This window comes from Eumetopias jubatus, unplaced genomic scaffold, assembly GCF_037043125.1.
Source record: "Eumetopias jubatus isolate StellerSeaLion01/CBP00866 unplaced genomic scaffold, mEumJub1_p1.0 scaffold_1, whole genome shotgun sequence".
NCBI lineage: Eukaryota > Metazoa > Chordata > Mammalia > Carnivora > Otariidae > Eumetopias > Eumetopias jubatus.
Genome location: NW_028274807.1, coordinates 14,936,934 through 15,009,022, shown reverse-complemented (window position 1 = coordinate 15,009,022; position 72,089 = coordinate 14,936,934). Strand labels below are relative to the sequence as shown.

Sequence of the window (72,089 nt, the reverse complement as noted above, 5' to 3'; positions counted from 1 at the left end):
ATCCAAATTTCTTTATCATTTTCATGCTTAAAAAATGTCTTTTAGTATTTCTTTACAGAGCAGGTTACTGGTGATGGATTCCCTTAGTTTTTGTTTATCTTAGAAAGTATTTATTCTCCTACTTTGAAGGGTGATTTCTGGTATAGAAATCTAGGTTTGTGGGGGTTTCTTCCAATACCTTAGTATTCCATTTTACCCTCTCCTTGCATGCATAATTTTATATGAGAAATACACAGTAATACCTAACATTTTTCCTCCAGAATTTACATTCTTTTTTTTCCTAAGAAATTTGTTTGTCTTAGATTTTTTTCTAGTTTGAATGTAATATGTCTAGGTGTCAGGGTTTTGCAGATTGCTTTATTTTGTTTTGTTTTATTTTGGTTGATATTCTTAGAACAAGCTAGATCTATGATTTGGCATGTTTATAATGTTGCAAGTTTCAACCATTATTGCTTCAAATATATAATTTTTTCTATTTTGTTCTCTCTTCTCATTTGACACATTTTAATACACATTTTAATATTGCCCCACAGTTCTTGGGTGTTTTATTGTTTTGTTTTGTTTTTTTCCCTGTTCACACTTCGTTTTGGTCAGTTTATTTTGATCTATCTTCAAGCTCATTGATTCCTCCCTGGGTTGTGTTGAGTCTACTAATGAACCCCTCAAAAGCATTCTTCATTTCTCAGACTACCTTTTCTATTTCTAGCATTTCTTTTAGATCCTGTCTTAAAGTATCCATCTCTCTGCTTCCATCATGCATCCATTTTTCTAAGGCATTTACTTTCACCATTAGAGCTCTTCACATATTAACCACACTGTTTTAAATTTCATGTCTTATTAACTCCATTTATGCCATTTTTGAGTCCAGTTCAGATCATTGCTTTATTCAGAATCTGCTTTTTCTTTCCTTGGGCATGACTTGCAATTTTTTGCTGAAAGCTGGACATGATGTATTGGTTAATAAAAACTGAATTGAAGGAAAGAAGCTTTCAGTGTAAGCATTTGTGTTAATCTGGTTAGGGGTTTGGCTTTTTTAATGTTTACTGTAACAATAGGTGCCAAAGTCTTCAAATTCCTCTAGTATCCTTTTTGTTGTTTTGTTGTTTTCTCTGGACTTTGGTTTCTTTATGTATCACCCCCTCAGAGTCAGTTTGTGTCTTGTAACACTTCTGGTTTGAATCCACTGGAATTTATTATATCAAAGCCTTATTGGTTTGGTGATAAGATCTGTGTAAAGGGACCATTCTATAATCTTCTGATTAAATATCCATTTTTTTTTTGAATGGGGACTGATCTTAGTGCTGTAAACTTGGTAAGTTTTTCTCCAGTTATACAGTTTATTAACCTTAAAATAAAACTGCCAATTATTTTACCAGCAAAAATGGGTTTATTTGGGCATAGCAGAGAATTCAACCTGGGACAAATAAGCTATGACTAAACCATAGGCAAGTCCAACACACAAAGGAGAGGAACATTATTTTATGGAGAAGGGGGGAGTTGGGAGGAGTTGTTTTGAACAAAAGTCCATTGGAGAAAAGCAAGAGTTCCCCTAAGTTGATGAGGGTTTTTCATTGGCTGACTTGCAGGGGTGGTCGATGTCTTGTAGAGGATGCAATGTGTATCTTTCCCTGTTGGGGCTTATAATTGATGATTCTTTCCCGTTGAGATTCTTTGGTTAGGGGTCTCTAACTGACAAATCTTGCTATATTTGACATGGAGTAGTAAGGCTCTCCTATCAACCTCTCCCTCTAGCTTCCCAAGTCCACTTTAGTGAAGGAGATTCCTTTTATTAATTTTTCACAAGCTTTTCCCACCTTTTCCCTCTCCCTTGGCTGCAGCATTCTTCATGGATTTCCTTGGAGCCCTGTCTTCTGTGGTCAATGCACCTCTCCCACATTAGGTGAGACAGGACGACTGGAAGGGCTGGATGGTGAGAATTTCTCCTCCCTCAGCTCAGGTACGGTTTCAGAATTACACTCTGGCAATGTTTTTTTGATTTTTGGTTTTTGTGTTTTCTCCTGGAGATTAGGTCTCTTTTATCCAAAAGACTCTGGGTGTATATCACAGTAGTTACCCTTCCCATCCTACTTCCGGAATCAAGAGGACATCTTTCTTAGTTGTTCACAGGGGAAAATCTGCCCAGTAAAGTATGGGGATGACCTCACATTGTTTCCCTGGTAGTTTCTCGTTCATACACTTGTCTATGTTTAGCCTCTAAAAACTCAGAAAAAAATAACATTGAATGTTCCTACCAATTCAAGCAGCTTCTGCTTCATATAAGAAGATTTTTGAAGCTCTATATTTTTTAATGTATGGGTCTTTCTAGTTTGAGAGTGGGAGTTTGCCTAGTGACCTTAGTTCTCTGATGCATCCAAAAATAAAAACATTGATTTTTGTTTTGGCCAGACTTGTCTTGCCGTAAGGACTGTAGTGAACACTTCCAAGCTTTTTACATGCCAGAGCTGAAATGCGAAGTCTTATATATCACCTTTAATATATGCTAAAGACATTTCTAATAAACTCACTTAAGGGTCATCTGACTCCCTAGAAGAATAAAACTTTATTTGCATAATGGATTTTGGCCCAGCCTTTTCCAGTTATAAAACTAAGGGAGTGTGATGATGTTCTTTTCACAAAAGAGAAAACTGCAAAGATTATTGTTTATTGTCCATTGCAAGTGAATCAATTTTTTGTAGATATCTCTGCAGTTCTCTTATTCACTGATAATGAATATCCTGAGTTTTCATATTTTCCTCTGAACCAGGTTTGTCATCCTGCTGGCTCCCTGGTTAATACATTAAATACAATTTTGCACATGCTTACTATCTCTTTTTATAAGAATTATGATTTTGACCTTTGCAGAACCTATGCTTTGATGGTGGCTTGATGTCAAATTGTGGAAGGCTTTATAATATCTTCCAAAAGATTTCTAATTTTATGGTATAGTATTGATTAGGGAAGTTATGCTATATCATAATTATACAGATTATACTGCAATTTGCATTGTTCATGCATGGACATCATTTCTCATGCCCCTAAGCCCATCTTGTTTCTTTCAACCTTCTTATTTGCCAAGGATAAAATACATCATTCAATACTTAACTGAGGCCTCACATCATCTGTGAAAAGTTTCTACCCAAAGTTGAGTTTAAAAATTACTGTGCTGAAACTGATAGTTCTGCTATGTATTTTCTTTCCTCAAAAATGGTATAACATTTAATTCTCCTGAAGAAATGGATTTTATGTTTTTCGTCTTCATAGTTCCAGTGGTTATAATTGTCTCTAGAATGTTGTAGAAAAAAGTAATATGTTTACTAAACTAAATAAAGTACAAAAATGACTGACATATGATCTGGTCTCAACACATTTCATTCTGAATGGGCAAGTAAGTGGAGAATAAAATTGGTTTAATAGATGGCAGCATGTGTATGTTTAATGATAGAAGTATAAATAAAAATATACCCACCTCACATTGTTTCCCTGGTAGTTTCTCATTCATATGCTTGTCTATATTTAGCCTCTAAAAACTCAGAAAAAAATAACATTGAATATTCCTACCAATTGAAGATATGATTTGATAATGAAATGAATGTCCCAGGAAAGATGTTTGCAAAGAAACTAGTACGTTTTTACATTCACAGTGAAAGATGAGTCAAACCAAAACCCACGAGCCTCACTCTCTTTGAAAAAAAATCCCTGGTGAAAAAGAGTACCATTAGGCCATACCTTTACTCTCTAAAGGTTCCAAACATGCCTGAAACCAAGTTTTCCTCTGATTTTATTTGTCATGTCTAAGAATTAGAGAATCAGTCTTTACATGGAAAAATAAGCTTCATGTTTAAAGCTAATGACTACGTATATTTCTATATTCTATATTTAAATGTTATAATCATAATCCCTTGCATCAGGCAGCTCCTTCCTGGCTTTGGCTGAAAATTTGGGTTTGTCAAATGATGGTTTCTTCACTTTAGGTACAATAGGGTTCAATTTGTGCCAGATATCATGGTTTTTTTTTCCCTTTTAAAATTCAGTGAACTAGCATACAAATTATAAAATTGTCATGCATAATTATATAATTCTGAAGCACAAGGCAGAATTTATTTAGAGAAAACAACAAATATTTGACCATCCATTCGTTTGCCTATTCTGTGAAACAACATTTTAACTTCCTGAAAATTGTATTGGTCAAATTCTGTTAGATTGTAGTCAAGCCCTGTTCCAACACAACCCTACTTATTTCCCATTACTACCTTCCATGAAGCATCCATTCTAATCAGAAAGATCATCCAGGTGTCTTTAAAACTTAAATTTTTATCTACATTCTAAGCTTATCCTCACACCTTTTTACTGAGTATTCCTACGTTTCCTACACCTGTGAAATATATTCTCCTTATAGCTTCTTTCAAAGATTTCAGACCACAGTCATCTACTAAACCACTCTCTTTCCACACTGCTAGTTGAATCCTTATTATATAAAAGGTAATTTGCCAAACTTTCAGACAAGATGATGAGAAAGAAAGAAAGAAATGATCATTTCATGGTCCTATAAAGTGATGCTTTCATTACTGTCATAAGAAGTGTGTGTGTGTGTGTGTGTGTGTGTGTGTATTTCTAACGTGTATGTGTTGCATGTGCAGGTGCAAAGCTAAATATATGGAAGTACAAAATTAGAGGAAGTTAAAATTACTTGAGAAGTTTTTTGGGTTTTTTGTTTGTTTGTTTGTTTTGAGAAAGCAAAGCTGGATGGAGTGGGCTGAGTTGTCCTGCAAAATAAGTTTTGGGGAAGGTTTAGATTAGGCTGCATCGCAATTTATAAATATTTAACAGAAAAGAGAGGAGGAGACCCTATCAAATGCAATGGTTTTAATGAATACTTAAGGGGCAATACTAAGCAAGTTGTGCATGTAGACCAGACAGAAAACTTCTGCAAAAAATACTGAAGATTGAGAAGTATGGTATTTCCAGATCAAAGAAGACCTTTACACATTTCCTGTCATTTATGAAAAGTTGATCATTCTATGGCTTTATCCAGGGTACTGCCACAAAAGATATGACTTTTTATAATAATTTTCTGATTCCAGGGTGATTTGCATGTGAAGATCTGAAATAATTTGGCTATTTGTGGTCTTTTGTGCTTCCCTATGAATTGTGGGTTTTTTATTTTTTTATTTCTGTAAAAAACACCATTGGCAAGGATTGCATTTAATCTGTAGATCATTTTGGGTCGTACGGATATTTTAACAATATTACCTTTTCCAGGATTTGAACATAATGTCTCTTCCCATTTGTGTCTTCTTTTATGTCTTGCATCAGTGTCTCGCAGTTTTCAGTATACAAGTCTTTCACCTCTTTGACTAAGTTTATTCTTAAATATTTTATGTATCTTTAAAACCCATTTATTTTCATTTCCATCACTAAATCAAGTCACAGAGAAGGAGTTGGAATCTTGTTGCTAAGAAAGCTGCAACAGTATTTTTTTCCAGATTCAAACCTTTTAAAGGACTTTTTCCCCCTTCCCACTCCTCCAAAAATCTTCAAAATACACCTAGTGAGGAAAACTTACTTGTCTTTTGAAGTGCTCCAAATGCTATATTCAGCCTAAATTTCCAATATCAAATGTAGACCTTTAGGTCTTAATTTTTTCCATAAATATAATGCATCTTTTTACATAATCAGAAACAATGTTTATGCTATTTGCATCATTTGCTATGCTTTTGTTCAACTAGTTTATGTCTCAACTTTTTTGTAAGGTTCAGGTAAAATATTATCTCCTTTCTGATTAGTTTTGTATGATAGATCTTTCCATGTTCTTTAAGCTCTATAGTGCATGTTTTTTCATGATCGAACTTTTAATTGTGGTACAGTTTTTCTATACTTGTGGCATGGAGAAGTGTAGACACGGATAATATAATGAGCCTGTAGATGTCATCCATCCTCAGCTAGAATCAATTTATTGCCAATGATCTTTTATTTATGCCTATACCAACTCCTTCTTTTTATAATTAAAAAAATAAATCCAGACCTCATACCATTTTATCTGAAGATAGTGTGACGTGTGTAAAACATAAAAACATAATATGAAAAATATAAGGGCACATTAAAAATAATCAGACCAGTTATATTTTATCTTTCTCATTTTTTGGTAAACTAGGTTTGCTTAGGTAGAATCACTTTTTGGATTCACTGCAGTACTCTGTAGATACTTGCTACTGAATTGGCTGAAAGGCTCCAATTCTCTATGGGATTGGTGAGTGCCACTCTTTTAATCAACCCTAATTTCTCCAAGTTATCAAAAGGAATCACCACTGGCCCTACATGTTTTTCTCTTGAATGCATTGCTGAATTATTTGTGAGAATCAATTGTGAAACAAGAAAACATAAGAAGCTCATGCAAATGAGTAAGCCAGGAATAATATTATGTGAGATTCAGGCATAAGACAGAGATAAGGAACCCAAACATGAGGCAGAACTTAATGGCAAGTCTCATGAGTAAAAGCAAAAGGCCAAGTACAGTATCTGGAAAATCATTCCTGTCAAGGTTTATGTAAAGAGAGATAGCAGTAACCAAACAGCTGGAAAACTGCAAAAGAATCATTCTGACTTAGAACAGAGGCAGTGAGGGTTATGAGCAATATATCATAATGCCTTTGGGTGCTTAGAAGACACATGACATCAAAGTATCCTGAACACAGAGTGCTTGTCCATGTGTATGTGTTTTCTGCACAGCTTAGGAATTCCACAAAATCTGACATCACTAAGAAGAACATCCCCCCACCCCCGCCTGACAGCACTGAAGATTTCTAGTAATATATAGAATGATATTGAAAAGAGAGCAGGTGTTAACATGGAACATTGAATTTTGTAGTGGGAAATTATCTTCATTAGAATGTAAAGTGTCTAAAGTGATGTGATTATGTTGGATTTTAAGTCAAATGGAAGCACGGACTAAGCAAAACCCATATCACTTGAAGGAGTTATAATCTTTTTAAGATTTTATTTTTTCTTTATTTATTTTTTATCTATTTATTATTTATTTATTTTTTGCGAGAAAGAGCATGTGAGCAAGCAAGCATGGTGGGGTGGGGGGCATAGAGGGAGAAGCAGGCTCCCTGCTGAGCAGGGAGCCCATGGGGACTCAATCCCAGGCAGAGGCAGAACGGACTGAGCCATCCAGACGTCTGAAGCAGTTATAATCTTTTTTAATTTTTATTTATTTTTATTTTATTTTATTATGTTATGTTAGTCACCATACAGTACATCATTAGTTTTTGATGTAGTGTTCCATGATTCATTGTTTGCATATAACACCCAGTGCTCCATTCAATACGTGCCCTTTTTAATACCCATCACCAGGCTAACCCATCCCCCCACCCCCATCCCCTCTAGAACCCTCAGTTTGTTTCTCAGAGTCCATAGTCTCTCATGGTTCAAAGCAGTTATAATCTTAAAGCATCAATAAGTCTTAGGTGTAATGGAACATGGTATGAAGTAAATAATTCCATGGGGAAATTGTTCTTTTTTTTTAAAAGATTTATTTATTTTATTTGAGAGAGAGGGAAAGAGTTGCTCGGGGGAGGGGCAGAGAGAGAGAGAGAATCTCAAGCAGGATCCACGCTGAGCATGGAACCTGACACAGAGTTCATTCTCACAACCCTGAGATCATGACCTGAGCCAAAATTAAGTCAGTCACTTAACCAACTGAGCCACCCCAGTGCCCCAGAAAATTTATTTGTTGTAAAAACATTAAGATATTGAAAAACTTGGAAATAAATTGTGTTGAAATGAATGAAAAGAAATGAACCCATTTTTATATTTGTGGAAAATGTTTATTAGAGACTATTATCAAATTATCACAGAATAGATACAGAAAGAGGTTACATGTCAGTAATGTTATAAGATTGAGAATGTTCGGCTTGACTAGTGAAGGTCCCGTTCAGGAACATATGTCTCCACCCACTCAAGATATCAGTCTACATTGCAGTATCTTCTTCATTGTTCTCTCAAAAATTTCACTGCTGATTTTGAAGGAAACGAAAGAACTATTCATTAAAAATTATTAAAAAGTGATAAGTGGGTAATAAAAAATATTAGAAAAATCCAGAAGACCAATACGTCCTATAGAAAGTGGGATGAAAGTAACCACAACCATAACCACCATAGGCACCAAGGCCATAGATGGAACCATAACCATAGCCCAGGCCACCATAGCCACCAAGGCCACAGCCAAGACCACCATTGTGGTTGCCGTAGTAGTAGCTCATTGAGTCAGGGCTTGAGGATTTGGTTTGATATTGAGGTGAGTTTCTTGAGACTGAATATCACCACCTGTGCCTGGACTTTTATACTCCCTCAGTGTGGGTGTGGTAAACCACAACACATGAGCTTCATTCTTTTTGAAAATCCATTTTTGGTGAAAACAGTACGATCAAGCCATACTTTTCCTATAAAGTAGTCCCAAAGATGCATGCATATATTTTTCCTTTGAATTTAGTTTAATTTTCATTCCTCAGAACCAGGCTTTGTATTGAATAATTATTTTCATGTCTTCAAAGCTTATGTTTTCACATATTTCTATATCTACATCATAATAATCAGGCTTCCTTACTTTAGAGAACTTGAGATTTTGATATTTGTCAACGACATCTCCATTTTGCCTCAGATAGGATTCTCTTCAATGATGATTCCTCCTTCACATTTATGATTAAATAAACTAGGGTAAATTTACTGAACAGTCATAAATGATTGCAAAGCCTTGTTTTTCAGAAAGGAAATAGGAACAAGTATGTGCTTTTACTTTCTTGTTTGCATGTTTGTTCCACTCAGCACTTTCATACTTGTAAAGATAATATTCATTATTCAGTACTCTTGTCATAAAAAAATTCAAGCCTGCTTTCTCAAGTTTCTTCCTGCTGCAACTTGTATTAAACCTCCACTCTTCCTACAAGAGCCTCTTGAATCGTTTTTTAAAACTTTAAATGCCTTTCTCACTCAGGGCTTTTACTCAGACGTTCTCTCTCATTCCAAAGTAGCCCCCCTTCTCCTTCTAGCTCCCTTCAACATTTCTAGTTTACAAACGCCTACTACATGCCTCTAATCTTCCATATTGACACTGCCTCCTGAAGAATTTGTTTTTCATTTTTTAACTGGCTACTGGGACTGGTTTAAAAATACTTTGAGGCCACAGACCTGTTGCCTAATGTGATGATTTGTAAATACGTATTTGTTGATTTTTTAAATTTCTTTTTTCTTGAAATGCCAATTTAAATTTTTATATGCATCTCTTTTAAGAGAGTTATTTATACACAGGGATGCTTCATATTTCAAACTGCACAACAGAATCACAATTAAATGTTCCTATTTATATTTTATTATGAGAAAAAAACTATGCTAAGCCTTTGGGCAGGGAAATGATAGATGATAAATATATAAATGATCACTCCATGTACTTTAAATCCTATAATTTCATTATACTCACAAAGGAGTTAATGTACACGTCTCTTCATGCTGCATGTACGTGTGTGTATTTGGTGTGTGTGAATGAATACATACACATGATTTTTTTCTTATGAACAACATAAAAGAGCGTATGGAGGAGTTAAAGGGATGGATAGTTACACTGATTTCAAGACTGAATCAGAGGAATTAACTGTTATAGTGCTGGCATGTCTTGTAAATAATTCTGAGACGTATACAATGAGTTTCATCAAGAATATATAAGAATTCTTCAAAGTAGAAGAGAGGAGGAGGTTTCAGCAAAGAAAAAGTTTCAGCTTATGATCCGAGACAAAGGTAAGCGAGGTGTGTCCTCAATGAACAAAACACTGTGGCTCATGCACAGAGTTTAAAGAATAATTGGTGGTTGGGAAGCATATTAACTTAAGACCAGGGTGGGCCATACATTATATGCTATAGTTTTGTTTAGGGCAATGGCATCAAAGAAGTGATGTTTTAGGAAGATGTATTTTCTCTGCAATGTGGATTGTATCATGAATCCTTGAAAGCAAGAGGACCACTTGAAAAGCTCTTATTATATCCTCTTATAGAATGAAATAAAAAAATGGACTGGAAAGGATAAACCTAAGATATATTATTAAAAATCAATAACATGTGCTGATATTTAGAGACAAGTATAAAACTTATAAGCCATAGTTATTATTTTTCTTTATGTTTAAATTAAACTAAAACCTGTTCTTCAGGTTAGCTTTATTTAAAAAATATATATATATCAGGCTCTAAGATTGCTCAATATGTTTATTTAAAATGCATAAATTTATAATTGTGGTGAAATTCATTTCTTTGGATTTCTAGTCAGTCATCCAAACAGTTGGAAGGGAAATATGTTTGTAAACATCCAGGAATAAGAACTCATCCAGACAACTTAACAGCAGATTTTATTTGTCTATTTATTTGAGAGAGTGTGTGCATGTACATGCGCACACATGCACATGAGAGGGAACATGCACACATGCACATGAGAGGGAAGGGGGTAGGGGAGTGGGACAGCAACAGAGTCCCAAGCAGACTTCCTACTGAGCGCAGAGCCCAACGCGGGGCTCGATCCCAGGATCCTGAGATCATGCCCTGAGCGGAAACCAAGAGTCAGAGGCTTAACCGACTGAGCCACCCAGGCACCCGCGGGCAACTTAATTATAATAATAAAAAGAAAACCTTATAAAAATAAATATTTTGGTGCTAAAACCCACTCTGGAAAGCCATTTTGGTTCTTTTACTCAGAATTTAAGATGTAATTATCTGCTGTCCAAGAAGTAAATTTTGAGGTGTTTCTTGGTAATTATAATTAATATATGAGTAGAAATTATATAAAAGTATAACTAGATAAGATCAACCATATGGTGTTCTTGTAACAAGGGATATTCACTTGGAAATCAAAGTGGCAGTGTAGATGCAATAGGTGGGATCAAACTTTTTTGTAGTCACGTATTTATTTCTCTGTTCCTATAATCGAAGGTGACAATTTTATTGAGGCCTCTGACCCTGAAAATATGGACTCCACTCACATTTCTGTTCCTTATCATCACTCATATAATCAGTCTGCATCGCATTTTTGAAATTTATCTCCTTAAACACCTGTGGCTTTCTATTCTAAACCCCACTTGTGAGGGCACCTGGGTGGCTCGGTCGTTAAGTGTCTGCCTTTAGCTCAGGTCATGATCCCAGGATCCTGGGATCGAACCCTGCATCAGGCTCCCCACTCGGCAGGAAGCCTGCTTCTCCCTCTTTCTTTGCCCCTGCTTGTGTTCCCTCTCTCACTGTTTCTCTCGGTCAAATAAATTTTAAAAATCTTCAAAAAAAAAAGATAAAAATAAAATGAAAACAAAAATAAACCCCACTTGTGGACACCATATTTGAGTTGGGACTTTTTTGCCAAGTGCCAAGATTCCAGCATTTTATCTGGCTTTCAGTGATTTTTCTCTTAAACTCATTTTTTTTCTATGCCACTACTGTTTTTAAATTTATGACAATATGAAATAAAAATCATTTTACTTACTATTTAAGGATGTTCATTTGCTATGTTCACTCTAAATAACCCAATATTGACCCTAAATCTTTAGTTCCTTCTTTATCCTCTGGGCAATATTTTCTTCTTCCCCATGACAGTGCACATGCCATTCTCTTCTTTGGCTATGACCTTTCTCTAACGTATTTAAAATAACATTTTAGCAAGGTGCACATGGAGTTCGATTCTATTCAGTATATCTCCCTACATTCTTTAAGTCCTATAGACCATCTTACAAAATAAAGCAATTGACTTTGCAATTATGGTATGAAAAAAATTTTAAATACAGAAAAGTGGATAGTATAATAGAAACAAATTCCATAAATCATTTGTTCATGTGAAAAAAAAACAATTCAGGGGCGCCTGCGTGGCTCATTTGGTTAAGCATTTGCCTTCGGCTCAGGTCATGATCTCGAGGTCCTGGGGTTGAGCCCTGCATCGGGCTCCCCGCTCAGTGGGAAACCTGCTTCCCCCTCCCCTCCCTGCTCACACTCTCTCTCACTATCTCTGTCTCTCTCTCTCAAATAAATAAATAAAATCTAAAAAAAAATCAATTCAAGATTGTTTCAAATGTAGCCTCACATGCTTGGCTTGCTGCTGCATCATTTTGAGATGTTCTGCTTTTTGGATCCACAAATATTCCAATGTATATCTGCTCGGTGTAAATATTCTTTCTTTTAAAAAGTAATAGGTGTATGATTTTTAATTATTGTGTATTCCCTGGAATTTAAGACTCAATATTTAAAGTTTTCTGTCAGGCTGGATTTAGCACTGTATAAACAACTGCTAATGATCAAATTGAAGAGTCGTGTTTCTTTCTTCCTTTCTTTCTTTCTTTCTTTCTTTCTTTCTTTCTTTCTTTCTTTCTTTCTTTCTTTCCTTCTTTCTTTCTTTCTCTTTTTGTCAAATTTTTATTTGAATTCTAGTTAACATGGAGTGTAATATTAGTTTATTTAGTGATTCCACACTTACATACAACACCCAGTTCTCATCACAAGTGCCCTCCCAATACCATCACCCATCTAACCCATCACCCACCCACCTCCCTCCAGCAACCCTCAGTTTATTCTCTGTCATTAAGAGTCTGTTTTGTGGTTTGCCTTGAAGAGTCCTGTTTCAAGCTTGAACCAGTGAAACACATTATCTAAATCATTCCTCAATTTCACTAAGTCATCAAAAATATCAACACAAACTATTAGCGTGTGAACACATTACAGGAGTACTAGTGAGAATCACTGGAGATCCATGAAGACTTGTGTAACTTACCTAATTAAATGAGAGTTATGTTGGTAATCACATCATGTTTAATTAAAAGATGAAGGGGTGCCTGGATGGCTCAGTTGTTTAACCGTCCGACTCTTGATTTCGGCTCAGGTCATGATCTCAGGATTGTGAGATGGAGATGGGCTCCGTGATGGGTGTGGAACCTGCTTAGGATTCTCTCTCTCTCTCTCTCTCTCTCCCCCCCCCTCTCTCGGCAGTTCCTGCTCATGCTCTCTCTCTGCCTCTCTATTAAAAAAAAAAAAAGATGAGATTATGGAACTCAAGTCACTAAAATATGATATAAAAATGAATAGCCAGTCTCAGATTTGAGGAAAGACTATAAAGAAAATACCTGCAATAAAATCCCTCTCAAGACTTAAATGAGGAAGAAATGCCAGTTTTCAACCTGAATTGGAAACAATGATAGAAACATTGATTCAAGCTTCATTTTTTTTTTTTACAATTTATGAATAGCAGTAGGGTAAAACCCAAAAAGTTAAATAGTTACATATCATGATGTTAAAATAATAAAGTAAGTCTGAACACACACACACAAAAGTTTCTCAGGCTCTCTGTTTCTTTTATAAAAACAAAAGGTGATAGTGTGGGCAGTGTGAATGTTTAGGGATACCGGGTATGGATGGGGAAGACTCAAACAATGTGTACCCCTGTCATTGCTTTCTGAGGAGGCATCTGATAGAGGGATGCCCTGAATGAGTTTGAGCAAAAAGGCATGCACAGCTCTTCCTTACAAAGCTGTTAAAAGTAAGTTTATTTTTTAAATTTAATTTTATTTATTTATTCGAGAGAAAAAGAGAGGGATGAGTGGGTGAGGGGCAGAGGGAGAAGCAGACTCCCCACCAAGCCGGAAGCCCGATGTGGGACTCGATCCTGGGACCCTGGGATCATGACCTGAGCCAAAGGCAGACACTCAACGGGCTGAACCACCCAGGTGCCCTAAAAATAAGTTTTTAAAGAGCAAATGTGCTCAAAAATATTTTTCCTGATATGCTGAGGTCAAAGTACTTATTACATTAAGTTAATAACTTTGCAAAAGAAGTACTCTTGTATTTTCAAGAATAAGATTATATCCAAATACATGATTCTACAGGATGTTGAATCAAAAAGGGAGCAATATCCGAGCAAGTTATCACATGAGATATATATAGGAGTTACTGGCTAACAGTTAATAAGATCAGCTCTAAGGAAGTAAATAATTGTGTGGGGAAGCCATGTTTCAAAGAAATATATTGCTCAAATATGCTGAAATTATGAATAGCAGGTGACTTCAGGTGGGCAAATATGAATGAAACAAGATTTAGAAAATTTACGAAGTTTATTGGAGAATATGCACAGCAGTATCACAGAGGAGATGAAGAAAGAAGCTACATGTCAATAACACAACAGGAGTGAAGATAGCCTGGGTGATGAATTCTGGATCAGGGAAATAGATCATTGCAGATGAATAATGTTTTCAGTAAAGTCCAGAGGACCAGTATCTTCCATAGAAGGAAGGACAAAAGTAGCCACAGCTGGAACCACCATAGCCACCAAGGCCACAGATGGAACCATAACCATAGCCCAGGCCACCATAGCCACCAAGGCCACAGCCAAGACCGCCATAGTAGTTGCCATAGTAGTAGCTCATTGTGTCAGGGCTTGAGGATTTGGTTTAAGGTTAAAGATGACTTTCCAGAGAATGAATATCACCACCTGTGCCTGGACTTTTATACTCCCTCAGTGTCGGTGTGGTAAACCACAACATGTGAGCTTCATTCTCTTTAATAATCAATCTTTGGTGAAAAACAGTACAATTAAGCCAAACTTTTCTTATTAGGGGCAGCTTCAAAAATGCATGGAATGTTTTATTTTTCCCTTGAAAATATTTCAATTCTCATTTTCCTTTCATCAGACTTTAAAATTACACATATTTCTAGTTAAAATATAATTGTTAGGCTCCCTTGCAATACATAGACCATTTCTGGCATTTTTCTGAGATTTTAGTCATTGCCACATGTCTTCTTCATGTTTCCTTACACTCAGTTTTTGTCTATTTTAAGTATTATGTTTTCTGTCTCTTTTTCTCTTTGACTTTTAATAAACCAGGGTACTGAGTATTAAATAATCATGAATGATGGAAATTAATCCAAATTAATCCAAAAATTAAAGACAGCTTATTCAGAAAAAAGTAGAAAATATTTTCCAGTCTTTTTTGTTTGTATTTTCTCTGTGATCACATTTCAATCTCTTTAATTTGTGAAGACGATCTCTATAGGAGGATATTGAAGTCACAATATAAATAGTACTTCTTGTGTAAGTTTCTTAGGACTGATGTAAAAATTACCACAAATTGGGGATCTTAAAACAAGAGAAATTTACGTTCTCACAGTTCTAGAGGTTGGAGGTCCAAAGCCAAGATACCGGCAGTGCCATGCTTCCTATGAAGCCTCTAAGGGAGGATCGTTCCTTGCCTCTGCCCAGCTTCTCATGGTGTTGGCAATTCTTAGCATTTCTCATCTTGCTGTTACATCACTTTATCTCTGCCTAGATCATCACACGGCTTTCATCCTGTGTGTGTGTGTGTGTGTGTGTGTGTGTGTGTGTGTGTGTCTAAATCTCTGAACACCAGACATTGAATTCTAATCTTAATTCCTGATTCTAATCCTAATCCGGTATGACCTCATGTTAATTTGACTATGTCTATAAAGACCCTATTTCCAAATAAATTCACATATATAAGTACCCCAGGTTAAGATTCCAAGATTCTTTTTAGGGGATATAATTCAATCCCTCAACACTGCCTTTCCTGTGAAACACACCTCTTCTGTCAAACTGTATTGCAACAATTTAGATGAGTGCCCTTCCTGTGTAGTTCTAGGTTAGTGCCAGGGTTGAAAGAAACATTTTGCATGAGATTTGGAAGACAGAAATTTAACAAAAGCTGGGGTGCCTGAGTGGCTCAGTTGTTAAGCGTCTGCCTTTGACTCAGGTCATGATCCCAGGGTCCTGGGATGGAGCCCCACGTCAAGCTCCCTGCTCAGCGGGAAGCCTGCTTCTCCCTCTCCCACTCCCCCTGCTTGTGTTCCTGCTCTCACTAACTCTCTCTGTCAAATAAATAAATAAAATCTTAAAAAAAAAAAAGAAATTTAACAAAAGCTTAATTTCTCAGCCCTACCTTTTCTGAGGCAGGAAAGCTAGAGGGGGTTGGGTAGGAGGAATGCCCTTCCCCCAGGGCTCTAGGGCAAGGCTCTGGTAGTCCATTGCCCTTGGTCTAGACCTCTACCCTTACAGGGAAAGCTCTGGGTGTGTTTCACAAGGATTACTCTTCCTCTCCCCCAATCAGAGAAAAGAGCGTATCTTTCTCAAATGTTCACAGTGAGACCCCATTGGAGTTCCTTTAGGTAAAGTCCATAAAATTGTGGGCCCCTCTGAGATTGAAGCCCTTAGGAATTTCTCACTTTTACACTAACCCACACTTTGCGACCAGCCTTTTGTCAAAATTAGTTTCAGTTTATGACTTCTACTGTTGGTAAGCAGATCTCAGCTGTAACTCTGGATTCTCTCATCTCTCTGGATTTTAGGGGTGGTTTGTCCTGCAAACTCAGTTCTCTGTTAGATTCTAGAAAAGCTATTGCTTTTTGGTTCGTCCAGGTCTCTCTTGTTGCAAGGACCAGAGTGACAAGTTCCATGCACCTGCTATGTCAGAGCTATGACGGGAAGTTCTAAACATTTATTCAATAGAAAACAGAGCAGTTATTTATAGGATGAAAGAATTTACATTATGGGTTACACAAGGAAAGGATTACAGATGAAATGAAGAGTCATTCACTCAAACGTTAAGCTGTATTGAATATCTGGAATATGAAAGTTATTTCACTTTGCTTTGGAAAAAGTAGATGATAAAAGGGAAAGATATAAATGGCCACTCACGGTCTTCGAAAGCCCTCCCTTGAGCTGTATCTCAGAATATGTGTGTCTGGGGTGCCCACGGTTTTCTGAGTATTTTAGGCTATATGCAGGGAGGAGGTTGGGCAGGGAAGAGATTGAACCACAGGAGTGAATATGGAGAAATGCAGATAGACACCCTTATTTCAAAAGCAGTTTAAAAGAGCTTAAGATTTCCATGGGCTAGATTCACTCATCAAAGAATTCTATAGAAGGTGGGACACACTGGTTAAGAAAGATAAGAAGTAAAAGACTCAATAAAACATCAAAGGGAGGGGGAGAAACCAGAAGGAGGCAATGACTTAAGCTAATGTTCTGAGGCAAGACTAGGCTCTGTGTAGCCTCCATGAGCAAGGAGCAAAGCGGATATAAACACTATTAAATCTGGGAGGTAAAGAGGTTCCTGTACAAGAAGGGAGTGGCAGAGAAAGGCAAATAATGATCTCATCTGGAGGTGGAATCATAGAACAGAGAGTAGAATGGTGGTCCCCAGGGGTTTCAGGCTTGGGAAAATGGGGAGATGTTGGTTAAAGGCCATAAACTTCTAGTTAAAAGATGAATAAATTCTGGGGATCTAATGTACAGCATGGCTGTAGTTAACAGTACTGTATTTGTACTTGGGAAAGTTGCTAAGAGAGTACATCTTAAATGTTCTCACCCCACACCCCCCAATACACACACACACACACACTCAAGGTAATTATACGTGGTGATGCAAGTGTTAATGAACAGTAGTAATCAGGAAATAAATAGTTATACTGGTCAAAAATAAAATACACAGTGAAAAATGTTGTTTTATTAAAATACATATGTGTAGATTATATAAAATCATTGTCCACTAACAAGTAAATTTAAACAAAAATACCTCCAAAATATTTGTTTTTACCAAACAAAAATATTAGTGTGTAGTTTTGCCGTGTTTCACTGTTTTGATTTTGAAAAACACACATACACACACACTCCAACTAGGCCATGTTACTGTTGACTTTCCTTCCTTCCTTCTTCCTTCCTTCCTTCCTTCTTCCTTCCTTCCTACCTTCTCTTTCTCTTTTTTATTTACTAAAGAAAAGATATGTCTGAATATCAATGTGACTTCCTAAATTTAGCTTTTCTTCAGTATCGTCCCCTCAAAGTGTACAAAATATGAAGGAAACAAACCCTGTTACCAAAGTTCTTTGTAAACTGTATTCTTTTTGAGAATTCAATACCTCTCCTCAAATGGCCGTTTTTCCATTATTTCACAGATACTATATTCTGTTCTTTATGCCCATGGCAGTGTCATTTTGTTCTCTTCTTCCAATATTCCTTTTCCCCACTAGTTCAAATTCATTTTTTAAAGTGCAGAAGCTGTGACTTTCCTATGCCACACAATGGAACATTAACTTATAGTCATATTTTCTAACTGATTTTATTACAAAAAGAGGTAATATTAGAATATACAGTATGGTAAAAGGAACCATTATATACAGAACTCATCTTCAGACATGAGGTAAATGGTGACAAACAATACTAGTAAGTCATACCTTTCTTATTAAGGGTAATTTCAAAGATACAAGAAGAAATTTTTCCTTTGAAATGTTAATCTCTCAGAACCAGTTTTAGTAAAAAATAATTATTTTCCTAACTTCAAAGCTAACATTTACACATATTTTCACATGAAAATCTTAGTATTTAGGCTCCTATTTCACATAGGTTGGGGTTTTTTTTTTCTGTCATGAAACTTTATTTTTTTGTTGTTTTATTTTAATTCCAGTTAGTTAACATACAGTGTAATATTAGTTTCAGGTGTACAATATAGTGATTCAACACTTCCATACAACACCTGGTGCTCATCACGACAGGTGGACTCCTTAATCTCCATCCTCCCCTCCCCCCTCAACCACCAGTTCCTTCTATTTCTTAGTTTCTCTCTCTCTCTCTCTCTCTCTCTCTCTCTCTCTCTCTTTCCTTTTCTCAAAGACTGAGGTTTTTCATCATTGTCAAATTATGTCTCCTTCACATTGTCTTAGACTGGAATTTCATTAAACACAGTATTTTCTCAATATTTTCTTCTCTGTGATTCATTAAGTTAATGTAATGATTATGGGGGGAATCTCAATGAATATTCTTACTTTGACAACACAAGAATGTTTTTATATAAAAACATGCTTATGTAAAAAGATGAATAAGTACTTATCTTTTCCTCTTTGCTTGTGTATTTTTGGGGATAATTTTCTAAGTACCTTTATATTTAGAGACAATATTCAAATCTTGTCAAAACACCACCAAAGGCTAATTTTTCAATACCTTTTCTCCTAAAACCTTATGTGTAACATCAATTCTACCTAGATGAGTCCTCTCAAATTGTTTCTTAAAACCGCAACTGGTTTTCTTTCTCTATACTTTTCCTCAGAACATTTTACTCATCATGAAGTTTTTCCTGATAGCGTCCCTCAATAATTTTCGCCCATAAGTACCTACTGACCCTCTTCAACTCTTCTATGTGTTATTCATTTGACTTTGCCACCTTGGAAAACAAGTTTTCCATTTTGTAACCATTATAAACTCTTTGAGTTCAAGGATTCGATATTTACATCCTTGAGACCTAATATATCTTGTAAAAGTACACATAATAAATATCTGTGAACTTTTGAAATTTATGTTTTCCTGAAACACCAATTTAAATATATAGTATTATTTTATAGAAGACATGGTAGGTATTTACATGAAGGAACACCAAATTTCAAGTTTCAAAGGGAACGGATTATGAAAAAAATTATATTCAATCAACAAAACAAAGTTTAATTGAATTTTTATTATTGAAAAGGTATTTGAAGGGCTTTAGGGCTGGGATATGGTTGATAGTAAATATACAAAGGACTACACCATGAACAAGAAAAGCTCACCATTTAATTGTAGCAAAAAAAATATGGATGTAGATGTATTCTATGTGTTGCATTTGAGTGTGTAAATATGCATATGTGTGGTTTTGTATCAATACAGGATGGCAATTTAGAGAAGAGCAAAATGAGGAGTAGCTGATTTTAAATGTAGTTTAAAGGAGTTAGCTATTATTGTGATAGCTGAATTGTCCCACAGAATAAATCAGAGAAGATGTAAATCTAGCAGTATGGGTAAAAATACAATAGACTAAGAAGACAAGTGCAGATTCCTTCAAGGCACAATGGCTTCAGTGAGTAATTGGAGACAAAAGCAAGCAAGGTTTGTCTGCAATGAGCAAAACACTATAATCTTAGCACTGAGTTTAAGAATAGCTGATGATTGGCAAATAAATTAGGTTAGAATCAGGGTGAACTATGAATTACATTCTATGTTTTTATCAGGGCACTGAGAAGAGTGAAGTGATAATTTAGGCAACTTATATTCTGTGAAGTCTGAATTATATATAAAAATCTTGAAAACAGAAGCCTACTTTAGGATGGTAAAGGCTGAAATTAAGTTGCAATAAAAGTAGTAGACACACACACACACACACACACACACACACACACACACAAGTAGTAGACACAAGGGTGGCACCGTTGGTTAATCCTCCGACTTTTGGTTTTGGCTCAGGTTGTGATTTCAGGGTCCTGATTTCAGAGTCATGAGATTGAGCCCCATGGCAGGCTCTGTGCTCAGCAGGGAGTCAGGGAGTCTGCTTAGGTTTCTTTCTCCCTCTCCCTCTGCCCCTCCCCCTGCTCTCTCTTGCTCTCTCTGTCTTTAAAATAAATAAATAAATCTTTTTTTAAAAAAGTAGTAGACACAAGATACATGATGAAAAAGTCAATAGTACTTGAGTGATTTTTATGGATAAATGGGAAACTTAAAAAACTCTAGATATTATTTCATTTGTTTTTGTTTCTATTCAAAGGCAAAATACAAATCAAAACCACAATGAGATACCACCTCATACCAGCCAGAATGGCTAAAATCAACAAATCGGGAAACAACTGATGTTGGCGAGGATGCAGAGAAAGGGGAACCCTCCTACATTCTTGATGGGAATGAAAGCTGGTGCAGCCACTCTGGAAAACAGTATGGAGATTCCTCAAAAAGTTGAAAATAAAGCTACCCTATGACCCAGCAACTGCACTACTGGGTATTTATCCCAAAGATACAAATGTAGTAATCCAAAGGGGCACCTGTACTCCAATGTTTATAGCAGCAGTGTCCACAATAGCCAAACTATGGAAAGAGCCCAGATGTCCATTGACAGATGAATCAATAAAGAAGATGTGGTATACATATACAATGGAATATTACACAGCCATCAAAAAATGAAATCTTACCATTTGCAACAATGTGGATAGAACTAGAGGGTATTATGCTAAGCGATGTAAGTCAGTCAGAGGAAGACAAGTATATGATCTCACTGATATGTGGAATTTAGAAACAAGGCAGAGGATCATAGGGGAAGAGTGGAAAAAATGAAACAAGATGAAACCAGAGAGGGAGACAAACCATAAGAGACTCTTAATCTCAGGAAACAAACTGAGGGTTGCTGGAGTGGTGGGGGATGGGAGGGATGGGGTGGCTAGGTGATGGACATCGGGTAGGGTATGTGTTGTGGTGAGCACTGTGTATTATGTAAGACTGATGAATCACAGACCTGTACCCCTGAAACAAATAATACATAAAATGCTCATAAAAAATAAAATAAAATAAAACAAAAAACAAAGGCAATATTTGAAACCAATGTCGATTAGCTTTACAACAAAAATAAACAGCATCAGGCCCTAAGATTTCTCTTTGATTTATTTAAGATGCATGTGTTTTAACATTTATGTTGAAGTTCATTGTTTGGACATCTATGCAGTTGACAATCACTTGGGTGAGATGAATGTTAGGAAACACGTAAAAATAGGAACCTTAACCGTAGAGAACAAACTGAGGGTTACCCGAGGGGAGGTGGGCAGGGGGATGGATTAAGCAGGTGATGGGTATTAAGGAGGGCTTTTGCTGTGATGAGCACCGGGTGTTGTATGTAAGTGATGAATCACTAAATTCTACACCTGAAACTAATATTGTACTGTATGTTAACTAGCTGGAATTTAAATTAAAACATGGAGGGAGAAAAAGAGGAAAAACATAAAAAGAGGATTTAGTAAAATTAGTTTTTCATAGTGTCAGGGATCAATGTAAAAATAAAGGAAAAAAAACGTAAATTACGATTTTGTTGTCGAAACCAGCATTGGAAAGTCACTTTGACTCCAAAATTAAAATGCTTCTATAGTAGAGCAAAGGTCAACCTTTGATATGTTTCTTGGAAATGATACTGAATCCTATATATAGCCCCAAATTACTTAAGAATACCAATCATACACATACTGTAGAATGAGTTTGTTTGACAGTCAAACCAAAATAAACATGAATACTCTAAGATCAAATTTCCATTAATTTCAATTCAAATGTGTGCCTATTTTTATCTTTTGGCTCCAGTAGTAGCAACACTGTGCAGTCCTTGAGAACATGCACATACTTTGTGTTCCTTTTCCTCCTCACTTGCGTTATCAGTCTACTTGACATCTTTGAAATGTATCTCCTTATTTTTTATTAACATATAATGTGTTGTTTGTTTGAGGGGTACAGGTCTGTGATTCATCAGTCCTACACAACAAACAGCACTCACAACACATACCCTCCTCAATGAAAAGAAAAGTATCTTTTTAAACTCTTGTTTTCATTCAGACCTGCAAACCTAGCCACAGAATCTGAGTTGGGCATTCTGTGGCATGTACCACAGTTACTACATCAGTATTTATCCGACTTCTGATCTTTTTTACTTAAGCTCAATCTATTTAAAATGTAACATGGTATGAAGTAAAAACAATTTCTCCTTTCATCTGAGGGGGTCCATAAGCTATATTGATTTTAGTAATCCAAAACCAACTCTTTTTTTTTAAGATTTATTTATTCATCTGACAGAGAGAGAGAAACAGAGAGAGCATGATTAGGGGGAGGGGCAGAGGAAAAGAATCCCAAGCAGACCCTGTGCTAAGTGCAGAGCCCAACACGGGGCTCGAGGGAGGGGCTGGATCACACAACCCTGAAATCATGACCTGAGCCAATGTCAAGAGTTGGATGCTTAACCGACTGAGCTACCCAGGTGCCCCCAAAACCAACTCTTAAACTTTGGTGTCTTTTTTTAAGATTTTATTTATTTATTTGACAGGGAGATAGAGAGCAGCAGAGGGAGAGGGAGAAGAGACTCCCCAATGAGGGGGGAGCCCGATGTGGGACTCAATCCCAGAACCGTGGGATCATGACATGATCCAAAGGCAGACGCTTAATGGACTGAGCCACCCAGGTGCCCCAAACTGTGGTGTCTTTATTGTTCTATGGGTAACATTGTATTTTCCTTTTCCATGGCAATTAATACAAAGTTATCATTTTCATTACATAATTAACTAACTTGTTTAATTTTTTTGCAAGTTTTATCCACTTCTGCGTGTTCTTTATTTTCTATAGTGTGGATATTTTCCTTTCCACAAAATAAAATATTTAGTTTATTCTAAACTTTCAATTATGAAATTTTGAACACATATAAAGTGAAGAGGCAGTATAATAAATCTCCATTACTTATTTTAAACAATATCAACAGATGGTAAATTGTGCTTAATGCATACCTCCACCTGCTTGTTCCCTATTATATTTTTGCGAGGCAAGTATTGGATAGCATATCATTTCATCTACAAATGTTTCACTATATATCTCTAAAATATGAGGACTCTAAAAAAGTAATCAGTTCCAGTTGAACTGTTGAATCACATATTTCCTTACTGGGTGGATAAGACCCCTGGATTCATTTTAGGGCACTAAATACCTGCTACATGAGGGGTTGAAAACTGCTGATTCTGGATGTAATCCATGAGAATCATCTTATATATTATCTCTAATGTCATCATTATCAAGAATAAACATTACAAACTATATGACATATTGATTCACATAATATGTATATTATATTAATATATACTGATATATATCTCTATAGGTAGATATATTGCTATGTATCAGTTTTTATTGATATCCGTTGTAGTTCTTGAACAAATTGTTACCAATGCCTGTGAAAATCACTTGAGAACCATCAAGACCAATGTAGTTCACTTAATTAAGAATTGTATCAGGGGATTATATCATATAAGATCAAAGAATGAAGATCTGAAATCTGAAGAAGCCAATACATGAATCGGAAGTCAGTAATGAGTCTCATGTTTAAGTTAAGGAGGCAAAGAGAAAACCTGCATAAAATCTTTTTCAAAATTGGGATGCCTGGGTGGCTTAGTTGGTTAAGTGGTCAACTCTTGATTTCAGCTCAGGTCATGATCTCAGGGTCCTGGGACCGAGCCCCTCACCGGGTTCCCTGCTCAGTGAGGAGTCTGCTTCAGGTTTCCCTCTCTCCCTCTACCTCTCCCTGCCAGGATCATGACCCAAGCCAAAGGCAGATGCTTAATCAACTGAGCCACCCAGGTGCCCCTTTATGAGTATTATTTTTAAGGATGAAATAATACTACTATAGGACCTGTTTTCAATGAGATATGATAGATGCTAATGTTATAAATAAAATTTCATTTAGACTAAAATAAATACAATAAGGTTTTATATTTTATGAGCAAAGTTTATTTTGAAATATACAAAGAAAAATCACAGAAGAAATAAAGAAGGAAGCTGAATGTCAATGATGGAGCAGGAACGAGTATATCCAGCTTGAGAGATGAAATTCTTGATCAAGAAAATAGTTCCCCACTGATCCAGAGATTAGTTTTGGTGTCTTCTTCAATGGCTATGGCAGTCTCTCAAATATGTCAAATATCATAGTGAAAAAAATCAAAAGAACCACTTATGAAAATAATAGAAAGATCTGTGAATTTTTATGCAGTAGACAATATTTTTAGTAAAATCCAGATGACCAGTATCTCCTATAGAAAGTGGGACAAAAGTAGTCACAGCCATAACCACCATAGCCACCAAGGCCATAGATGGAACCATAACCATAGCCCAGGCCACCATAGCCACCAAGGCCATAGATGGAACCATAACCATAGCCCAGGCCACCATAGCCACCAAGGCCACAGCCAAGACCACCATAGTAGTTGCCATAGTAGTAGCTCATTGTGTCAGGGCTCGAGGATTTGGCTTGATATCAAGGTAACTTTCCAGAAAATGAACATCACCACCTGAACCCGGACTTTTATATGCCTTCACAATGGGTGTGGCTCACTCCATAGATATTTCTCATTCTTATTTCTTTTCACAAATGTGCAAACAGCTTAATTATACCTTTGCCTTGTGATTTTAGAAGTTTTAATGCTCTGATGCATAATTTCATTTACTTATCTGCTTCATCTACACTTCTTACAGCCAGAGTCTTTCAATAAAAGGTAATTACTATCACATCGTCAAAGCCTGTGATGGATTAACACAACCTAACTGGATTGCTGCACGCAATGTGCCCTCTTCTTCCATCATATTAATTGTTTTAGTCTTTGGCTGTCATTATCCTCCTTTAGAAAGAGTCAGAGCTCTCCTCCGAAGCCAGAAATTGTTTTCCTATTTACTTGGAATGAGTTTGAAGGTGTTAAAACACAATGGTTGAGAGCCCAATATGTGGAGCCATGCAGGCCTTTAGTTCAAAACCTCATTCTATCCATCACACATTATATGAACTCCAGGTTCTCAATCTCTTAAATATCAATTTTTATATATGTGCAAAGACAATAATAATTTCCACCTTTGTTTTTGACCTTTACATCAAAGCTTCCTAAGCATAGAGCATCAAGCCCTGCATACTTTATTTCTCTCTCAGCACACAAAAGTAATTATATCAAAGGAATAAAATATAGCATCATAGAAGATTCCTTTCTTATATAGCTTTGAAGCTATTTAAAGGTGCCCAGTGAAACTGAAACAGCCAGGGAAAAAAAAGTATATTAGAATTTATATCTGTTAAATGAAAGGGCAATATCTTTATCATTTTGGGGAAAATTATACTTAATTAGTTCTTATATATTTGAATTACAGTAAGATTGTATAATTCTAAGAAGTTATGACATCATATAAGGAAACTTTATTTAGATCTCTTATAAGCAATCAGTAATAAATATAATTCAAAAGGAAATATATTGTTTGCAAAACTATTGGCAAAACCCGTGAAAAAAGTCCACTTCAATGAATAAATAAAATTTAAATCACATTTGTTTTGTCAATAAAGTAATTTTATTGGAAACATAAACAGATATCTTCTCAATGGAATAAGGAAGTTAGCACAATGTTGATAAAAGAAATTCCCTCTAGATGGGTGAAATTCTAAATCAGAGAAATAGGCCCTCTTATTTCAGCTTGCTCCTGAGTATGCAGTCTGCAGGATGCTTCATTAGTAGTCCATGCTAGGCTAGCAGTCACAATAAAGAGTTCAAGACTATACATGATTTTAATGACATTGAAGGAACAGAAGAAATAGACTACAATAATGAAGGTCCAAAAGAAGTTCAACAAAATTTTCAATGGAATATAAAGAAACAATTTCTTCTGCAGAAAGATCCTGGTCTAAATCATCAAATCCACCAAATTTTAAACCCAGGCCATCAACACATCAGGACCAGTCGTACCTAGCCTTCCATTCTTGCTACGTAGTAGCTCATAGGAGCTAGAATTAAGTTTTGATGGTGAAGATGCCTTTTGAGTTCAAAGGACACCATCAACATGACTGTCCTAGTCCATCCTTGAGAAGAGTAGCTAACATTACCAAGTTTTTTTTTAATCAATTTCCTAAGAAAAATGCACAAAAAAAATATGTAGCTGCTTTATGATATTAGCTGGGGTATTTTTTAAGATTTTATTTATTTGAGAGAGAGAGCATGTGTAGGGGGTAGAGGCAGAGGGAGAGGGGAAGCAGACTCCCTGGGAGCCCAATGTGGGGCTCGATCCCTGGACCCTGAGATCATGACCTGAGCCAAAGGCAGACACTTAACCAACTGAGCCACCCAGGAGGCCTGACTTTAGCTAAGTTTAAATTTTATTACAGTTTATTTCATTTAATACTTTTCATGGTTGATTCAATACCAGATTCTTTCAAACTCTTGCTATGGCTGCAAACTTACTATTTGACCTTGATAGAGTACTTAACCTATTTCTGTTTTCTTATCTCTCTGATGATAATAATATTTTTTTCTGAAAGGCTGAGTAAAGATTTAATTAAATAAAATGGGTTCTCAAAAATTAGAACCTAAGGGGAAAAGCAACATATATATGCATTTTCTCTAGTTATATACAGCTGCAATGTATTTGGCCTTACTTGATAGCAATTATTTCCAAGGAATTTCCCAAAAGATGGCAAGACAGTTGAGGGCAGGGCTCTTCATAAAGCTATAGGAGCATTGAAAAACCTTGTTAGTCAAAGTAGCCAAAATAACAATTCTATAATAGCATTTGCCATGAGTTAGTGCCAGAGTTTGCAGTTCTGTGTAATTTATAGAAAGGGAGAAGAAATTATGGAGACTTAAGCTACAGGGATGAAAATCAGTTATCAATACCTAAATTCAAGGTTTTGAGGCAGTTAGCCAAGCCCCATGCCTGGAATTAGAATACCTGTCGAGGGTTTGAGAAATGCTGAATAGTCCTAAAAGCTCTCTTTCAAGAAAGTGTCTTAGCTCAATTATTACAAGAATAATTTCTAAAGAATTGTTCCTAAAAAAATAATCCCAGAGGAAAAATAATTGTTCAGTATGAAAATATATTGCTTAGACATTGCAAAACTTACATAAACCATGTTCATCTTAATGCACGGACAAAAAACCAAATTTGCAATGGCAATATGTTTATTGGAAATATGACCGGGATATTACAATAAATAAGGAAGTTAGTGCATGTTAATAAGCCATAATAATGAGAGGAATCAGTCCTTGATATTAAAGCTAGTCTCAATATAAGTGGCTTTGGTTGGCTCTTCCTTTTTGTGGCCAAAGGTGGGCTCCAAATAAAGTAGCTGAAATTAAAGAAATCCGAAGTGAAAATGACACTGATAAGATTGAAGAACTCAGTAGAATGGGTTGTACTAGTAATATAAAAGATATGGGCTTCCTTTTTTTTATGTTGACATTATTTGTATTTGCATTTGTATTTTTTAAATTTATTGAAGTATAGTTGATACAGAATATTACATTAGTTCCAGGCTGTACACCATAGTGATTTGGTAACTCTATGCATTATGCTATGCTCACCACAAGTGTAGCTACCATCTGTCATCACTAAGCTTCTTAATAAAAAAATAGAAAAAACAAACATCTTCTATAGAAAGAAGGACAGTGAAAGCCACAGCCATATCCACCATGTCCATCAGTCTGTAGTTAGGGGCAGAGTCAGAGCCAGGATCCAAGCTACCACAGTAGATTTATAGAAGCTTACCATGCCACAAATATACATGGATCTTTTTATACTCTTTCAGTGAGGGAGTGGCCAGCTCCACATCCAGAAATAAAGAAGATGTGGAGATAGATAGATAGATAGATAGATAGATAGATAGATAGATATGTTTAGATTAGATAGATATGTTTAAATTATACATATATATATATACACAAAATGCGGAGATATATATATATATATAATGGAATACTACTCAGCCATTAAAAAGAATAAATCTTGCCATTTGCAACAAGTGTGGATGTAACTAGAGATTATTACGCTAAGCAAAATAAGAGTCAGAGAAAGACAAATTCTATATGATTTCACTCATATGTAGAATTGAGAAACAAAACAGATGAACATAGGGGAAAGGAAGGAAAAATGAAATAAGATGAAAACAGAGAGGGAGGCAAACCATAAGAGACTCCTAACTATAGGAAAGAAACTGAGGGCTGCTGGAGGAAAGATGGATAGGGGGAATGGGATAAGTGGGTGATGGGCATTAAGGAGGGCACTCGAGGTTATGAGCAGTGGGTGTTATATGCAAGTGATGAATCACTAAATTCCACCTCTGAAACTAATAATACAGTATATGTTAATTAAACTGAATTTAAATAAAAAATAAAATAATTGGAATAAGTTTCAAGCATCAATATTTTTAAAGGGAGGATTCTATAGTATAGCAAGGATTGAGCACTAATAACATAAGGACATGACAGGGATCCCAACTTGTGATTCAGTTTTTCAGCAAATATTTACTTAGAGCTCACTTTATGCCAATTTTCTCTGTATGGGGTAAAGCTTAAAACAAAATACCTGTCTTTATTAAGATTACATTCCAGGGAGAAGATAGTAAATAAATCAACTGGCATATCTATTAGATATAATGTGTATGAAGGAAATAAAAGAAAGTAATTATATACAGAGTGACAGCACGGGGGAAATGCCATAATATGAGATAATCAAGAAAAGTCTCTATAAGGAGATGATATTTGAACATAAGAATGAAGTAAAGAAGACACATGTGTAAATGTCTAAGTCAAAGAACAAACTGGACAGAAGGAAATACATATGTAAATGTTTTAAAGTGGGAATTACTTTAGTATGATGACATAGGGAGAAAGTTACTATGGCTAGATTATAGTTAATGGAAGGAAATAATGGTGGGAGAGAAAGAAAGTTAAGTTAGGTTTAGATTATACAGGACTTTCTGGGCCTTGATGATGATTTTTAAAGGAATTTCAGGTGCAATGGAAATCTACGGAAGATGTTTAGGAGAAAGCAGGGATCTAACTGACAACTTGCTCCTGTATGGTTTATGAATTGTAAGAGCTCAAGTATGGAAGCTTGGAGCCCAAAATTATTGCAGTAATTCACACAAGAGGTGGTGGTTGACTGTATAAGGACATGTTGGTGGATAGGACATTGATGGTAGATATTGGAAAAAGAGGAATAAAGGATACCATCTTGGTTTGGGGCTTAAATTCGTCAAATGCCTTTGGCGTTATATTTGAGGGGAAGACAGAATGTAAAAAGATCAAGACATCTGATGTAGACACAGAAATATTTATTTCAAATATTGAACAGATAGTAGGATATGCAATGTGAATCTTGAGGGAGGAGGTTAGGACAGGAGACATAAATTGGAGATACATAATTATTCGAATGGTGTTTACAACACAAGACTGCATAGAATAGCTGGAGAAAAAGTAAGTAGATAAGACTTCAGCCCTGGAGAACCCTGGATGTAAAGGTAGGAAAGAGACCAGGAATCCAGCAAAGGAGCCTGAGATAGAGCGGTAAGTGTCATCGGAAGGAAGGGGGATCATGGTGATCAGAAGATCAATGAAGAAAATTTATCAATAAAGAGTAATTAGTAAATTTATTGTAAATGCTGCTGAAGGGTAATTGAAAAATAGGAGACATGACTGGGAGAGAGGGGGTAGCTTCCCGTGCACAGTGGAAGAATTAGACAGAACAAGGACCGTTCATGCACTATAATATGCAGAAGGTAGATTGTATATTTGCTGAGGAATGATTGTGCTCAGCAGAATTCCAAATACAGCCCGTCACGTTTTCTGTCTTCTGGTTATTTAATCACAGATGAATCTAGGTACCACTCCAAGGGGACTTTGCAGATGTAGTTATTTATCACCTGACCTTAAAATGGGGAGATTATTCCTGAATCATCCAGGTGAGCCCAGTGTCATCACATGAGCTTTTCAAAGCAGGAGAGAAAGGCAGAGAAGTTAGGTATGTTAGCAGAGAGAAAGGCAGAGAGATGAGGCAGAAATGGTGGTCAAATGTTAAACCTGTAAGGAAGACTTGACCTGCCATTGCTGTTTTTGAAGATGAAACAGGGTCTATGAGCCATGGAATACCAGGGGCTTCCAGAAGCTGAAAAAGGAAATGGAACCTCAGGCTTGCAACCACACAACGGAATTCTGCCACAACTGGTTGGAGCTTGGAAGCAAATTCATCCCCAAAACCTCTGAAAATGAATGCAGCCTGCCAACAAATGTGTTCTGGCATTGTAAGACTAAAGAGTCATGTGTGCCATTTTGTGCCTGGATTTCTGACTGCAGAAACTACAAGATCATAATTTGAGTTGGTTGGAACACTAAGTTTATGATTATCTGTTACAGCAGCAATAGGAAATAAATAAAGTGATAAATGGTTGATGTTTAACTCTCTATTCTTAATTTTTCAGTGGAATTGGAAAGAAGTCATAAATTGGATGAAGAGTAAAATAGATTGTGTCAGAAGTTTAAAAATGATGAGGAATGCAATAGTTATTTTAGACAGTGGCAAAGTGAATTTAGTAGGAAAATGGAGAATTTCTGGGCATGGCTGAATGCTACTTGAGACTTAAAATTATAAGTTTAATATAAGACAATTCAACAAGGCCGTACTTCTCTAGACCAATAATCCTGTATATTAGCAAGCATGGAAAAAGCAGAGTTAAACAAAAGTTGGAATTTCAAAAGACATACCATTGGTAAAGTGAGCTGAGGGATATAAGGATGTAGCAAAGCCATGATTAGAATACTGTACAGTTGAAAATACTATCTTGGTAAAAGTGAAGGGAGAACAAGGGTGATGTACAGTAGAAATTCGATGAGATCCATAGTTTATAGTTGAAAGCGTGGACAAGAATAATTTTTTAAAAATGAGGTTGGGGCACCTGTGTAGCTCAGTTGGTTAAGCAGCCTGCTGTTGATTTTGGCTCAGGTCATGATCTCAGGGTCATGAGATTGAGCCCCACTTGGGCTCCACACTGAGTATGGAGCCTGCTTAAGATTTTTTCTCTCCCTCTCCTTCTGCCCCTTCCCCACCCCCAATCATGCATTCATGTGCACTCTATGTAATATAAAAATGAAAATAAATTAAAAATGAGGATAGTAATATAAACCCCTAAAAATGGGAAGTAGAAAACAAAAACAGTTAAAGATTGAAGGCAGAGACCAGGGCACATAGGAAACCTAAGTGTATAACGAGAGGCTAACACCGGGGGTAAAACAAGAGAAAGAAGATTAATTCAGTGTCTAAATCCAAATGTATAAAAAGGTTTCAACAAGAGTAAGAATAAATTCTGAGAAATCTGTATCTATTGAAGTGGCAGAGACAGGATCCTAGGCAGAGTTCAGTCAATAAGTGAACATCCAAGAAGACAAATACCACTCAAGCCCACAGAACACAGACAAATGCCGTCCCCTTAGACATGTAGTTAAGGCAAGGAGATAATGAATATACACAAAGGAAGAGCCCTCTCCCGTTTAGCAACAATTATTAGTGGTCAGTAATTATATTATAGATGGGGAAATGATAGGTTTATATTTGTGGGATGAGAGGGCAAAGTTTTGGAGGACATTAGGCATATCAGATTCCATTGGTTCTCTTGCATGTCAAGTCAGCATCATTCTGAGCAAAATCAGATAGAACAAATATTAATTTTAAACACTTCTGTGGGCATAATTTTAAAAGAAATATTAATTAAAAAATCATATCTATGGACAAATATTGGCATTTATTTGTTTCAGAAAATTATTATTTAGGTTTTGCAAAAAAAAATACACTGGAGTGTATATGAAACTCTTTAACATAAACAAATCAAAATGAAACCAAGTTTGTTATGTCAATGAAGACACTTTATAGGGAAACAGAAACAGAGCTGTCTGTGAACCAATGAAGTAGCAGCAGTCCCAAAATGCAGCCTTTCTGGAAGGAACTCCAGTTTCTGTGATGACATTCTCCTGAGAGGAATGAGTCTTGCCCTGTTTTCTTCCAAGTGCCTTCTGTAATGGTGTGTGACGTTAGCCATCTTTGCCAGTAATGAGGTTAACAATAGGCTTGACTTAAAAGACAGGAAGTTGAAAACAAAACAAAAAAAAAGGCCATCATTTACAGTAAGAAAAAGTTTGTATTATTTTAGTGATTGGCAGATTTTTCAGTAGAACCCAGAGAACCAATATCTTCTACAGAAAGTGGGACCATAGCGGCCCTAGTTGAATTTACCATAGCCAATATAGCCAGAGCCATTGCCACAGTCACATCTCCTGCTTCCAAAATCGTCAAGGTGATAGCCAAGACCACCAGAGTAATTGACATGGAAACTCATTACTAATAGGATCTTGGAATTAAATTTCTTTGTTGTTTTTTTTCCTCAAGGGCCAGGAGCTTTTGGACCAACTCCTGTGCTCCTCTGAAGTCCTTAGGGCATCTGAGACTATTCTCTACTATCACATTTAGTTATAATATCCCGCTTTTTTTGGCACTTTGCTGGTGTTGTACCATGCTGGCACAGGACTCTTCTCTATTGGGAATAGTGACAAGTGAAGTAGCAATGCCCCTTATTCTTTGATTGTCCTCACCTCACCTTCAAAGCTTAACCAGTTAGAAGATGAGACCCTTTTTCCTAAACCCATTATAATATAAGCTCAAGACACATCCCAAAGAGGGACGCCTGGGTGGTTCAATCCATTAAGAATCAAACTCTTGATTTCAGCTCAAGTCATGATCTGAGGGTCATGAGATCAAGCCCAGTGTTGGGATCTGCGCTCAGCATGGAGTCTGCTTGAGATTCTCTCCCTCTCCCTCTGCCCCTCCCCCTGCTCACACTGTCTCTCTCTCTAAACGAATAAATAAATAAAATCTAAAAAAAAAAAAAAGACACATCCCAAAGATTCTTCCTTATTCCTAGGTTAGGCCACATTTAGTCATTTGTAAGACAAACTAGTTTTCTTTCTAACTATTCTACTTCTGTGAGTTTTAGTACCTCTAATTGGTACTGCACAACTGATGAAAAAGACCTGGGGAAATATGATATTTCTAATTTATTTATAATATAATTTTATGCTTTGATTCCCTCAGAGACCAGCTTTTGTTTAGACATTGTAATCTGTGATCTTGCTAAACTCACTTGTTTATTGTGGAGATTTTTACAGCTATTTGAGGATTTTCTACATATATAATCATGTAATCTGTGAACAGGGAGCGTTTATTACCCTTTTTCTAACATATATGCCCCTTATTTCTCTTATTTGCTTTATTTTACTAACAGGCCTTCTTGTTTGATATTAAATATGAGTACTCAGAGTGGACATCTTTCCTTATTTTTAATCTTAGTAAGAAAACCTTCAGTCTTTCACCATCAAGTATGATTTTAATCAGGTTCGTTATAGATACCTTTGTCAGAATAAAGATGTGTTCTTCTATTCTTAATTTGCTAAGAGTCTTTTTTAATGTACATTGAATTTTGTCAAATTTGTTTTCTGTATCAATTGAAATGATCATGATACAGAACAATTTCACCCTTCCCAAAATTCCCTTATTCTATCACTTTATAGTGGTACCAACCTCCTGTCCATAATCTCATCAACTGCTCATCTGTTTACTGTTACTATAGATTAGACTTGAAGAATATCAAATAAGTGAAATCATACACTTTGTAATCCTGAAGACTGGCTTATTCAAAATTATGTCTTTGAGATTTCTGCAATGTATTGGATATTATCAATAGTTCCTTCCTTTTTATTGTGAGTAGAACTCCATCATATGTATGTGGCACAGCTGTTTAAATAGATAAGTATTTGAAGGCTATTTGGTTGTTCCAGCATTGGGCTACCACCAATAATGTTGCTATGAACATTTGTGTATCTAAGTCACTTTTAAATATTTTTATTTAAAAATGCACACCAAATTTACCCTCACTGAGGAAACATAGCTTTAACTCTGAAAACAATTCCAAAGATGTACCAAAATTATGATTACAGAAGAAACCAAAATCACTAGCTACATATCTATTTAGCACCTCAAAGGGAAAATTTTTTCAGAAGTATATAAATCAGTATGTATTTATAAAGACTATTAATATGACTTCAGAGTCTAATTTTGTATGCCAAGTGGTACTCTTGGCTGCAGCAAAAATGGCTTCATGCCAGTTCTATCAATGAGCTCTTGCTTAAATTTTGTAAATTACACGTGTATTCTTTTTCTGATGATTTCCAATATTACTCCTTGATGCCAAAGTAACGTCTTCTCCTTCAGTCTCATTATTAAAGCAGCCAGCTGGACACTTTTTCTCACCCATTAGATTCCACAGATGGGAGTAGATCCTAGTCTATTGTGCACATAACTGAAGAAAAGTAATATCAAGCATTATAAGAGGTCTTACTAGAACCCTGCTCATTCAAGTAAGGAAGAGAGAATATTCTACTTCTCTTCAGGATGAGGACTCACAGGACACCAACATGTTTCTTTAAATATAAATAGTCTTTGCAAAGTCCACATCTACACTTTCAAATCATCTGTATCTCATATCTGGTTTGTTGATTCTTAGACACTAACCTTGACATTTCTGATACTTATTTGAAATATCACATTTATTATATGGCAGTCCTTCAATAGAAACCTTTAATTTAACAATTGTATCACGGAAGGCTGGTGGCAACTGTTATATCCACACTCACCCAGGGCCGTGTCTGTAGCCCGCAAAGGAAGGACCTAAGTCTCTAAACTGGCATATCTACAGCCATAGTCCAAGAGACCAAAATAATTGCTCTTTAGTAGCTCATTTTGTCGGAAATAAAAAAAGAAAATAATTTGTTGAAATAAGTTAATTGAAGCAAAATCCATGTTTGCTTTTGCTTTCATTTTTTTTAAATCAAAGGTCATTAAAGAAATGAAACTTACAATGATCATTCATTCCTACATTGTATAAACATCACAATTTTATTTAAAATTAATTAATTAATTAATTAAAATAAATAACATTTAAACATCCCAACTCTATGATGAGGAATCAACTCCAGTGAACTACCAAAACTGCATGAAAAGGGCACTACACACAATTTGCGAAGGGGAAATGAAAGCATCTAGAGATTAACTTGTTCAAGCTTACAGAGTTAGGGAGTAGTGGAGCCAAAACTCAAATCCAAGCCTCTTTAACACCAAACCTTGATGACTAAGTGTGAATCAATTTTTTCTCAGCCTTGAAGAACAAGTAAAGGATGTCTGAAGACACAAGTACAACTATAGAATAAGTTGTCTTAGAGATGTAGCTGTTGAGTATTTGGACCTATTAAGCTAATGGTGACTTTGCAGTTTGCAGTCTATTCTGTCAAGTCTGCTTCTTGTACCCAGTCATCAGTTAATCAAGACGGTAATTCAGTACAAGCCAGAGAACCAACAACTAAATGGACGATACCTGCCTACCCATGCCCAGAGCCACATCTGTAGACCAGTCCATGGAAACTGCCCCATCCACATCCAGACTCACAGCCCAGGTTTCTCTTTAGTGATTCCTGTTGTAGCTCATGATGTCAGGAGCTAAGGATTTCAGTGGGTAGACAGGGCAGTCTGCATTGCAACTATCGATGTGGGAACTTCCATATCCCTTTAAGAGTGAGATTAAGGGGTGCCTGGGTGGCTCAGTCAGTTAAGCATCTACCTTCTGCTCAGGTCATGATCCCAGGGTCCTGGAATGCACTCCCACATCGGGCTCTCTGCTCAGTGGGGAGCCTGCTTCTCCTGCCCCCCTGCCTGACCCTCTGCCTGCCCCTCTGTCTGCCTCTCTGCCTACTTGTGCTCTCTCTCTCTCTCTCTCAAATAAAAGTGGGATTAAGAATCCTTCTTTAAGGATATGTCAAATTCTTCTTCCAGTAAAAATTGCACAGATGAGTTCATAAAACCATTCCTTTCATATTTGAGAGAAGATATGAACTTGCTTATAAAGTACTCTATTCATTTTCTTTTTGTTTAACTTGCATTTTTCAAAACAAATCTGTGGCTATGATGAAATGATATTTATATCTTCAAAGTACTCCTTTCTACATTTCAGTTTTAAAAACAGGTTTCATAACATCAAGTAGTTCTCTTATAAAATAACAATACGTTCCAACCATTAGTTATATTATCCTGCTAAAGTATTTCTTAAATATCATATGTTATCCACATCACTTTTCTTTTATCATTAAATAAATAGCATAGAATTTACTCAGGAAAATGATGAAAAACCATGATCCTTTTTTATAAAAGCGGTGAAAATGTATCAGTTTCCTAATTTCCTTTTATGGTCAGTCAGCAATTTCTAAAGCATAATTTTTATATCGTCTTAAATTTTTCCAAATGTAAAAAATAAATGAATAAATAAACAGCATGCAAACCAACAGGTCTTGAGTAAGAAAAAAGATTAAATGACTTAAAAATAAGTTTGCAAAATAGAGGATCCATGAATGAATAAGTAACATTTATTAGACAAAAATCAAATGTCTTTAATAACTGGAACATTTGCAAAAGTGTTTATCCATTTGCCTCTAGCTTTCTCAGGCAAACAATAAAAGAATTAGAAAGTTTTGTTCTTCCCTAAAGTTCTTAAGATCTAGTTTCATTAACATTAAGAAAATCTAAGAGCTTCATGCAAAAAAAAAAAAAGAAAAGGTAAATCAGTGGAGGGAGTGCCTGTAATTGTTGGACTGACAAAATTGTTGGAAATATTAACAATTAAGGGCAGCAAGGGCCTTGCACATGGGAAGTGATGTAGGAGATTGGTTTAATCCAGTGTTAGGGCAGACTGGTTCAGATTCTTCAAATCAAACCGGAATTTGTTGAAACAATAGAGTTGCTCAGAATATGGAAACAGAGCTATTGTGCTAGAAAGCTTACCATCTCCCCTGCTTCACCCCAAACCCTGAAAAGACTAACTTATATTTTTAATTACCTGGATTCGTCTAAAGGATCATAGAATGTTACAACTAAAAGGAAGCATTGTAAATTAATTATTTCTTCCAAGTTTTCAATTTTACAAATCTTGTAAGTGGTATTTGTGTGTAAGAGAGCAGTAAAAGATGTTGCTCAGAGGCCCAAGACATGGCTTTACCCAATTATTTCCTGTTGAAAAATCAAAGAATAAGTTGAGAAATTCTAGAAATGGGGAAGTATAATTTTGATGGGACATAATATTTATTTGTTATTTCCAAGAATAGACAATTGAAAAGAGCCTAAAGTAGGCTTTAGGGGTGACTAGGTTTGTCTGAGAGGTGAGTTGAAAGATGTGGAGGGAAGTATACATCATCTTATAAAGGTGACACCTCTATGGCAATGAAAATTTAGGGAAAGATCTTGATTTGCATAGTTAATTTGAGCAGATAGTAAAAAATCACAAACCAGTTCTCTGAAATCAATTATGAGCTGCCTTGGGCTAATGTCTCTGCTTTTGTTTATGAGGCTGTTTGGCTGTACATATTTATGAGAGGATATAAATTAAAACCACAAGCTCTCTAATGGGCAGTTATAAATGACCTAATTGTCCGTTGAAACACAATCCATTCTAAATCAGTCATCACTTTCTCTTCTCAAATCTCTCAGTTATAGAAAGAGATACTTAGAATTGTGAAAAGAATTTTAAGACTAAAGTCAAACCTCTAATGGTTGAATCATCTGTTCCTATTCTATCATCTGTTAACTTATACAATCTGAATAAAGTAATATTAAGCATAAAATATGGGTCACTGTTATGGATTAAACTATGCCCCCGCAAAAGATATTTTGAAGACCTCACCTGCCCACCCCATACCGGTGGATGTGAAATCGGGTCTTTGCAGTTGAAGTTGAGATGAGGTCAAGATAAGGTCATTAGTGTGGGCCCTAAGCCAATATGATTATTCAGTATGACTGGTGTCCATATAAGAAGGGGAAATTTGGACACAGAGAAAGAGAGTCATAAAGGGAGGAAGGCGTAGCCACACTGAGGGAGCATACAGTGTGACAATGACTGCAGAGACTGGAGTTCTGTTACCTCTGGAGCAGCAAGCCAAGGAACGCCAGATTGCCAGCATACCACCAGAAGCTAGGAAGAGGCAAGGGAAGATTGCAGCCTTGTCAGGAGGGAGTACAGCCTTGCAGACACCTTGAGTTTGGACTTCTAGCCTCCAGAACTGTGAGATAATAAATTTCTCTTGTTTTAAGACACACGGTTGGTGACACCTTGTTAAGCAACCCTAGGAAATTAGTACAATTACCTACTGTTCTATCTACCATGGTATATACTTATTTTTTTCATGCATATGCATGTAGTGAAGGGTAGGCTTATTTTACAACAGTTCTTGAAAGTAAAAATTATGGTCAGATTTAATTGATTAAAAATGTATCAATGAAGTTAAGAAACTTGCCTTATGCCATAGAGTTAGTAGTGAAAAGGGAGTACAATGCCAGCCTCTTTGTCTCTAAATTCTCTATTTTTCCACTCTTCTAACTACTTCTTAGAGTTGTTTGAAAACTTAAAAAGCTTTTTTATACTTTAATTCCTATGTTTTGGAGTATTAAGAAAATTAAATGTTTATATATATATATAAACATATATATATATTTATATAAAACACCTTGCAAAATATCTGACACACAGTAGTTTTCTTACTAATTAGTTTTGTTTATGCAACAAATATTTATTGAGCTCATGTCATGTGCTAGACACAATTCTAGAAGTCTGTTCATTACAGGTTAACAGCAGCTTAACTTCAAAGCACTTCCAAAGGGTTTTCCTTTAGCCTTTGGTTTTTCTTTAGTTCAATCACCCCTCAACTAACTACATATAAATCTCTAGGGAAATAAAGACCAACAGTCTCATTGTTCTTCTACTACAGCTTATGAGAAAGAAAGAAAAGCAACAACAGTCATGTATGATAAACCATCTAGGACAATCTCTTTCAAATCTGTGGTCTCCTTTCTTGCTGAACCCCAAATTACTTCAACTTCCCTTGCTGTCCTTCCCTTGTCTGGTAATTAGAAGCTTTCTGGTTGGCCCTGCAAAGAAATATCCAGCTTCCAAGCATCACTAAGAAGAAAAAAGTACATTTGCTTCCCCATTAGATGATTTTTGTGGTAAAATAGAAATGTTTAAAGAAGCCAGAGAAAAACTTAACTTTTAAAGCTAAGGTCAAAAGAAGAAACTAGACTTTTTTAACAAAAATATAACACAAAGTCCTCTGAAAAGGTGATCCCTGAAAGAATAATCCTAAAGCACAATAATCGGTCCATAGGGTAACTTTAAAATTAGCAAACATTAATACAAGATCAAGTAGAAGAATACAGCTTTATTGAAAATTGACCACAGAGATGCCACAGGCAACAATTTGTAAAATTTCCAATCAATTCATGGAATGAAGTGCCGTTGTTGATCAATTTCAGGGCTTCAGTGTGAGTTCTGATCCTTTTCACTGTACATATGGCCAGATGTACATAGAGCAGCATCCAGACTTCATTGGAAATAGAAAGATGAAAGAATTAGTGGCAGGGTGATAGAATTCTAAAGTTCCAAAGCACCAGTCTTTTTCATTTTCAGTAAAAACTAGAAAATCCATATCTTCCATAGCATGATGGGCGGCAGCAGCCATATCTGTAGCCTCCCCAGCCCCACCCTAGTCCTCTGAAGCCACCACAACCACAGCCATAGCCCAGGCCTCCATAGTAGTTGCCATAGTAGTAGCTCATAGTGTCAGGAGCTGGGGGTTTTTGTTTGATATGAAGGTGTGTTTCCCAAGTGCGAATGTTGCCATCTGCCCAGGGACTCTTATATATCTCCAAAAAGGGTGTGGCAATAAAAACAAACTTGCATAATCTTCATTCCATGGCCTCAATGACATGAAAAACAGACTCATTAATTTCTTTGTTTTCTAATTTAGGACAGTTTGCACAGATTCCAATAAAATAGGCCCTGGCTGTGTTGACAATGACCAGGGTATCTTCAAAGATCCCACATGAGATGACTGCCACCCATAAAATCATAGCATCTCATCTCTGTTCAAAATTATGGATACATTCTTTACTGAATGAAGTCAATATCATGGGAAACTATAGTTAATTTTGCAGTGAGACTGAAAAAGTGTTGGTGATCCTTGTTCAAAATCCCCAAATATGCCACTTTTCTAGTTCACTCTATTCCATTAAGATCTTGAACAATTTATTTTTTTCTTATAAAAATTGAGTTGCTTAAAAGTTTGGCTGTCATCAGTTTTTATATTCTTTTTGTAAAATAAATTGTGGGATTTTTTTCTTTCCCAATACACTCATCAAATAATTCCCAAAGAATTTAAGTGAATTTGGCATTGAATGTCGATTCACTTCACCTGACTGGTCGGAATCATATGAAAATTCAGCATATCCTTTTCTTTTGGCACTTGATCTTGAGTTTCCAAAATCAACAGCAAAGAAAAATCATAAAACACTCTCGCCAACACAGGACTTTTGTTTTGATTCTTCAGGAAAATGTAACAGGAATGGTATGTCCATTACCATTACCATGTGCTACTTGTCTAGAACCTATTGGATTTACTTGAGTCAAAAAAAAAAAAAAATAGAAAAATCAATGAAAAAGATCCAATAACAGTAAGAATGGTTAGATTTCCTCTGTTAGTTGTCTCCAGATAGGACCACAGCTCCAAGACTCATTTTATAATAAAAGCATCTACAAGACAAGGAACTAAATTATTTAATGGATATTAATCATTAGCACTAAAAAGATAAAAGAAAACAACATTGCTGATGGGTCAACAGGAATCATTTTTATATTCAAATCACTAACTGAATTTAAATTATGCACCAATTGTTTCATAAGTGAAATAAATATTCATTATTCCTTAAATGGAAGAGGTGTCAGTATTATAAAGCTTCATATACCTAAGACATCTATGAGCAAGTCCTCAAGCTATTTCGACCTTTTGAGCCTCTAATGTGAAATGTCCTAAAAAGACACCAATTATATCACTTCCTGCAGGAACTCTCAGACACAGGATTAACCCAAGGTGAAATACATGTGTGATAAAGAGCTAATCTCTTTGACCTACTAGGAAATCGAAAGATCAGAATTTGTATTGTTAAAGGTAACAAAATTTCATTTGAAAGATATACTACTCAGTACAAGTTTAGATTTTGTTTTTGTTTTTGTTTTTTTAACAGCTATGTATTTTTTCCTGAATAAGCTACACCAAAAAGACTTTTGAAAAATAATTTATTTACCTGAAATTAGCAATTTGAAAACACTTTCACATACATATCTTCCTCTGTTCCTATTCACAACTCACTGAAATTTGGCAGGAAAATGTTATTTTCTTCATTTTATCGGCGTACCTTGCATTTGAAAGTAGAATTATGCACCTTCATGATCATTTTTGAGAGGCTAGGAGATTTTCTTTAAGTTATATAAGCAAATAAATGGGACTTTAATGTGATTCATGTCACTTCAATCCTACTTTAGATCATCTGGAAGGAATGCATCAAAAATTAACTTTTAAGAATCAAAATATAATAGTTAAAATACAATTTGGTTTCTAAAGAGGATTTGGAAATCAACTGTCAATGCCTTGTCCAATTTTCAGCTAATACTTTAATTCGGCCATTGGAGGTCCCAATCAGTCTTAATCAATAACCTCTTTGGGTCACAAAATTCTATTATATTAATGATGTTTTTACTTTTAACAAATATTCATTGAGCATCTGTCTGTGTTGTGCAATGTATCAATACAAAGGGAACATACAGAGGCTGACCTCAAAGCCTGTACAATGAGAGAGATTCTATTTTTTCATACCACCAATCCACAACCACTAAGTATGATGGGCACTAACAAGTCTGTTCCAAATTTCTCCATTCCAGCAAATAAACATGGGATGGTTCATTTTAGGTCCAAATTAATTGTCTTAATAAAAAAGGGGACAATTTTATTTCACAACAATTTTACATGCTGCATTATTACAAACACACCTCATTTTATTGTGCTTTACTTTACTGAACTTATGCAGATCTTGCCTTTTTTTTACAAATTGAAGGTTCACAGCAACCCTGTGTCAAGCAAGTCTATCAGAGGCATTTTTTTTCCCAACAGCATTTGCTCACTTCATGCCTCTGTGTCATAATTCTTGCAATATTTCAAATTGTTTTCATTATTATTATATTTGTTATGGTGATCTGTGATCAGTGATTATGACTCACTGAGAGTTCAGGTGATGGTTAACATTTTTGAGCAAAAAAGTATTTTTTTAATGAAGGTATGTCCTTTTTTTAGACATGATGCAATTTTACACTTAATAGGCTATGATATTATGTAAACATAACTTTTATATGCACTGGGAAACCAAAAAATTCATTTGCCTTACTTTGTTGCAGTATTTGCTTTACTGTGGTGTTCTGGAACCAAACCACAATATCTCTGAGGTATGCTTGTAATTTTAAAAATACAACCTACATTCTTCAGCATCTAAAGTTTTAGAGAGAGTGCTCGTTTATTTTATTTAAGGTAATTTCCTTATCTTTGTACTTGAAAGAAAATAACCAGCAGTAACATGAAATCTGCTTGATGAATGATAAATTCTTTTGTCAGTTTTATTTTCAATCCTATACACTAAAATTTTTAAGACTAAGTGATTTGTAAGCTTCCTGGAACCCAGTGTCCCAGCAAGAGTGTGTATGTGAAAATTAAATATCAGGCAGATGCCTCTAAGAAGGTCATCAAATGACCATAATGTAGGAAATGGCAGCTAAACAATAAACCATAACATATATACCAAACAGTACCATTTCGGTCATTATTAAGAACTTGTTTGATATAAACACAACATGAACTATCCAGAGGAACATGATATAATTTCAGTTTATTATTTCATCTTTTGATGTGATTGTCATATCAGATCTTGCCCAGATCAGAAGATCTTCCAAGTGTACAAAATTCTTGTACTAATTTCTAGATGGTGTGGCCTGGAGAGTGCAAAGCATCTGAAAGCTACCACAAAAACATTGTTCTCTGGAAAGAGAGCACAGGTAGAAATGGCCATCAAGCATTGCTATAACACAGTGGAGACATTGGGTACCATCTAGAACAGTGATTTTCCAGGAAAAGTTTTGAGTAATGAAAAGTCTGGGGACCTATAACAAACCTATTAAAAACGAATTATCTAAGAGTATACCCCAAGAAACTAAATTGGTCATGAACTCCAGGTATTTTTGATTCACACTTACTTTGAAAAACAATACATTTTGAGAAGCAAGACCCTCATTCTACAGGTGGGAAACAGATAAGTCAATTAAGTAAATTAACTTGTCAAGGAAGCAGAGTATACTTTCATATGTAGGTATGTATATATACATACATGTATGTATTTTATTTTTATATATTTTTATACATTTTATTTTTATATGTTTATTTTAAGATATAAAAGTGACCTGATTATATATAAAGAACATTAGAAATTTGAAAATTCAGTGTTCGGTACAGGGTTTTTTTTTTAAATAGTATTTTTGTTACTTACATATTATTATACATTTTATTTTATATCAACCAGATGTATAAAAATATTTTCTTTGATCATCATAGATTTATGGTCCCATAATAAGCCTCAGAGAACAAACCATGTTATTGAAATAAAGTTTGCAATTTGTTATATTTTTAAAGTCATAAAAATAGTAGCTCACAGAATGATTCTGTAAAAATGGAATCACATACAAAAACCACTGAAAACAAATGAAAGATAGGATATATGAAAGCACACACAGGTTTTGTGCATCCTGTTCTCCCATGTCCTCAATACCTCAAACATTACCCAGTGCATTGTGACAAGCAGTGCACTTTTGTTGGATCAAATCCATTACTAAATCAAAACATTGTTGAATCAAACCAAACCTCCAGAAGAAAGAAGAGTAACATTCTGATTGAAATCCCATTTACCCAGTAGAAACGTACAGAAATGAATTGATTAAGCCCCACTCCCTATGCCAGTTAAATTAAAAATACAAGTTACATGAGATCACAACAGATACTAGTGACTAAGTAATAGCAGGTGAAATCCTGATTCAATGGAAATATCCCAGATTCTTCTAGAGAAAGGAACAACTAGTTCCATCTGGAGCATGCTATGCACTTGCTTGGTCACCAAATGAACCACATAAATGTTTTTGTCCCTTAATATTACTCGTAAGTACTCATATTGCTTGTAATTACTTAATTTAGTCCTCTATCACTTTCTCCTGGATTAATGGAAGAGCCTCCCCAATGGTCACGCTGCCCCAAGAAAGGACCCTCATCTGATCTGTTCTCCATACTGCGTCCAAATCAATGTTCCCCAAAAAACAAATCTAATCGTTTCATTTTTCAGCCATTATATCTTTAAGTCACTAGAGAAAAGATTAAATTCTTAAATTCACAAACAAGGTTTTTTTTATCACCAAACTTATTTTTCTCCATCCCATTCACACGCAGTTGACAATTTATCTCCCTTTATGCCATATGTAACAAAGATGTTGACCTACTACCTGCTTTGAGACTTTACAGGAACTGATCCTTCATTCTGGAGTTCTCCTTTGTACTTCTTTACCCACCTTATCCCAACTATCCTTCAAAACCTAGGTCAGGTGTAACCTTCTTCAAGAACACTTCAAAGACATCACAAGTTACTTCTATCTGTCTGCTTTAGAAAATGCTTCAGAGTGCTGCCAAAAGCCAAAACCCTATCTTTGCATTTCATCAGCTTTTAGTATACTAATTAATTTGTTTACTATCTTTTCCATTATACTATCTACTCCTTCAGGGCAAGAATGTTTATTAGAATCACATTTTATAACTTTTGTGGATGGAATAGAGTAGGTAATATATTGTTAGTTGAGTGAATAAATTATGAAGTGAATCCATAGAAAACAAATTCTGTACAATCTCTGCTTTTTATGAATCTTATGGGTTTTCCTTTCTTTTGTGGTCAATATCCCTGAACACCAAAAGGTTTACTTCAATGTGTTTATATTCTTCTGCTCTATTAAGTGAAATAAATTGAAATTAAAGAATAATTCTGGAAATGTTGTTTCTGTTTATCACTGGCATCTTAGATTTCCCAGGTAGGTGAAGGAGCAACTCCAGAGGTCTGAGTCTCCCAATACACCTCCTGACAAATACACAGACCTACTAAAAGAAAATTATAAAACCACACAAATGTTATGTTTTCAACATAACTACAAGATGGAAGATTCTATAAAGTACAAATTAGAAAAAAGAAATGGCAGAGAAAGCATCAACTTCTAGTGGAGATATTTCTTGAATTTTTCCCCTAATTCTTTGTTGAGAAGGAAGAAACTTTGGGGTTGCCTGGGTGGCTCCATTGCTTAAGTGTCTGCCTTTGGCTCAGGTCATGATCTCATTCTGGGAGGGAGCCCCGCATCGGGCTCCCTGCTCAGTGGGGAGTCTGCTTCTCCCTCTCCCCGGCCCCTCCCCCCTTCTTGTGTTCTCTCGCATGCTCTCTCTCTGTCAAATAAATAAATGAAATCTTAAAAGAAAAGAAGTATGGATTCAAATGATAACAAAAAATGGAATTAAGGAAAAGCAGAAAAATGATAAAAGTAATGAATATACGGCTAAAAAAAAGAAAAGGAGCCAGAAAGAAATGGGTAAAATGAGAGACAGGAAGAAATCCAACTTATATGTAAGTAGACAAAAAGAAAAAATGCGATAGGATAATACTCAAAATTACAACCTAAGAAAAAACTCCAACATTAAAAGAAAACTCTCAATATACATATTTCATAGCCATTTATTACCTGGGAAAATGACCCACAATGAACAACTTCAAGATATGTTCTAGTTAAAAATTCTGGAAAAGATCAATGTGATTGTATTTACTGATACTGAACTGTACACTTAAAAATTACTAAAATGGTAAATTTTATGTTATGTGTATTTTAACACACTAAAAAAAAATGACTTTAAAGATAAGGAAAAAACCTTCAGGCCATCCAGGAAAAGACCAAATAACTTACAATGATAAAAGAATTAGATCCTTGACAGACTTCTTCAAGGCAGCTTACAAATCAAACCAATAATTTTGCAGTATTTTCAGAAGCCTCAAGGAAATAAAATGTGAACCAGAGATTATATACCTAATCGTTCTGTCCTTCAAATATACCAGTTTTAGGGGAAAAAAAAGTTTTTAACTGCACAAAAATTTAGAGAATATTGCACTCATAAGCTTTCTTTGATCAATGAACCAAGGATCCAGCAGAGATATTTCAGGAAACTTTGTGAAGGACTGATATTGAGAATTTAACATAGTTAATTTTTTATCTAAGACTAAACCAAGGATGAAAATGAGGAAAGGAATATGTAAACGCTATATAGTATGAAAAAGTAAAACAAATTCAGCTGGAAATAAAAGAGGAGGGGAGAGTAAAAGGTAGAAAAAGTTATGTGATAGTTAAGTAAGATGTTTATCCCTCAAGCTGACAAATCAGATAGTGAAAGTTTAAATAAGAAAATGTTTATCATTCAAAATTGTTTATTATCCAGTGTTTATCATTCAAAACTGGCAAATCAGGTAGTAAAAGTTTAAATTAGAAAATGAGGGGCTGGGGCATCTGGGTGGCTCAGTCGGTTAGGCATCTGCAGATGCCCCAGCCCCTCATTTTCTAATTTAAACTGGGATCAAGCCCCCTTGTCAGGCTCCCTTTCTGGGTGGGGAGTCTGCTTATCCTTCTCTCTCTCTGCCCCTCCCACACTCATGCTTTCTTGCACCCAGGTGTGCACGTTCTCTCTCCCTCTTTCTCTCAAATAAATAAATTAATTAAAAGAAAATAAGGGCTAAGGACCTTTGTACAAAAATATGTAATTAACCACTAGATAACCACTAAAAAAAATTACCAGAACATTTCTAAATATCAAAAGAAGTGTATAAAATATTGAGTAAAGAAAATACAATATATAGAGAAAGAAGCTGAGCAAACATAAAATAGTAATTATGACACTAAACCTAATAGCAACTTAATAAATATGAATAAGCTTTTCTTAGCAGCTAAAATAAAATATAAATTGAGATCACAAAGAATTGACTGTTTTCAAGAGAAACATTTAAAGCCAAGTAATTAAGAAAGTTTAATGACAGAAGCATATGAACACTAATACAGGGGCGCCTTGGTGGCTCAGTCGTTGAGCGTCTGCCTTCGGCTCAGGTCATGATCCTGGGGTCCTGGGATCGAGCCCCGCATCGGGCTCTCTCCTCTGCGGGGAGCCTGCTTCTCCCTCTCCCACTCCCCCTGCTTGTGTTCCCTCTCTCACTGTCTGTCTCTCTCTGTCAAATAAATAAATAAAATCTTAAAAAAAAAAGAAGCCTATGTACACTAATACAATAATGAGATACCACTATGCACTTATTAAAATGGATAAAATCCCACAAACTCACAATTCCAATTGATGGCAAGGGTTCAAAGCATCAAGAACTTCATTGCTGGTGAGAATGCTAAATGATTCAGCCATTTTGGAAGACAATTTAGTGTTTTCTTAAAAAGCTAAATGTAATTGTATCATAAGGTACAGCAATTGTTCTCCTGGATATCTATCCAAATGATCTGAAATTTTGTGTCTACCCAAAAATGTACATGTGAATATTTATGGCAGCTTTACTCATAACTTCTATCAACTGGAAGCAATGTCCTTCAGTAAGTGATAGGATAAACAACTGCAGTACATCCATACAGTGTATTCAGCAAAAAAATAATTGAATTACCAAGATGAAAAGACATAAATAAATCTTCAATAAATATTACTAAGTAAGTTTCTTACAGTAGAGAAATTTGACAAAATGACCTCAGATAGTTAAGGTCAACATCAAGAGTAAAAATTTATGTTGATAGTATATATCCTTGATATGATGTGATGAAATGCCACTGTACCTCTGTGGTCTTCCTCCCCAAAATCATAATTCCAGTTTAATTAGGAGAAAACTATGGACAGATCCCAACTGAGGGACATTCTACATAATACCTAACCAGTACTCCTAGAAACTGGAAGAGGCTTTGGGGTTAGAGGAAGTCTGAGAAAGCCAAGAAGAGCTTAAAGAGCTCTGACATTCTACAGAATACCTAACCAGCACTCCTAGAAACTGAAAGAGACTTTGGGGCTAGAGAAAGTCTGAGAAAGCCAAGAAGAGCTTAAAGAGCTCCGATAACCAAAAGCAATAAGGAACTCTGGTTGGTATCCCAGAACAGAAAAATTCCACTACATAAAAACTAGGGAAATCTGAATAAATTATAGACTTTAGTTGGTAATAATGTGTCAGTATAGATTCATTAGTCGTAACAAATACACCATACTAATGTAAAATGTTAATAGCAAGGAAAATTGGGTATAGGATATATGGGAACTCTCTGTGTTATTTTCACCTTTTTTTTTGTAAATCTAAAATTGTTTACAAAATAGATTATCATGTTTTAATGTATAGGTAAAGGTATAGCAGGTAAATGGGAAGAATGAGAAAGCACTTGTTGTGATTCTGATATCAAAGTAAAATCCAACCAAATGGTGAAACACATCAAAGAAGGCCATCTTCTAAAGTTAAAAGACACTTCGAGATGAAGAAATAACAGTTATTGTTGTGTATGAAATAACACAGCAACGACCTGTATAAACCAAATATACTGGAGATGCATGGAGACGTAGAACACACCAAGCTCAGAACAAGACATAAAATGGAAAAATATAAGAAAGAGTATGGAGGACCAAGATAATATAAACCATATTGACTGACTTTAAAATTATAAATTACTTTACATTTTGGTAATAGAAAATAAAAATTATTCTCAAATGTATATGAAACCTCACAAACATTTATCATTTTAGATCACAAAGAAAGCATCAGGAAGTTCCAGGAAGCAGATGTTATAAAAAAATGTTCTCTAATAATAACACAATACAACATGCAATTAATAAAAAATTAAAAACTTAATGAGTCTGCAGGGCACCTGGGTGGCTCAATCAGTTGGGAATCCAACTCTTGATTTCCACTTGGATCATGATCTCAGCATCCTGAGATCGAGCCCTGTCAGTTCTGTGCTCTGCAGGGAGTCTGCTTGAGATTCTTTCCTACTCCTTTCCCTCTGTCCCTCCGCCTGCTCATTCTCTCTCTCTCAAATAAATAAATAAATCTTAAAAAAAAAATACAAAACCTAATGTCTCCTTCTACCCAGAAATTAAAACAAATAAACAAAAAACTATGAACTCTTGGGTGAAAGAAGAAATAGAAAACAGATTACATAATTTTTAAATGGTGATAATGGTCATGGAAATTGTATGTATCATATTATGGGTATTCAATAAAAAGATAGAGGAAAATTTCATTGTAAGCACATATGTCAGTAAAATACAAAAATGCAATAATTTTAAGTTTCCAATTCAAAATTGGGAAGTACAAACAAGTAAACTAAGAGAAAGTATAATGAAGGAATTATAAAAAAGATATTGATCAAAGCACCAAAGAAACATAAAAAAGAATAGAACAGTCAATTATACAAAATCATGGTTATTGAATACAATAAAATAGAAAAACTACCAGCTAACTTAATTTTAAAAGAGAAGAAAAATATAACTAAATTTAACTAAAACATACATAAATGTATATAAGTATATAATAAACATAAATATAAGTACACACACATATATATGTATATATATAGAGAGAGAGACTTCTTTATGGATTTCTATGTAAGTAAATTTGAAAACCTGAATAAGATTCATAGTTTTGTGGGAAAAAAAGATTTACTACAATGGAAACCATTAGAAATAGAAATACTAAAGCCTAATCTTTGAGAAGAAAAAGAGAAAGATTGTAAAAAAATCCCTACCCCCAAAAGCCACAAATCCCATTATCTCAAAGGTCATTCTACCAAAAATTCAAAGACATTGTCTTTATGCAACATAACTTATTCCAGAGCATCGAAAGTGAATGAAGCCTCCAAATACTTTTTTAAAAAGCAAATATACCATGCTGGGGCATTTAGGTGGCTCAGTCGGTTAAGCATCTGCCTTCGGCTTAGGTCATGATCCGAGGATCCTGGGATTGAATCCCGCATCAGGCTCCTTGCTCAGCGGAGAGCCTGCTTCTCCCTCTGCCTACAGCTCCCCCTTCTTGTGCTCTGTCTCTCTCTGACAAATAAATAAATAAATAAATAAATAAATAAATAAATAAATAAGTAAGTAAATAATAAATAAAATCTTAAAAAAAAAACTTGATAAAGAGAACACACACACAAAGAAAATTATAGCCGAGTATTACTTATGAGGATGTATGCAAAAAATGGTAAATAAAATATTAGCCCATCGAATCTAAAACCATAATAAAAAATAATGCATCATGAGGAGATGGCATTTATTTTAAGAATATAAATGATCTCGATATAAGGACACTTGTTAATATAATGCATCATGTTAACAACTTCAAGAAAAATCACATTCTTATTTCCATAAATGCTGAATAACTTCTGACAAATTTCAACACTCATTCGTAATAAAAGTATTCAAGAAAATAGGAATTGATGGATGATTTCTCAACATAATAAGATTGTCTTAAAGTTAGCATCTTTGTTAATGGTGGAGCTTAAGAGGCAATTCACCAAGATCAGGAGAAAGGCAAAGATGTCCACATTACTCACTATTCAATCCTGTTCTGGAGATATTAGCTAATGCAGTTGGGCAAAAATACCATGCTATTTTTCACTTATCAGATCGGCAAAAATGTGAAATACATGACAATGCATTCCATTGGTGAGGCTATGGAGAAATAGTCATTCTTGTACATTGCTGATGGTAATGAAAATTGGTAAAATCTAGGTGAAGTATGTGGTAGGGAGAATGATGCCCCTGCCCAAATGTCCATATTCTAGTTCTAATCTATAAAACATTACATGGCCAAAAAGACTATGCAGACATTATTATGATTATGGAATGTGAGACAAGATTACCCTAGTTATCCAGGTGGGTCCAATCTTATCACATTAGCCCCAAAAAACAGAACCTTTCCCTGACCTGTTGTAGAGAACCAGAGGGATAGCAGCATGAGGAGGACCCCATGTTCCCTTGCTGGCTTTGAAGATGAAGGAAGGGGACCTGGGCCACAAAATGCAGGCAGTCTATAGAAGCTGGAGAAATCAAGGGAATCTATTCTCCTAGACAGCCTGCAGAAAGGGATGCAGCCCTACAAAATCTGTGCTGGCTGGCTGACTTCTAAAACTCTAAGATAATGAATATGGGTTGTTTCAGCCACCAAGATTATAGTAATTTATTAGAGCAGCAATAGAAAACTAATATATAAAAGAAATTGGCAATGACTAATGCATAAATTTGTGAATCCGCAATGCCTCTTCAGGAATTTACCGTGAAGATATATCTCTAGCAATATAAATATAATGTGTACAAGGTTATTCATTACACCGTTGTTTGTAATTACACGTAATGATGGAACCCTAGGGCCCACGAAAGAGGATGATTGAATCTATCCACAAAATGGAGTATTACACAACTTAAGCATTAAAAACTTTAAAGAAAGAACATATCTTAAAACTGATACAGAATGATTTCCACGGGGGCGCCTGGGTGGCTCAGTCGTTAAGCGTCTGCCTTCTGCTCAGGTCATGATGTTAGGGTCCTGGGATCGAGCCCTGCGTCGAGCCCCCTGCTCAGTGGGGAGCTTGCTTTTCCCTCTCCCACTCCCCCTGCTTGTGTTCCGTCTCTCGCTGTATCTCTCTCGGTCAAATAAATAAATAAAATCTTAAAAAAAAAAAAAAAAAGGAATGATTTCCAGGAAACATCTTTAAGCGAAAGAGAAGAAAGCAAAGTACAATAAAAGGATCTACAGGATCTTTTATGTAAAAAATACAAAAAGAGATAAATAGACATTTATCACATTATTTGAGGGTGAGGAGGAAGGATAAACCACAAGCCAATCAGACTGGTCACCTACAGAGGAAGAGCAGGGATGAAGTGAAAAGGTTAAGAGGGTTAGTAACAGGATAGAAAGGGTGAATTCTGAGCTCTGATGTGATAGATTTCTCTTTTGACCTTTTCTTGAAATACGTATTTACTATATTTATTTATTAATTATTATATTTACCATTAACTATTAATATTAGGTATTAATATATTACATATATTTATTATAACCATACAGTAGGTATTCTTCTCCATATAGCTCCTTTAGTTCAGTTATGTCTGTGCTCACCCACATTATTGAAGGCAAAAGACCTTCATTCCTTATCCTTGCCCGGTGGGAATGTACCACAGGGCACTCATCCATTCTGCAGCTGATGGACATTTAGCTGGTTTCCAGTTTGGGGCTCCTGTGCATAGCACTACTATGGATGTCCTTTTACATTTATTTTAGTGGGCACATGCACTCCTTTCCATCAGACGCATTCTCAAGAGTGCACTTGCAGTGTCATAGGATATATGTACATTCAAAATATGAGATACGCAGGACACAAAGCGTTCAGCCCATCAGTGAGCTCTCTTCCCAGGTCACTCCCACACTTAGACTTAAGAATATTAGCTAGCAGTATTACCCCTGATGAATTTCTCTCCAAAAACAACCAAAGTCAGTAAGCCTAAAAAGCATTTTGCATTTCCTCAGAAGGCATCCTCGTGAGTGAGAAACACAGGCCAGACTGATGCTTTCAACTGCTTAGTCGTTTTCCTAAAACTGTGGGCTCAGTTTCCAAATGCTGTGGCAACCAGGTAGAGTGGCACCAGCCTCTCCTCTGTGTCTTCTGTCGTGTGTCAAGGTTTCTAACCCCAGTTTTTATCTCCAATGGGGAAAGTGGAATGTACAGATCAGAGTAGAATATAATATAGAGAGAAAACAACTATTTAATCTTTCCTTGTTTTTTAAGCAAAACACTCCATTTTCTACCTTCTTTTTAAATTTTTATTTCATAGTGATGCTGAATATTAAAAAGTGTTTCAGCGTTAAAATTCCTAATTGCCAAAGAACACCGAGGAAATGGGAGTTAGCACTTGTGCTCAAAACAAATTATTTTCGTGACTGCAGATATGTGATTGGGTATTTAAAAAAATAAAAAAGCATCATCTAAAATCTCCAAAAGATGACAAGAGTCAGCTTGTTAATTTAGTAGTTAGCAGGTTTAGCACTTTAGGGGCACCTGAGTGGCTCAGTTGGTTAAACGTCTGCCTTCGGCTCAGGTCATGATGCCGGGTCCCTGGGATCGAGTCCCACATCGGGCTCCCTGTTCAGTGGGAAGTCTGGTTCTCCCTCTCCCTCTGACCCTACCCTCTGCTTGTGCTCTCTCTCATTCTCTCTCTCTCAAATAAATAAATAAAATCTTTAAAAAAAAGGTTTAGCATTTTAATTCACTGTGTACAATTCCAGGTCCTTCATCACTCTGGCATAGAGAGCAGCAGCAGGGGTGGGCACTTCGCCTCATGTCACACATCTGTGCTGGGCTTCCCCCTGGAGCCCAGGCTGACCAAGGCTCACCTGGCCACTCACCCCCGTGTGCTGGCCAGCACTTACTGTGGGAATTAGACTGCACCGTCCCTACCCCGTGTCATTTTGCCACTCTTCCTTGCTTTTCTGGTGGTTGATTTGATGCCTTGCTAGTTTTACATACTGCTAACTGCTGGTGGTACATACTGAAGAGTGTGGAAGGTGGTAAGGGGCCTCAAGTCTTTGCTCAGTTCCAGCACCCATCCCAGAGGATAGACTCCCAAAGAATGTCATGTGACATTTTAAGACAGGTTCTGAAGAAGCTCGGTGATTATTATTGTTATTGTTATTATTTTATTTGAGTATAGTTGATACACAATGTGACATTAGTTTCAGGTGTACAACTTAGTGATTTGACAGGTTTATACTTTATGCTCTGTTCACCACGAGTGTAGCTACCATCTGTCCCATTACATCATTACTACAGTATCATGGACTGCATTTCTTATGCTGTGCGTATCATTCCCATGACTTTTTCCTTCCATAACTGGAAGCCTGTGTCTCCCTCTCCCCTTCACCCATTTTGCCCAACCTCCTCCCTGCCTCCCCTCTGGCAACCATCAATTTGTTCTCTGTATTTATAGATCTGATTCTGCTTTTTGTTTATTCATTGTTTTTAGATTCCACATATGAGTGGAATCATATGGTATTTGTCTTTCTAAGTCTGACTTGACTTAGCATAATACTCTCTAGATCCATCCATGTTGTCTCAAATGGTATAATCTCATTCTTTCTATGGCTACATAATATTCCTGTGTGTGTGTACATGTGTATCACATCTTCTTTATTCAGTTATCTATTGATGGACACTTACGTTGCTTGCATATCTTGGCTATAGTAAATAATTCTGCAGTAAACATAGAGGTACATATCTTCTTGAATGAGTGTTTTCATTTCCTTTGCATAAACGCTCAATGCTAGAATTATTGGATTATATGGTATTTCTTTTAATATACATTTTTTTGAGATTTGATTTATTTATTTGTCAGAGAGAGAGGGGGAGAGAGAGAGCACAAGCAGGGAGAGCAGGAGAGGGAGAAGCAGGTTCCCTGCATAGCAAGGAGCCCCATGCGGGACTCGATCCCAGTACCCTGGGATCATGACCTGAGCTGAAGGCAGCTGCTTAACCGACTGAGCCACTCAGGCATCCCTTTTTTTTTTTTTTAATATACATTTTTTTGAGGATTATATGGTATTTCTATTTTCAATTTTTTGAGAAACCTCCATACTGCTTTTCACAGTGGCTGCCCCATCTTATATTCCCACCACCAGTGCATGAGGGTTCCTTTTCTCCACATCCTTACCAACACTTGTTATTTTCTGCCATTTTAATTTTAGCCATTCTAACTGGTGCAAGGTGATATCTCACTGTGATTTTGATTTGCATTTCCCTAGTGATGAGTGATGCTGAGCATCTTTACATGTGTCTGTTGGCCATCTGTATATCTTCTTTGAAAAATGTCTATTCAGCTCCTCTGCCCATTTTTAAATCAGATTTTTTGTCTTTTTGGTATTGCGTTGCATACACTCTTTATATATCTTGGATATTAACCTTTTATGGGATATATCATTTGCAAATATCTTGTCCCATTCAGTGGATTGTCTTTTTGTTTTGTTGATGGTTTCCTTTGCTATGCAAACGTTTTTTATTTTGATATAGTCCTAATCGTTTATTTTTGCCATTGTTTCCCTTGACTTGGAGACCTATCTAGAAAAATGTTGCTATGACCAATGTCAGAGAAATCACTGCCTGTGTTCTCTTCAAGGATTTTATGGTTTCAGGTGTTACATTTAGGTCTTTAATCCATTTTGACTTTATTTATGTGTATGGTGTTAGAAAGCAGCCTAGTTTCATTCTTTTACATGAAACTATTGAAGAGGCTCAATTACTGAAAAGTTCAGAAGTTCCAAATCAAAGTGAGTATCTTTAATCAGCCCTGGCAAAATTACATACCAGGCTTGTTGAGACCAAAGGTCAATGTTGTTACACTGTTAATGGCTGGAGGGGGAGCTGGTACCTGGTAGTTTTACGAGACCCTCACAGGCATGAGCTCGTATATGCTCAAATACGAAGGTTTCCATACCGAAATTTAAGACCTCATATACTCAAGAATCTCCACAGTTTCTATCAGACATATTTTCTTTTTAGGAATGAAGGAAAATTCTCCCATTTTTAAGCCACTTTTATATCAATTCTATAAAACTGCAAATAACTTTATGAATATTTTTAAAAGATATAGTTTTGTAAATATTTAATATTCTTCTAATTGGATTTTGAATTGTAAATGTCAAGTACGATGTTTGGGGGTTTTTATGTTTTGTGAGAGTTTGTTAAGCAGGGAAAATTCTACATTTTAAAATTGTTTTTATGAGTAAATTTAATATACTGAAAATAAAAATTTAAAAAATGAAAGACTATATGTTATTTCAGTTTTAATAGATATGGCCAGTTTCCTAAAGTGCTTGTACTAATTCATGTTCTCCAAGGTAATGTGCAAAAGTTTTTCTTGCTTTGCGTTCCTACCGATATAAAAAGACTCTTCAATTTTTGCCTTTCTGATGTGTACATGGTGTTATCTCTCATTCTGGTTTTTGAAGTATATTTCTCTGATAACTAATGATGTTGAACACCTTTTTATGTGTGTGAAATCATAATTTGTAAAAAGAAATATATACTTCTAGCACAGAGTTTCCAAACCCTTACAATTGCCTAGCTGGTGAGAAAAACAAAATGTATCTTTTTTATGTTAATGAGGTGACTTTTGGGATGTCCCTAGGGCACCTAAGGAGGGGCTGATTACTAGGGGAACCAACCCTAGACTGGAGGGTTGGAATATTCAGTCCTTCTGCTCCACCTCCAGGGAGGGGAGAGGGGCAGAAGGTTGATTCAGTTGTCAAGAGGCAATGATCTAATCAATCATAACTTTGTAATGAAGCTTACATAAAAATCCAAAAGCACAGATTTTGGAGCACTTCCCCTTGGTAAACATGTGGAGATCTGGGGAGAGTCGAGCACACTTTCCCCATACCTTGCCTGACATATGTCTTCTATCTGACTTCCTGAGTTATATCATTTTATAATAAACTGATGATCCAGTAAGTAAAATGATTCTCTGAGTTCTGTGAGCCACTCCAGCAAATTAATTGAACACAAGGAGGTAGTCACTGGAACCTCCAATCTATAGCTGGTCTGTCAGAAGTACAGATGTTAACCTGGACTTCTGACTGGTATCTGAAGTGCTAGAAGGCAGCCTTATAGGACCCATCCCTTAACTGGTGGGATATAACACTAGGTCCAGATAGATGGTGTCAGAACTGAGTTACATTGCAAAATATCCAGCTGGTATTGGAGAATTGCTTGTTGGTGTGGGAAAGTTCCCCTTCACACAGACACACCCACATGTTGGAATTGGTGACCAGAACTTTTAGTGTGCCAGTTAGGCACTTGGGTATCTTTTGGAAATGATTGTTCAAGCCTTTTCACAATTTTTTAAATTATCAGCTTTTGTTAAATTGAATTTCTAGGCTACCTAATGTATGCCGATACCAGATAAATGCATGTCAAATATTTTTTTGCAGTCTATGACAGATCTTTTCAATTTTTTATGATGCCTTTTCAAAAACATAAGTTTAGGAATTTCTAATATTTTTCTTCCTCAAGAATTTTCTTGGTTATTTCAAGCATTCTATATTTCTATATAAATTTTAGAATCACCTTTTAATGTCTACAGAATTTCTGCTTATTTTGTTATAATTGCACTGAATCTATAAATCAAATTTGGCAGAGCTGTAAATAATGAGGATTCTTCCAGTCCACAATTGTGATATGTCATTCCTTATATTTAGACCTTCTTTAATCTCCAAGTAAAGTTCCAAAGTTACTAGGAATTGGACATTTTTGTTAGATTTATTAATAGATGTGCAATCACAAAGGTTTGAATTGTCAGATTATCATGATATACAAGTCTGGCTCAGCATCAGCCTTATTAATGAAGAACAAAGGATAAAAAATAGTAGTAGTAAAAACTCCTAATAAAAAAAACTACTAATACAGTTTTCAGAATGATCTTTTCCATAATACACCCATTTTTCTTTCCAAATGAAGAAAATTAATGGAATAAAGATTCAGTTAACACAGGCTAAACAAAATTTAGGGTATGTCAGATCTCAACATTGTTACTCACATAGCCTTCATCTGGCTACATAACTAACTTCCAATCTTTAACAGAACAATAGTACATTCAGGGCTTATTTATAATAAACTATCCAGGTAAGCCAGATATGTATTGCTAAAAGCATTCCTAGAACAGTCAAATGTTGGACAGAATAATCCATTCAAAACCCTCCTCCATTCATTTTCATTTTCAGCCAGTAAACTCCATTAGTTACTAGAGGTCATGTCATAGGTACCTCTTAGGAGAGGAAGATGTGAGAGATTTCCCATTAATCTCCCCACTATGTATTAAATGTTTTGATGCTGCTGTAAACTACATTGACTTTTAAATTTGTTTTCTAATCCTTCATAAGCAGCAATGCAATGATTTTTTTTAAAAATTAAATATACTGAGGAAACAATAAATGTATTATAGGTTAAGCAGATTATTTTCCAATTCTTAATTATTACCATTATTATCACTACTGCTATCATTCTTATTTTTGCCTAGTGGTAGCCATTAGGAACCACAGGACAATAATGAACAGAAGTGGTGGAAGAGTCTATGTCTTCCCAAGCTCAGGAAGAAAGCATTTATTATTCAACCAATAAGTAACATATTAATTGCAAGTTTTATCTTTGGTTTTGTGTTTTAGATGCCCTTTATCTATTTCTGGTTTCTGTTCCAACATGAAGAAAAACATTGGAAGTCATCACTCCCATCCTTATAAAAAAAAAGGGGGGGGGAACCTGAAAATTAATGACTTCCATTGGACCCACCGGGTAACTGAAGCTCAAAGTAAATTGCCACCTTAAGTCTGGACAGAGTGATTCTAGAGTCACAACCTTGATCTGCTTACCTGGGACAGAAACCACTGGCACAATAGACTGAAAGGAGCACTTGCATGATAATTTTGATAACTTGCTGGTCATGTGAGAATGAGAAATTCCTGGGGCCAAGGGACCAAGGTGTTAAGGGGATCGCTACACTTTTACTGGGCTTTACCTCTACTAATTTCGTTAGGTTCTCATGACAAAGATCCAAGAAAGATCCCATCATTGTTCTGGCAGGGGAAAGCAAGAGTAATCAATATAAAATACATCCAGAATCTTCTCCATAACAAAGACCAACTTAGCAGGGGAATCGACCTACCTGGGAAAAGGGAATCACTCCTACTCCAGACCTTTTCAGCCTCTCTGCCTCACCTAAAAGAGGAGAAAAACCCCGAGTCTACAGGGCTAAGGACTTCAATTAAATATACCGGGAAACCTACATCAAAGAAGACAGTAAGGGCTCTACCAACTGAAGAAACACTTGTGAATATCAGCCTTGAGATATAATCCACAAGAGACTGAGATTTAATTGTAAAATTACAAAATGACTCCTTTGCCTAAACTTTATCATGATGCGAATGGTGCTCCAGTATAAGAGTGGATTATAGCAGAAAGAGCTGTAAGACACAGACCCTTTTGAAGAAAAGTACTTAGGAAAACCTAAGGTCAAAAAACAAACCTCTGGCTCCTATAGCTACAACAAACTTATAACACAGCCCCACTCCCAACCACATTAACGTAAATTCTCACACCAAAGGTTTCTTTGCTTCAGTTCCAAGTACCTAATAAAACACAACTGACTTTCAACAACAACAAAAAAGTACAAGGCATGTCAAAAGGCAAGGGAAAACACACTTTGAAGAGAAAATAGATCACCAGCACTAGACTCAGACAATAACAAGGAAGTTGCAATTAACAGGCTGGGAATTTAAAATAATCTGTGGATATGACATATTTTTCCATTTACTCTGTTAATGTATTGGCTTATGTTCATAGTTTTCTAATGATAAATTTTTCTTACACTCTTCAAATAAAACTCATTTGGCCATGATGTATATTGTCTCTTTCATATATTGCTGTATTAAATTTGCTTATATGTTCTTAAGAATTTTTACATACATGTTAGTGAGAAATACTGACCTACAATTCTCCCTGCTGGTGATATTATATTTTTATTTTGAGATCTTGCTAGCTTCAAGAAAAGTATAGAACTGTTCTCTCTTTTCTTATTCTTGGGAAAAGAAAGTATTTAGAATTTGCCAGTAAAACCATCTGGCCCTAAGGTAGCATTTTTGGCAAGATTTTTAACAGTGAATTCAGTTTCTACATGAGATATGGAACTATTCAGATTTTTTTTCTCCTTGGGTCAGTTTTCCTAAATTTAATTTAATATAATAATGTATATTTGAGGCCCTGGTAAATGGTTTTTGCTTTTATTTTATGAAATATTCTAAACATAACCAAAAGAAGAAAGAATAAATATTACAACAAATATCATACACCCATCTCCTAGACTTACCAATTGTTAATATGTTGATATAATTCTTTTATGTTTATTTTCTCAAGTGTTCTCAAATAATTTACAGGCAAACGAAAGCTTTTCCTTATTATTTTCCTTTGTAATTAACAAGGTAATTTCCAAGGAAAAATGAATTTCAAAAATGAAACTGGGGTTTGATTACCATCACAGAACCTCTTTAACCCCTAGATATAGAATTCTTATGTTCTGGTGCAGAAGAAAAGGTAGATATTGATGATGATGAGAAGGAAGATAAGATGAAGGAGAAGAGATAATCATGAAACAAAATATATTGGTAAACTTCTTAGATGTAAGAAGAAAATTTTGCCATGGCTGATGATTATATTAGTGCATCACAGCAAATTTATTGTGATAAAAAAAGTTGAAGCTCAAAACACATTTACTATGTGGTGGATTATAAATATCCAATATAGAAAGGCAAAGCTGGCTAGGGTGTCATGACTCTCCATCCTGTACAGAAGGGGGTCCCTGAAGAGTTACCAATGAAACATCAACATCTAGCTCATCAAAGTTTTCATCACATTATTGTCAGAAACCAGGTCATCCCAGTAACAGTTTAACTGTCAAGACAGGATAAATGAAGAACGAGGTTTTGGAATAAAATATTTCTGGATGAATCAGAGTCTTGCAGAAGACAAGTCCACGAATTGTAAATTTTCAAGTAGTCAGTAGAAGCCAGAAAACCAGTATCTTCCATAGTAACAGGGACAATAACAGCCGTATCTGTGGCCTCCACAGCCGCCGCCACAGCCCTGTCTGCAGAAGCTGTCACATCCCCAACCACAGCCACATCCCAGGCGTCCATAGTAGCTGCTGTAGTAGCTCATGGTGTCAGGGTGGTGAGTGTGGTTTGGTATTGTGGGCCAGTTTTTTTGTGACTGTGACCGCACAGGGACATTTATATCCACTGAGGGGTATAGAAGGCCACACCTCTAAATGTCCTCTGATAGAACACATTGTCTGAAAACTATGTCAATGATCTTGTTTCCTAACACCAAACCATGTCCTCTGCTTGTTTCTGTCACTAGTTATTTAGAAGTTATGCAACAGGTCTGATTTTCTGCTTCATTTGAATGCCTAGAAAAGTACTTTACTGCTAATAAGATGCTATTGTGTTTATAACCCCCATACTTGTTTGGGCTTCTTAACAAATCTCTATAGCTTCAGGCATTTTTCATGCATCACATGAGATTGCATTTGCCCTCTAATTCTAATTGTACCTTGTCCTTTGCCATTCCATGGCTGCAGACTCTTTTCTAAGCCAAGGGTGTCTTCTTTCTCTCCCAAGAATTCACGTAAAGTGAACCAGAATTGTTCCCTGAAATATTAGTCCTATGAAAATGACAATCAACTGTGATGTCATCTAAATATAATGTGCCTTTAACATCAGCTGAGAAATGGGTTTGCTTGTGCAAGGTTGATATTTAAGTTTTAAAAGAACCACCAACCGAAGTCAAAGAACTTCTCAAGCATCACATCTCACGTTAGAGTAAGCCTACTTGGTAGATCCCGCTGAAGATTGCAGAAAAAGAGTTCCTGCTATTATAAATAGCTCCCTGCCCATGAATATATTCCTATTCCTATTTCAGAGTCTGAATTCCATATTATCATAGGACCATAGGATTGCAGAATTCAAAGAGACTAGGGACACCATTTGTTTTTTTTTAACCAATGAGAAAACTACAATTCAGACAACAGAATTATAGTAACAGTGAATTTTTTTTATTGAAGCATAGTCGACACAAAATGTTACATTGCTTTCCGGTGTACATCATAATGATTCTACAACTCTGTACATTATGCTGTGCTTACCACAAGTGTAGCTACAGTCTGTCCCCATACAACTCTATTAAAATACATTGATTATTTCCCCATGTTGAACCTGCTGTCGCCATGCCTTATTCATTCTATAACTGGAAACCTGTGTCTCTCACTCCCCTTCAGCCATTTTGCCCATCCCCCCTGCCTCCCCTCTGGCAACCACCAGTTTGTTCTCTGTATATTTATGTGTCTGTTTCTGCTTTTATGTTTGTTTGTTCATTTGCTTTGTTTTTTAGATTCCACATATGAGTAAAATCATACAGTATTTGTCATTCTCTGTCTGGCTTATTTCACTTGGCATAATACCTCCAGGTCCATCCACGTTGTTGCAGATGGCAAGATCTCATTACTTTTTATGACTGAGTAATATTTCACTGTATGTATATACCACATCTTTAGTGACAGATGAGGACTAAAATCTAAGTGCTCTAATTCAGCCTTAGTTCATCAGATAAATTTGAAACTGAGGCTATGCTTGCAGATGAGGGAGTTTATTATCCCAGAGTGTGTTGCTGCCCTATATTTTTGTTTCACTGTTTATTCCCACTATCATTAGAAATAAGTGCAAGTGACATGAAACCAACTAGCACGTTTGATTAGCTAGTACTGCTTTAAAAAAATGCTCAAAATAATTGAATGTCAGAAAATGTATTAGGGGTGCCTGGGTGGCTCAGTTGGTTAAGCATCTAACTCTTAATTTCAGCTCAGGTTTTGATCTCAGGGTCATGGGATTGAGGCCCACATCGGCTCCACGCTGGGTGTGGAGACTGAGATTCTCTCTCCCCCTCTCCCACAGCCCCTCCCACCCCCAGACTCTCTCTCAACCCCCCCTCTCTTAAAAAAAAACAAAAGTGTATAGATGATTTTGAACTTCATTTACACTTATTAGGCTTGCTTCCCCTACTAGTTTATTAATAGTACAATGCGATTAAATGCTTATTATTTCCATATTGATGGAGCTTTGCAATATAACAATTGAAGAAAATAATTAATGGTAAAGAACTGCTGTATTAGAGTCTGCTCCATTGGAAGAACTTGGTTCAATAAAATTTAAGGTAAATTAAAAAAAAAACTATTATCTTTAATCCTTGTCATAACCTAGATAAAGCCAGGTATTTTGCCTTATAAAGGACATCAATAATAGAAGACATCACAAGATTCAGCCTAGGAATTACCGCCTCTGTTCTGCTTTATTTGAGTCATAAAGGAGAAGTCAACTTCTTGCCTTAAGCTTTATTTGTGCCTGAAATACCAAGTGATCTGCCTTCTCTTTTCATTCAGCCTACACTGCCTCCCACCAAGCACAGAAAGAACCAGACTCCCCCAGTCACCTAAAGACTCATGCTGGTTGTTGAAGTAAAGAAACTTTGTCCCATCTTTAATCTTTCAAAGATATCTCTGTGTTCTCATCTCAAGATTTGGCCAAATATCAGTTTTAGAGGCTCTTTTCTTTCTTATAACAATTCTTCATTTTCTCTTTAATCAAGGTATATTTTTAAAATGTATTCACTTAAAAGTCAGCCTTATTCTGTGGTTTTGAATCAACTGTGGAAAAATCAAACAATCAAATAAAAACTGCAAAGGGGCATGGGGAAAATCCAATTCCTTCAAACTGTGGTTCAGCTCAACAGACTCTGGACATCAGCCAATTTGTTAAGGTAATCATTATATAAGCCTTACTTCACTCTACTTCCAAGAACTGCAAAACAAGTGCAAGAACTTATAAACGATTTAAAAATTAGCACCGTGTTTTCACTGGCAATGCAGAAAAAGAAATTTTTTGGATGATTCTCCGTGGAGAGTACAGATGTAAACAACACATTGATTGGAAAAGAACTAGATAGGATACTTACAGATTTTGTGTATAGAATTTATATTTTTATTTTGTTTTTTTAAAAAGATTTATTTATCTGTTTTAAAGAGACCACACTCGCACAGGGGGAGGGGCAGAGGGAAAGTAAAACTTAAGCAGACTCCATGCTGAATGCAGAGCCTGATGCAGTGCTCAATCTCATGATTGAGATTGTGTGATTTCAATCTGAGAAATCACAGATTTCTCTGTGATCACAACCTGAGCCAAAACCAGGAGTTAGATGTTTAACTGACTGTGCTACGCAGGTGGCCCTATATTTTTATTTTAAAGTAAACAATGATAGTACATATATTTACCAAGAGATTAATATGGGCCAGGCACTATCTGAAGTCCTTTATGTGAATTAGCTCAAACTCATAACAATCCTGTGTAGTACTATTACCATCTGGTGCCATTGTTTACACAAGTTCACACAGCTAATGGGTGACTGACCTGAGTTTCAAAACCACTTTTCTGGTTAACGAGCCTTTCCTTTTACTCACTATACAATAGTGTTCTACTATTACTATTAGGTAAGGGTAAAGTCATTTGGCCTTCAGAAGGAACATGACTTCAGAGCAAAGTATTTAACTTTTAAATGAGAAATACTTAAACAAACTATTTAAGAAAAAAATATTATGACCTTTTAAAGGAAATTAAAATAAATGTTTTAAATATTTCTTTTTAAACTTATTTCAGTCAGCTTAATAAAATAGAGCAAGCTACTCCTAAGTTAACTTTTCTTAATTCTTGAGCAACCCCACAGAGGAGTATTGATTAGTGTAATACCATCTCTTCGAAATATCTGTGGGCGGTATTAGCTTGCTGAAGGCAGCCTACACAACCTTTTGGTGGTTAATCCATTCAACAAACACTTATCTAATGATTACTATATTTCAGGCACTAATAAATCAGTGTAAAAAAGAAAAGCCAGCCTGTGAACATTATGGAGACTGCATTCTAGTATAAGAGATAGATATTAAAGCATTAATAAAAAAGAAGCAATATATAACTAATAAATTGTGAAAAAAATGAATTGAAAATAAAATGAACAAAGAGGTCTGTTTGGAGGTCTGGGCTGCTATCTTGTGGTATCGTCTTTAACGTAATCATTGAATAATGATTTGGGGATTGGGTTGTCCTTTAGCTTAATAACTACAGGGCACTGTGTGCTTCTGGATTGGTTTCCCTCCCTCTCTTCCGGCAAGGCCATAGGGCTTTTCCATTGTCCTTTTTTTGACACTTTCAAATGATCTGACACAAACAAAATAATTTGTTTCTTTTAATCAGAAACTTCTCTCCCTGCCTCATCCTTCTGCTTTTGAAAACTAGTTTATCCGTATTTCCCCTTTTAATCTTTTTCCTTCCTTTTCCTTCTTCTTTATTGCTTTTTCTCTTCAAAATGTCGGTGGGGCTTAGATGTGCCAGCTAGGGCCAGTCAAAAAACATACTTCCCATTTCAGGTTTATATTGTATCTGATCAAATTGTAAGTTGTTCCTCTAGAAACATTTCCTGAGTTGCCTAATATGGTCCACACAGGCGGCTGTGTCCTGAGTACACACTAGGGCATGAAATACGCCCTCTCTCCCTGCCGCCAGGAATCCAGGTTGTGTAACTTTCCAAATGTCATCTCTCTGGGGATTCTTTTTCCCTCCATACAATCTACAGTATTGGTAAGCACTTCCCCATCGATGACTAGATTTAACATTAGAATATGTCTTAGAACTGGCCAGAAAAAAAAAAAAATGTGTTCCACTCACACACAGGCTTTACATTTAAAGAAAAAGTCACATTTGTGAACATAAGTGGTGAAGTATATTAGCAAGTTAATTATACTAGATCTATTCTGCGTAGCTAAAAAAAAGCATAAAACTGGCGACTGAACACAACACAAATTTGCTGCATCCCGTCCCAACTAAGCCGTCAGTACTGCCTGTAAATCCATCTTTGTGCCCAAGTTCATTTCTTCCCTGGCTCCCCTCAGTCATGTCAAACGCCTGTCTTTTTTTTTTTTTTTTAAGATTTTATTTATTCATTTGACAGAGAGAGAGCACAGGCAGGGGTTGCTGCAGGCAGAGGGAGAAGCAGGCTCCCCGCTGGGTAGGGAGCCTGACGCGGGGCTCGATCCCAGGACCCTGGGACCATGACCTGAGCCGAAGGCAGACGCTTAACCGACTGAGCCACCCAAGCGCCCCCCTATCTGTCTTTCAAATCACTGCCCCTGTCTCCCATTCTCTTGCTCTGGCCCAGCTGTGCTTCGCAGAGCAGAGAGTCAGCATCAGGGAACAACTCTGGCAACTCCCCATCTTCTCTGTCTCCTCCGTACACTTATTTGCTTTGAAATTTATTTCAGATTCAATATGTGAAAAATGTATTTAAAAAAAAATGCTGACTATCTTACCTTTTACCCCCCATGCACTCAATGTTTCTTCTCTTCCCTATGGTTCCTATCTGGGCAAAGAGTTTCAGAAATCACCAGTTATCCAAGCTAGGAACCTGGACTCATACCTGAATACAGCTTCTTTTTTTTCACCTTCTCCAAATTAATTCTCATTCATTCATTCAACGAATAATAGAGAACATATACCTATGTGTCCTGAAGATAAAGTAGTAAAAAGAAAAACAAATCCCCAATCTCCATGGAACTAAAATTTTAGTGGGGGAGGCAGACCATAAACAAAAGAGACTTAATGTATTCATTCAACAAATATTTACTGAGTGGCAACTTTGTGTTCAACATTTTCCAGGCCCTGGGAAGCAGATTTTGAGGTAGTAAACAAAGCAGACAAAAGCCTTCTTCCTGAAGGTTACATTCTAATGGGAGATGAGGACAATCAATCAATTAATCCATCAAAAGAGTATGTTTCATAGTGATAATAGTAACTGCAAAGAACAAAATATAAAGCAGAGGTGGGAGATATACAATGACCTATTGGCATTGAAATTATCAATGGGTAGGGAAGGTTCATCCTAGATAAGTGACTTTTCTAGCTGTCTAGAAGAGCATGCCAAGCAGAAGGAACCAAAAGCACAGGTGCTCCGACATGGGGTCATGCTAGGCTCTCTGAGGGCCAGATTGCCTGAAGTGGAAACGAACTAGAGAGAGAACAGAGGAAGATTGTATGAGAGATGTGAGATCACTTAGGTCTGTGTTGATCAGTTACACTCTTAGCAGCACCATTTAAAAAAGAATTTCACACATATACATAGGGAGAACTTTGCATTTACTCTTAACGAGGTGGGAAGTGATGTACATTTGTCCCTGTTTTTGTTAACCCAAAGAAATCTGAAGAGGATCTTTCCCTTTTCAAAAAAAAAAGGGGGCAAAAAGGGAAAATAGCGTTCAGCATTGGTTTTGCAGTGTGTCATTACAGAGGCAGCGGGCACCCCAAAGATCAAGGGTGGCGCCCCCCAGCTCCTTCCCCAGGAACTACACGCAGCATCTCACCAGCCAGTAGAGTTTTGAATTGTGTTTGCGAGCATCTATGCTGTATCTCCATTGATTCTGTGCATCCATTATTAGCAAGATATGTCCCAAGGTATACTAAGAGAGGTGACTCTGAGGGTCTGAGAATGCTCAATGTTTTTTCCATATAAATTAATGGTACCCTTTCTTCTGACGAAAGTTTTCTTAGGAATGCTCTCCTTACAGATGGGATAGAGAGGGGAACTGTAATGTCTTCCTGCTACAAGTGGTTCTGCAACTTTATCTTCTTTAGACTTGTAATGGTTGCAAAATAGGGCACTGATTCTTCTAAATTATCTGTCTTCAATTTCATATCCCTACTCACAGCAATTCCTAGAAAACTGCTACCATTATTTTTGATGGTGGTTATCATCTATGAATTTGGGAGGGCTTTCCAGGCAATCTAAATCCACCTTCCAATTTCTAGTTTCTAAATGAATCTCTACTGAAAATGTTGAACAAGTACATGTCTACTAGAGAAATAGCTTCTAGCTAGTGGTTATGGCAAAATGGGCCACCCAGAGTACTCAGCTAGCACAAACTCTGCACTCTAACACATTCTAAATCCCCTCTTCTCATACTTTTCTTTAATACTAAGTTCAGGAAGCAGATTTTGTGAAAACTTTGACTACACAAGTCTTCATTAGATGCCTCTCCCATGAGATCCCATTGTTCCCAATACATAAATCTTCCTTAAAACTTAACAGAGATAATTGTAAATATATATTTGTTATCTGAGTTTCCTTCTGACCTGTAAGCTCATCAAGATCCCAGGAAACGTTTTGTGTCTTTCTACCTCTGGGGCTTAGTGCAGATCAGGTACAATGTGATGGTATATTACCCCTGGGCAGATGACTAAACCCATCATGGGAGTCATCAGTCACCATGACGTCCCTAACCACAGCAACACTGAATAAACTGACGCTCTTGTTGACAGAGTAAGCACAGCTACTTCTCACAGATGCCTAAGCCCAGCATGTCTAAAAATACGGATTTTTTTTTTGAAATGTGCTTAATGTATAATCATTTAATAAAGTTCATAGAAACTTTGGTATTGGACTGAACTTGAACTCGTGTTGCATGTGACCTGCTGTATTTTACATCTACTATTTGTTACTGATGTCTGTTCCTACTGTTTTATGAATCAACATCTAGAGTCACTCATTATCAATATTTCAGTAATACAAGCAGAGATACCATTTTGCTTGATGTGATCATCCTATTTTCTTGAAAGAAATTAAATATGGCATTTTTCAGAGCTTTATCCTTTCCTCTTTTTTCCAGATCTCATGTGCTTTCGTGTTTGATGAGTTTGGTTTATAGAATCCAGAGCTAAGGATGCCACTGTCATAAATTAAAAGATAAGTAGGTTAAGTGTTGACCTATCTTGTGTTTATGGCCTGACTACAGTTGTCTTTCAAAAGCTGTCATTCATTTTAAGACATTTTAAGAGAACTTTCATCTTGACAACTGAAAAAAAACTTCCGCAGAAAGACAGTAGAGTTCCATACAATTGCCATTCTTGAAGGGTTTTATCTTCACTGAAGCAGTCTTGTTAAAAAAAAAAAAAGAAAGAAAGAAAAAGAAAAAGTTGAATAGAAGTTGAAGATGCCAACTGGAAGTACAACCAATAGGTAAACAGAATAACCAGGACAATGCAGTTACTTCTGGAAGCCTAGAAATAGAAATGAGGTTCAAACACACACATCATAGACTGGGACTTTTGGCTCTTTAGATAGAATCACACACTAAGTTACATAAATATCATTAGTGTAATTGACAAGGGGGTAAAATTAATCAAGGTAGGACATTTGAAGGAGCAAACATCTACAGCAGGACAAACATCTGTTTGGACTCCCAAATGTAGGGACTTACAGAGCTACCTATCCAACTATAACGTAGAGCTCTGGGCACCTGGAAACTAGGATGGCCACTTAGCTAACCAATTGCTATGTAATTCTGAAGGCTGTTTGAGCTTCTTCAACCGTTGTTTAAGTGAGACCCAAAAAGCCACCGCAAGAGACAAAATCCATAAAGAACACAGCTTCCAACAACACAACAGAGTCCTGTCCTGCTTGGAAACAGTAAAAGACAGCAGGGCTTTGAGTACAACCGTGGCAAATGGTGTTATAACGTTGCATAACAATCCCACTGTGAGGCTATGAGATGGTAAGAGCTGCAGCTGTGTTGATATACTTCGAGCAGAGTGTGACAAGAACTGCCGGACAGGCTCTCTCCCCTATGGTAACACAGGATTACAGGTATGACGCCATGGTCAGAAGCTTTTACAAAGCACAGGGGCCCAGATGGCCGACACACACGGGCGTAAACTCACACTGAGTGCTTGTACGCATAGAACGGCTCTCCACGATGGATAAAAGAGACACTATGAACACTTAAAATGCCAGGCGGGGTGAGTTTAACGTAAAGTGAATTTTCACATATCTCCCGTGCACAGTTTGGAATGAGAGTTCTGTCCAAAAAATGTATACAAAAGGAGAATCATTACCCAAACTGTTAAGTCGCCCCCTCCTCCCCCAAATTAGAATTGCAAATTCAGATGATTCTTATCAGGTCGGTCTTGGCAAGATGAATTTGAAATTCTATCCATTACCCTGGGATTGGCTCCTCATTACTTCACAGAGGAGAGTCACCAATAGAACGAAATATCTAGAAGGTAGAGTCTGAAAGAGGACAAGGAGTGGAAAGTCCTTCGTCATGTGCAAGATTGTGTACAAGGCTCCTCAGTAGCAGCCAGAGAACCAATGTCTTCCACAGCAATGTGGGCAGTGGCAGGCATATTCATAGCCTCCATAGCCAGCACCATAGCCGCAGCTGAGGCCACAGCCCAGGCCGCCACAGTAGTTGCCGTAGTAATAGCTCATGGTATCAAGAGTTGAGAATTTAGGTGAGAGCAGAGCGCCTGCCTGCAGAATATGAACTTCTCTCCTTCCACGGGGCCTCTTATATACCCTCCACAGTGGGTGTGACAAATCACAAGTAATCACGCTGTGCATTTTATCTACTAATTTGTATAGAAACCATGTCATTAACACTGTATTAATTTAGAGGAGAAGCCCTTATGCCCATTAATTTCAGAATTCCTTTGCTGCTGCCTCCAAATTCTATAAAGTGTATAATACACATTTAATAATGAAAAACAATTTACTGCCATATTTACTCTCTATACCAAGCGTCATGAGTTTGCATAGCTTGAAAACCAAACATAGCATTGAAGTTTGCCATGAAATAATAACATCATCCCTCTTCAGACTTAAAGCACAAAAGCACAGAAACCCCAGGTAGCAAGGAGCAGGATTTAGACCATCATCTTGATTTTCGTTTTGGGAGAGAGTCCTAATGTCCAGAGAAATACTGCTTTTTGTTTTATTTTAGTTTTTTGACAAGATTGATTTGGGTATTTGATTACAAATATTTTTTTAGCTTAATTCATATTACTGTCATTCTCATTGGTTTCTGTGTTTTTAGGTGGTTATTTGGTGTTCAGTTTTACGTGCATCAACATTTCTTAAGCATGACATATCGGGACACCTGGGTGGCTCAGTCAGTTAAACATCAGACTTGATTTTGGCTCAGCGTTGGGATAGCAAGCCCTGCATTGAGCTCCATGCTGGGCATGGAACCTGCTTAAGATTCTCTTTCTCTCTCTCCCCTCTGCCCCTCCTTCCCTGCCTCACCCCCCTCCACTGCCCCAGCTCATGTACACTCTCTCTCTCTTAAAAAAAAAATCTATGATTAAAAACAGTACTATTTTTCTATAGTACAGTACTATTTTCATTTCACCTATGTCTATTTTTTTCTAAATATAATCTCTCCTAAATTTATAGTTGTGTGATATATTATCTAACACCAGTTGTGTTTCTTTTAAATTTGCTTACTTTTAATATTTTCCTTCCTTTTATTTCAAGCTGTGTTGTCTGGCTCACAGTTGACAATAGCTGTTATAACTTTATTACCAATTCCACTCTTATCGATGTGTAGTAATACATTTGGACTATGTGATGCTTCTCATTTATACTTCATTTCATAAAACTTTTGTTACACTTGTTTTCATTCTGTTTGGCCTTTTATATTCTTGGCTATCTTTTTATTTTTTTGTTTAAGTTTTTATTTAAATTCCAGTTAATCAACATACAGTGTAATATTAATCTCAGGTGTACAGTATAGTGATTCAGTACTTACAACACCCGGTTCTCATCATAACAGGTGCACTGCTTAATCCTCATCAACTATTTCCCCATCCTCCCACCCACGTCCCCTCTGATCATCATCGGTTTGCTCTCTAGAGTTAACAGTCTGTTCCTTGGTTTGCCTCTTCCTCTTTTTTTTCCCTATGCTCGTTTGTTTGGTTTCTTAAATTCCACATATGACTGAAATCCTATGGTATTTGTCTTTCTCTGACTGACTTACTTCACTTAACATAACACTCTCTAGCTCCATTCACATCATTGCACATGGTAAGATTTCATTTGATTTTATGGTTAAGTAATATTCCACCTTGC

At 36.2% G+C, this 72,089-nt stretch overlaps 3 protein-coding genes across 3 annotated transcripts; all 3 read right to left on the bottom strand.

Annotated features, from left to right (window-relative positions):
- Positions 1-24,599: 24,599 nt before the first annotated feature.
- On the bottom strand, positions 24,600-24,821 carry LOC148164979 (keratin-associated protein 19-9b-like). The gene has a single exon (XM_088022700.1). The coding sequence runs from the start codon at positions 24,819-24,821 to the stop codon at positions 24,600-24,602; it is 222 nt and encodes a 73-aa protein (XP_087878826.1).
- A 15,122-nt stretch (positions 24,822-39,943) lies between these two features.
- Positions 39,944-40,096, bottom strand: LOC148164978 (keratin-associated protein 19-6-like). The gene has a single exon (XM_088022502.1). The coding sequence runs from the start codon at positions 40,094-40,096 to the stop codon at positions 39,944-39,946; it is 153 nt and encodes a 50-aa protein (XP_087878628.1).
- Positions 40,097-70,310: 30,214 nt separating this feature from the next.
- On the bottom strand, positions 70,311-70,451 carry LOC148164977 (keratin-associated protein 22-1-like). The gene has a single exon (XM_088022691.1). It carries the CDS (start codon positions 70,449-70,451, stop codon positions 70,311-70,313), a length of 141 nt encoding a protein of 46 aa, XP_087878817.1.
- Positions 70,452-72,089: the final 1,638 nt, after the last annotated feature.

Coding starts and splice junctions, on each gene's coding strand:
- LOC148164978 (XM_088022502.1), bottom strand. CDS start 40,096: ATGAGCTACTACTATGGCAACTACTATGGAGGCCTGGGCTATGGCTGT.
- LOC148164977 (XM_088022691.1), bottom strand. CDS start 70,451: ATGAGCTATTACTACGGCAACTACTGTGGCGGCCTGGGCTGTGGCCTC.
- LOC148164979 (XM_088022700.1), bottom strand. CDS start 24,821: ATGAGCTACTACTATGGCAACTACTATGGTGGTCTTGGCTGTGGCCTT.